A 68,299-nucleotide genomic window follows, 5' to 3' on the forward strand; every position below is an offset into this window, starting at 1 on the left:
AGGCGTCTCCAATCTCCATCTTCTCTTTCTCTCTCTCGCTATTTGTTTTTTGCCTTCTGTTCTGCTATTTGCTCCGTCCCGACGTCCCCTGCTCTAAGCTAGAGCCTCCCTTCGTCTCCACCAAAGTAAACTTTCTTTTTTTTGTTGGTTTTTGTTTTCCGGCGTCTTGGTGCAACAGCCGATGGAGAACCTAACAAAGGAATCAGGTCTTGGTTAGACTTATCACATATCAATTGTTAGATCCGTTGGCATTATTCTAATATTTTGGGTTTCCAGTTTTGATAATGGTAGTGTCAAGTCTCCTATAAATTCTGCAGAAGAACTGCTTGATGAAATGGTTCTTTTAATATGGCTAAACACGTTTTTAGTTTCTATTAACTTTGGATGTAAGGATTGCTTTAAATACTATCATGTATTTGCACCGAGAACTGTTGCATACTTAGATATAGGGGTGGCTTCGCCAGCTTGGATTGGAAGGAGGGGCTTCGCTTTCTAATCATTTTTTGAGAGGTGTATCACTGGCTTGGTGGGGGAACTCGTAAGAAGGGGGGACGACCGGCCAAATTTACATGTTCCAACATGATACTTGGAACCTATGGGCTTGTGGTAAAATACAAGTTCCGGTTATAGGATTCAACATGATAGAGTCCAATTTCAAAATTTTGGAACATGTTCCTTATTGAGTAGAATCCTGGTATCGTAAAAAAAAAAGAGTACCCGAAACTGATCACCCCTAGTTATACCACGTGGCAATGTCACAAGCCAATCAAGATTCACCATATTTGGTTAGTATTATCATAACAAAAAAAAATCCATTTTTGACAAAAATGTAAATTTTTTATGTACCCATTACATAGAAGACATTCTCCTACATTGTGGGGCTCGGCCCGTCACATGGCGGTATCTTCTTAACCGTAAATAGAATGGGATCGATCTGCACAGGTCCCATTTTATTTTTCCTCTCCATGGAGAGGAACAAACAGGGACATCCCGAAAATGCGATCGGGCCCCTCTCATTAAAGATGCTCTAATGCTCAAGAATGTTCATTCTTTAGACAAGAGGTTCAAGGATAAAGATGTGATTAAACAAGTGATAGTCCAATTTGAAACTCGACCTCGAAGAAACAACATGTAGAGACACAAGGCAAGAACAAAAGTGGCGCTCAACATGATAGATCTCTAAAAGTAACAATTTCAACCCGTTATTTAACACTAGAGTAGCTTGGTTTTTTAGTCGTAATAACTAGAGTTAAAGTGACCTTAACGTGTTATCCATTAGTCGAGCATTTTGATCATTTTGGAAGCCAAGTTGCGTATGTCCTAGATTCTTCCCTAACATCATTCTTAATTGATATTAGGGCGCACTCTTTATGTGATTAGTTTGATCCTTAACGAAGTATAAGTGTGGGCTTTAATAAAGATTGTTTGTCCTTGGGATGACCCGACTTGAACTGGACTAATCGAAACTCTTTGAGATTTCGAATACCAGAAGGCACACAAAAAAAGCCCACTCGTGCTTGGTCCATTCTTTCTATATACAGGTGGTGAGATGATTTTAGGGTTGAAGTAAGCTGATCAAGACACACATATTAGCCAACTAAAAACTTTGAGAGAGCAAGGCAAAAATAAAGAAAAAGATTGGTATAGAGATGAAGATCGCTAAGATGATGATCGAAACCTGTGTATGCTACAGATAAAATTGCCAAGCAACAAGTAAGTAGCCCAACGATCAACCATCTTCCTATACTCCTTTAAAGACTCAGAGCAACCCTGAATAGCCTGTGCCACTAGTGGTGATACCCACGCACTCGTGGGGATCAGAAACCATGAAGAAGGGTAAAATTGAGGTAAATTGTACTGGTGGTACAAAACTGTTTACCGATGTAACTGTTTGGTACAAAATACTTTTTTCGTAACAATTTGGTACAAAACATTCTAAAATGTTGCAATCAACTATATTCCGTCAATTGGATGTTGACACTGTTAGCATTTGCTGACGTGGCAGATGATGTGTTATAAGGACATCAGACGTGGCAAAAATAATACAATAAAAAATTCATTTTTACAATTTTAATAAAAATAAAATAAAATAATTAAAAAAAATCTCTCTACTCTTTCTCACTTCTCTTTTGTCCAGATCCGACCTTCTCTCTATCTATGGTCGAACTGTGGAGTGTATGCCGATCTTCGAAAGCTTGTGGTCGATGGAAGCTCATTGGAGCCCTTTTTCGTCCCAAAAACTTCTTCTTGGTCCATACCTTCTCGCAATCATCTTTCTCCGCACCTAAAGTCGAAAAACTTCCCATATCAATTCAAACATTATAGCCTAAATGGCTAAATCATTTCCAACCAAACAAAATCACGAATAAGGTCAAAACCCATTCACACCATTTGGAAGACTTTTCAGTTTTCTATTTCCGTCAAGATAAGATGTTTCCCATACCACATAGTAGAGAACTCAAGCTATTTTCCATGACCAAATGGGCAACAACAATGTCTTCCATTGGACATCATCTGAACATGTATAGAAAGCTTATATTTTCCATTGGAACTAAACACTTTCTAGATAAGTTTCAACTTTTCAATCAAAAGAGGGTGTAGCATAGTGGTATACGCCATCACCTAGCAACTTAGAGGTTGCAGGTTCGATACTTAATGTAACTAACTGTACCTTTTTTAGAAAAAATAAAAAATAATGATTATATTGATGAATTGAGGGAAGAATGGAGTAGATGAGAGAATTTATTATTAATTTAATAATGGTTGAAAAAAATATGAGTGAGAATTTATTATTAAATGTGAGAAAAAGATAAAAAAAAGTAATGATTATGTTGTTGAATTAAGGGAATACTGCCTTGTTTGGCAGACAACTTTAACTCAACTTATTTTCAATTCAACAATACAATTATTATTTTTCCCCTTTTTCTTCATTTTTTTTATCTTAACTACCATTTAATTCAATTTTTAATACTAAATTATCTCAACTATTCATTACTTTTTTCACAATTCAACAACATAATCATTACTTTATCTCAATTATTCATTTTTTTTTCACTTTTTTCCATAATTCAACAACACAATCATTACAATATCAAATAAATATAATTATTTGGAGTTGAACCGAGTGGAGTTAAAACATTCCCAAACAAAGGTTTAGGTGGAGTGGAGTATAGTAGAATTATATTTCGAAAACAAACGGCATTGTCCTCCACCTCATATTCTTTTTCGTTTTTAGCTGAATTACTTGTTATTTTTCCTCTTTACTTCTTTTCTAACTTTAATTTTTCTTTTTTAGTGGCTTTTCTAGTCAATTTTACTCTCATTCATTCGATTGACAGAAGCAACAAAAGAAGTAAAAAAAATGATTTTTCTTCAAAATAATTGAATTATTAAAATTAGATTGAAAATTTGTATAAGAAACTAGTTATAAACATTTAATTTTAAATTTTGCATCTCAAAATATGAAAAATAAATTTTAAAACAAAATTGTATATTAATTTGATACTCTCTTGAGCCGCCACTTCTCGACAAGATCGAATCGAATTTGAATTTTCACCAAGTAGATCTTGAGTAAATCACGAGCAGCCTAGTCTCTACACCCCCAGATCAACTACCGATATAAATCAACAAGGATTGGTTTAAACGGTTCGGAACTTATTCTTCTTAAGAAATGTTTTCGGGTTCAAATCTTATGAATAGAGAAAATACTTTGATTAAGAGAGTTTTACCTTAGTGGGCCGACTCGAATTGAATTAGATTAGTCATGACCCATTAGACTTCTGGATATCATATGGTAAACACAGAAGAAAACCACCGATGGAGGGCTAGATTTGTTGTAAATCGAAAAGTACGTTCACTATTTGTAAAAACATAAAATTTAGGGGCAGATTCACAGAAAAGATAAAGACAGGAATTTCTTGCCATTGACCCAAAAGCCAGAGAGTTGCGGGAGAAGAAGATGAGTAAGCGCGACCCTCCCTCTTCTTCTTCTTCTTCTCTCTCGCCCCTCTGAAAACTCCGACCTTCGTCTCTGCCCCAAGTAAGCTTTACTGCTACTCTGAATTCCTTCAATGTCAGCTTTCGATATCGTGGTCTTCATAACAAAGGACCCATTTACCCTGAGCATCACCGCGTTGCTCATTTCCATGGTTTCAGTTTCGCAGGGATGAATTTCATGCCTTTTTGTTTGACGCAAGCAGAATTAGGGAATACTAGCTGGGGAAGAATTCTCGTAGTAGCAGTTTTAGCTTCTAATCGATGTGTTTGACTCTCAATGTCGCAATTGTGCGGGTGTTGGATGCACGACGTTAGCACGTTAGGGTTTTATTTCCGTGTCCTGTGGGAAAATTCCGGTCTTTTTATGTTTCAAAAATTTCTGTTAGTTGTTCTGCTTTCATTGGGGTTGCCATTTGTAGCTGTTGTCATGGGTAGTTAGCCGTAGAGTGCGTGCCAAGGCTGCATCTCCACGCGTCTGATTTTGAATATTTCAGTTTCAGCCATATGTATCTATAAGTTTTGTTTTTTACTAATTGGGGTTTATCTGATATCCGTTTTGCTGTATTGTTGCCCCTCAGCCGCTATCGTATTGGTTACGCTCTGGTGCGGAAGTGGGAGTGGGAGATAAGTTGACCGGCTAAAGAAGAGTAAGTGGTTTATAGTTCTTAAGTTGATGTAAACTGCGCTGGTTCTTGTAGATTGATTGTTTGTGTTCCCACTGTTTGGTTGGGGTTGGTGAAGGAGAATAGGAAGATATTGAAAGGTTTCCCCTTCTCAGTTCTTTTAAGTAGAGATTACTTTCGGCCATATCGTGCATATAATTTAGTTACCTTAATTTAGTTTAGAGTCTTGCTTGCCTTTTTGTGTATGTATATTGGCGGCTGGATTTGTTAAAACCAATTTTGATACGAATCAAAATGAAATAAATGTGTAGCTATTTTGATTTTCTGAATAGTATTCTTATAGTTGCTCTGCTCATATAAATTGTATTTTCTGAATAGTATCCTTATAGGTGCTCTGTTTTGAGGACTATTTGATGCATAGAATTGTCCAATCCTGGTGGACTATATTGTTACTTAGTATTTACTCTTTTTCCTTTTTGTCTATTTCTTTTTCCTTTTGGAATAACACTTGATCTTACTTTTTTCATTTAGTTAATTAATTCTTGGGTATTAATTAGCTGCACATCATGTAGGGCCTGTTAGTTTCTGGAGTTGTTAACCCGATCCGGTGATGGCTGTTCACAAGCTTGGGGTATTGGTTGATGTGCAAATTTGTTGAAGCGCAGTATCATTAATTGAAGAACAGCTGGGTAACTGACAATAACTGGTTGCTGTATCTGTGATGGAATGCAACAAAGAAGAGGCCTTAAGGGCCAAGGCTCTAGCTGAGAAAAAGCTGCAGAGCAAGGATTTTCAAGGGGCTCGTAAAATTGCTCTCAGGGCTCAGCAACTGTATTCTGATCTTGAGAATATCTCCCAAATGCTTATGGTATGTGATATACACTGTTCTGCTGAGAAGAAGTTGGGTGCTGAGATGGACTGGTACAGTATCCTCCAACTTGAACGGACAGCTGATGATGCTGCTATCAAGAAGCAGTACAGGAAGTTTGCTCTCCAACTTCATCCTGATAAGAACAAATTTCCTGGTGCTGAAGCTGCCTTTAAGCTAATTGGAGAAGCTCAAAGGGTTCTCTTGGACCGTGAGAAACGAAAGATGCATGACACTAAACGCGCTGCCAATGTGAGTACAGCAAGAGCACGAGCTGCGTCCTTTAGCAGAGCGTCAGCACCATATCAGTCCCAGCCGAAGGCGAATTGGAGTGCGAGTAATGGTGTTGAGATCAACTTTAGGGGCAATTTTGCTGGTTTCAGCTCCCAACATCCAAAACCACCACCACCCCAGTCTGGGCCCAATTGCCGCCCTACATTTTGGACAGTCTGCCCCTTTTGTTCAGTGAAATATCAGTATTACAGAGATATTATCAATAGGTCACTTACCTGCCAAAATTGCCAGAAGACCTTCGTTGCATATGACCTGAATTTTCCAAATCCAGGTGTGTCACCCAGCATTAATGTGCAGAAGCCGAGATTTCCCGAACAGGAACCCTTCCCAAAACACGGGTATTCCAAAGTGGAATTGGGGCCAAAGGGAGCTTCCACAGCTGAGATTAGAAGGCCCAAGGTTCCCCAAAAGACAGGTTTCCAGAACACAGCTGCTTCAGCTTGTAAGGTGAACAATAGAAAGAGAGCAAGGAGCCAAGAAGAGGAATCTAGTGAGAGTGTTGACAGCGAAAGCAGCAGCGAGTCTGATGATGTAGAAGAGATCATGGCTGAGGATGGCCATTTACCGGCCAATCGAAGGAGTGAGCGGCCTGTTCGCAGGTCTGCTCGCCAGAGGCAAAAGGTGTCTTACAAGGACAGCTTCAGTGACGATGATGACGGTGGAGGAGTGGACCTTTCAGAGAGGGCTAAAGGGAATGGACAGCCCTCTAAAGAAGAAAACAAGAACTCGGGCCGGGAAGAGGCTTCTAAACCAACTAGACAAGATGGTGATGATGAGGACCACAAAGAGAAACAAAGTGAAGGTTTTGAGGAGAGCTTACTCAGTGATGATGAGTCTGAACGAGATGTTGGCATGAAGACAGAAGAAATGCCAGAATCTTTTGAATATCCTGAACCAGACTTCTACGACTTTGACAAGGATCGGGAAGAAGGATGTTTTTCAGTAGGGCAGACCTGGGCTGCTTATGATACAGTGGAGGGCATGCCCAGATTCTATGCTCGAATCAAGAAGGTTCTCTCTCCTGGCTTCAAGTTGAGAATAACGTGGTTAGAGCCCAATCCTGAGACACAGGATGGGAGCATCTGGGTAGAAGCGAATTTGCCAGTTTCTTGTGGTAAATTTGTTGTTGGTCAAACAGAAGACATTGAAAATCGACTTATGTTCTCTCACAGGATGAATTGTGAGAAAGGCAGTAGCAACACGCACATAATATATCCCAATGTAGGAGAAACCTGGGCCATCTTCAAGAACTGGGACATAAAATGGCATTGTGATCCTACCAATCATAAGAAATATGAATACGATTTTGTTGAGATCTTATCTGAGTATATCGACAATGTTGGTATACATGCTGCTTACCTGCAGAAGGTGAAAGGTTTCACCAGTCTATTTGTGCAAACATCTAGAGAGGGAAGCACTTCCTTTCAGATTTACCCAGAGGAACTCTACAGGTTCTCTCACAGAGTTCCGTCCTTCAGATTGACTGGCAAGGAGAGGGAAGGAGTTCCCGAAGGGTGTCTTGAACTTGACCCTGCTTCTATTCCTCTGAACATTGAAGAGATTGATCTTTCGAGCAATCCTGATGTTGTGACGCATGAGGTGGCAGTCGAGGGAAAATCCTCTCGGGCTGATGAAAAGGGGACGAGTATCTCCGAGCTCGACCACCCTCCTGGTTTCTCTCCTGTTGAATCAATTGATATCCCTGACTCGGAGTTCCACAACTTTGATGACAGTAACTCCCCAGAGAACTTCCAAATGGGTCATGTCTGGGCCTTGTATGCTGACGAGGATAGTTTGCCGAAGTACTACTGTCAGATCGTGAAAGTAACTCCTCCTCCCCAATTTGAGCTGCATGTTCGGTGGCTCACTCTCTGCATGCTTCCAAATAATGCTATTTGTTGGGAAAACAAACAAATGCCCTTCTGCTGTGGAAAATTCAAGGTCAGGAAGGGTAGTCCCACCATCTACACAAATACGGCCTCTTTCTCTCATCGGATGAAGGCAGAACGTGGGAAGTCCGGCTTTTTCGAGATATTGCCTGAGAAGGGCGAGCTCTGGGCACTCTACAGGCACTGGAATCCTCAGATGATGTGCTCTGATCTGGAGAGCTGTGAGTATGATTTAGTTGAGGTGATCGAGAGGAATGAGATAGTGGTGAAAGTCTTAGTTTTGGAACGTGTGGACGGCTTCAATTCAGTGTTTAAATCCCAGATGAGAGGAAGTTCGAAGGTCACCCGAGAGATCCCTGTGGCTGAGATCCTGAGGTTTTCCCACCAGGTGCCCGCCTTTCAGTTGGCTGAAGAAAGAAATGGCAGCCTCCGAGGTTGTTGGGAGCTCGACACTGCAGCCTTGCCTGTTCATTTTTTCAGGTCCAAATGAAGTGGGCCTCTGCGCGACATAGCTCCAGTCCAAAGCATGTCCAGTCGGGTGGTAGGGAGTTGGAATGCACAGTAAGACAAGCGTATAGCTGCAAAATTTTCTCGACTATCTTTTGGTATTCTGTTCGAAAGGTCACCCGAGAGATCCCTGTGGCTGAGATCCTGAGGTTTTCCCACCAGGTGCCCGCCTTTCAGTTGGCTGAAGAAAGAAATGGCAGCCTCCGAGGTTGTTGGGAGCTCGACACTGCAGCCTTGCCTGTTCATTTTTTCAGGTCCAAATGAAGTGGGCCTCTGCGCGAACATAGATTCTTCCAGTCCAAAGCAGTCTCTTGTGCTTTTGTCCAGTCGGGAAATGGTAGGGAGTTGGAATTCTTTTTGTCCTGGGTTGTCTGCACAGTAAGACAAGCGTATAGCTGCAAAATTTTCTCGACTATCTTTTGGTATTCTGTTCGAACTTAGATCCTAATGTTATTAGACGCTAGTTGCTAGATGCTTTGCTTTTGTAGATAAGTTAAATAGCTTTTCCTCCGGATTCGGAATTCTGGAAGTTTGTGGTAGGCTTTTTTTCACCCAGAAGAAGGTGAGAAAGACAGGATGGTAACCTTTCCTCTTCTATATTTATTGAAGTCCTTGGAAATGGATTCTTATGGAATGGTTCTGCATCCATTTCGATCAACCTTCAATTACCAGTGTTTATAGAGTCTGAATTGGGAACCTCGTCGCATTTTGAAATGGCTTCTGGTTATTGCTGCTTATTGAACCTCGTGTACCTATATCATCTTCTTCATCATCAATCCCAGAATTTCCTTTTTCTACCCTTCCCACTGAATCTTTGTTCCCAACTTTGGGCACAAGGAAAATTGCGAGGACCATTATGATGATATCAGAGCCTTGGGAAGTTACTAAATTCAGATGGGGAAAAATACCATCTGCTTTCTTTTTCGCTCTCGAATTTCTCATATGATACGAGTATTCATGGTCGCATTGGATGAAAATGGATTCTCTCAAACTCGGTATTGGCAACAAAACAAGGCTTATTTTCATAAGACCTTCCACGATCCTTATGGTTTACAGGTTCTGACCTGAAGAAATGGTACTCAAAAAGGAAGAATAGGACTTCTGTTTCATATAAGATCACAAGATCATCGAAGAGATGTAACTTCAAGAGGAGAAACAGAGGTGTAATTCGTGACAGCCGAATTTGTCATTTTCCCCGAAAGACAGCACATATATATACACGTTTACTGATTGAGCCATTACAAACCATTCGCAAAAGACTAATATTGTAACTCACACTGGGCTAGTTGTGCTTTGGGAAACTTGAACTCGCCATGAATATACTTGAAGGTACAGTGCGTTGAGGCTCATTGCCATACCAAAACCCAATACTGATGCAAGTAATAGGGCGTAAACTGCCTTCAGATGAAGCTGCAACGGTAAAACACAATATTATTGTCAAAAGCAGAAATGTGGAGATGATCCCAAGTAAGTTGAAAATACACCAAAGCCGTCCATATATAAACAAGCATGTCGAAAAGTTCGTCAGATCCAAGGCCCAAAAGAGCCAATATTTTGCCTGAGATGTGCAGGAAATGAGAGGGAGTGGTGTGGTCCGGGGGTGCGCTGTCGGTTCAGTTACAGAAAAAGAGGAAACAGTGAAGAACAAAAGCTCGAAGCAAGAGATTATAAAACTTTCTGTTAAAAGCTCATGTAAGAAGGGATGCTTTCCATTACTAGTACTACTACATGAGGGCTCGGTACTCACGAAAGAATATAACAGGTGTACGATGAGGGCCACCAATGCAAACTCCAGAGCCGCATAGGTCCATATGTACTCCTTAATTGCTGCAAAAGTCAAAGAAAGTAACATTCAATTCCCAAAGTCCATAATATTGGACAGAGTTCGATGTAGTTCATAGAGAAGAGACCATACCTTGAACAACAGCAAAAACTGATGCCAAGACACCCAGTGTAATAGAAAATGGGGCTGCTAACATAATTGCTTGAGCTCTCATATCACGAAGCTACAGAAATGGAAAAAGTAGATAAATTAGCATGTCATAATAACAATTTGGAGAGGGTATCAAGGGTGCTAAAATCATTTTTGGTTTTATTTGCTTCACTCTTTCTAGATAATCGTATTTAATATTTTATATCTCGCCTCGTAGGTTAGGTATTGAGAAACAAGAGAGTGAAGGGAGCAGAAATTTCTGCAGTGGATGCCGTAAACCAAGGTCATAAAAGACATACCAAGAGCTGCTCAAGGAAGAAGAAATAGCATATCGTGCTGATAAGGACAAGCACCACAAAATCCTGCCACGCACTGCAAAATATCACGAACGAATTACCCCTTGATGAAAATTCTTGTTTCGCAACTAAAGTAATGCTAAATTTTCTTTTACTGGATAAATGATTTTGGAAACAAAGCGCTGCCAATTTAACAACCTTATCGATTGCGAAGTCGCACTCTGTTGACTCTGGTTCTGTCTGGTGTCTCTTTGAGCAGCGCTCACAATCCGAAGCAAGGTCACAGGCAAGTTCGAAACCTCTTGCCCACAAACATCACAGATCTTGTTTCCTTTTGTGCTGAACCATTTGATTGCACATTCTTCATGGAGAAGTCGGAGAGCTCCTTTACAACTGCACTCCATCTTCAAAGTGTTCCCTTCCTGACATACATCTAGGCAAATCCTGCATACTGCCTCCTCTTCAGGGATCTCCTCATCCTCGTCTTCTGATGGAATGGTAATGATTTGATCTGATCCTCCAAAGAGTGAAGTCCAGATTTTATGTGATTAAATTGTCCCAATCAATACTGACACAAACTTATAAAGAAATCCTTTAAACTCAGGTATGATGTTACTCTGAGATGAAATGACGAGACTGCGGGTGGTTGTTGGGGCAATGACACCCCATAGTTTCTCCAATTCCTAACAAAGTCTCATACAAACCTCAACTTTTCCTCATAATTTGCTTAATTTCCACATATAAAAAATTCTGAATACCTTTCAAAGACGCGTAAAGTTTTCTTTTTTGGATAAGAGGTGTAAAGTTTTCGAGAGCACAACTCGTGGAATTTTGGTATAAGTAAATTGTTTTCACCCAAAATTTAAGAAAAACAAACAAACATTGTAAGGTGTATTTGAGAAACCAATGCAGTGAAACTGAACAGATGCTGACAGCAGATAAAGTACACCAGTTCGCATACCATCAGCAGAATTGGCCGTGGAATTTTCTTTGTGCACAGCAAAGGAGACTGACCGAACAATAACCATATTTCTCCCTGGTACAGAAAGGGACCTCGAGACTGGACCATTAACAGAACCTTTCTGCAAAGAATTCACCCAATCATGTTAAGCCCGATAAAAAATACCTGCTAATGGAGAAGGCTCCAACCTGGAAAGGAGGAAAAAGAATTAAAGTGGGCAAGAAAAGAAAAACCCCGTTCTGCAGACTGCAACTCAGATCCTAAAACAGTCGGTTTCAGTCCATATTAATGGAGTTTCACTCTTCTATCTTTGTGATCCCACACAGGAATTGACCACTAGATTCCAGAATTCTATATTAGTTTAAAAGAGGCCAGAAATTGATTAAGCTCTTAATCCAGCTCTTTATTGGAAACAAGATCCAATCATTATCCAAATTCTACTAATATTAAAAAATATAATGTATTTCAAGATTGATTCCGTTAAGACTCGTTTACATTCCAAACCAGTCTAATTCATTTACAATTGAGTTCATCACTCCATCTGAAATTTCCAGACAATTTTTTTTATTTCAAGGACTCATTCCAGGTAGCCAGGTCATGAATGATATGAAATGTTAAAAAAGAGAAAAAGATGGAACAGAACTCACAGAAGGCTTATGCCTTTCACCGGGCATTCTTGCTGAAATAGGCGTAGAAACTGAAGGAGACAAGTTCGATGCAGGTGTAACTGGGAGGGAGGCACATCTCTTCCAAGAAAGTGCGGACATGATATTAGCCACAGATGGGCTTCCAGGTGCCGTCTTCGGATCTGAACCGAGTAGGCAGCTTTGTTCGCCCTCAGGGGTTGCGTTGGTTTTCCTCTTGAAACTCAAGCCTCTCAAGAATCCACCTGGCGATAAGTTACTTTTAGCGGAACCTTGCAATGCCTTGCTGTTACGAGCGCTAGAAAAATGGTGTCGAGGGGGGATCTGAAGCGAGAGATTGGCACGCCTTCCACTGGGTCCAGGGCCCGAAATGTCAGATATTGAGGGCTCCATAGGTTGAGGATCCGACTGCATGATAGAAACATTCAAGTTCTGAGTGGTCTACTAGCTTCAGTCACGAGCTTTATAATAGGTTTAAGAGTGTAACATATATCGATGATGAAGAATTACAAGGGATTAACAGAAGTTGGATAGATGGACTCTCTCAAACCCATAACCGTTTTCTCAGCCTCCTCTCTTCTTCCCCATTTCCTCTTCTTCTGCTTTTTCTCTTTCCTCTGCTTCACATCTCTACTTCTCCAATTCAATCCTACTCCAATCTCTTCTAATCCCTTCATACATCCTCCGTAATATCCACAAAGATATAACGCTCATGCTTCCAAACTCGAACACCACGAAATAACAGGAAGGAAATAATTGCCTCATTTAGAAGTAATACCCATGTTTTGCGAGCATCATATATTACAAAAACACACTCATCACATAATCTCTGACGTTCAAAACAAGAAATCCAATGGATCACCGAACCAAGTGGTGGACGCAAATACACCCAGGAAGATTCTTTCACATACCATCATCTATTAAGAACTCTACTACCCCATTTTGAAACATAAAAACACCAGCTTTTCGAATGCTGCAGTTATTTATTAGCTAGCTAGCAAGTACAAGGAACAGACCCAAGAATTGTATCCAACAGCCCAACTGAAACTCTCTTATGAGCAAGACCCATCAAAACCCAAGCAATTAATCGCTGGAAACTGGGAAGCCTAACATGAACAGCCAAGAAGAACCAACAGAGACCCACCAAGACAGACAGACAGACAGACAGACACTGCAGGAATTCATTGAGCTGAGGAAGGGGGGGGGGGGGGAGGTAAGAAATTGGGAATCAAGAAACCCAGACAAAATGGACTGCGGGAACCGAATTAGAGAACCTGAGGAGAAGCATCTGCGGCAGCTCCACCTGAGGAAGCCTGACTCCCCTGATGCATATCAGAGATTCAGGTCCCAAAAGAACGGATTTTCCCAGAAGAGATGAATCAATGATTCAATCAAGAACAGGAAATTAAAGCTGAGCTAGTCCAATTCGTTCACTTTCAGTGGGTGTAGTGTTTTTTTCCTTGTGATAACAATTATATAGTGTGTGTGTGTGTGTATATATAGATATATATTATATATATATCTGCTTATGGAGGGGAGGCATGGGTCATGGAAGAAAAAGACCAGGGGTCGCTCGGAAGGTGAGGGGGGCTTTCTCCATCTCTGGGTGGTGGCCCCCGCATTTCCTTCTCTCGTCGGCTATCCCTGTTCCTTCTTCCCAATCCCATCCAGGCATCCACATTTCCTTGCTCTCCCTCTAATGGCGACGCGCCAACGCCTCTCGTTTCACTTTCTTTCGCTTGAGACGGACCGGGTCAAATGCAAAGAAATGTCATGTGTAGTATTGCTGGTTGAACGCTGTCGCAGATGTTTTTCGAAGTTGTTGCCCCGAATGCGAATCCCGGTCTGGAAAAGCATCACGGACCGAGCGAGTGTTACTTCGTTAGCTCCGGTCAATACATTCTTAAACATCCAATAATTTCTCTGTTTATTAATGCAGTTAATAATATCAAGAGAAAAGATCGATGGGTGTAGGAGGAAGAGAGTACGTGAATTATTGTTTTCTAGACCATTAGTATCGCCATGAAGTATTTTCAGTGAATTTCAAATCCGTGAATTGCATGTAAAGTCGAACCATTTAGAACCTAATCTATTAACTATGCCACACCTTGTAGCAGGGATGGGAAGGTGAAAGACATTTTCAAGGTCCTCTTTTCTAAGAAGGTGAGGATGGCATAGTTGGAAGGTGCAAGTCAATTGAATGGGAAAGTCCTTCCTTTGCATTTGCCCCCCAATCATTTTTCCGATTTGAGAAAGGCGTGTAATGAAGTGGCGATGATCATTGAGTAGGAATCAAGAGATTTTAAGCGTAATCGTCGATATTATCAGTATTATTTTATTGTAACAGAAAGAAAAAAAAAATTCATTAATTAAATTTGGCCGGTAAAAGAAAACGAGAAAATTGTGTGAAAATTGTAAAAGGAACCGATGATTAAACGATCTAATTTAGTTTAATATTACCTTTTCTTTTTTTTTGGGTGACTGTGAATAAACAGTTTAGTTTAATTTAGTTTAGTACCTGAGAAACCAACGAGATTGCTTCTTTTCATACAAGATTGCTTCTTAACTAATCCAATAAAACTCACTTCACCCTGGACATCAGTTAATTGACCTACCCCAAGACACCATCAATTGGACACTGACTGACACATTTAATTTGCGCGGAGAGCTTGAAATTTTGGGGAGTTCCCATCATATTAGTCGGGCCAAGCTGAAAATTTCCGCCAAAAAACAGATCACTCGACACCGATGTCACGGTTTTTTTTGTCTCTTCCAAGTAGTTTGAAAAGGTTAAAGAAATCAATGCCGTCTAAAGGGATCGAGAGTTTAAAACTATCATCATCCACGGTTTCTCATTTGAGTCTCTGAAATGAGCCCATTACTGTCACACAATCACCACACACTCAATAAAAAGAAAAACTTACCAGTCCAGTCATAATCTCTATTTATTATTTTTAGAGTGGATCCCACAATTTTAATTAAAAAATAAAAGTAAAGACAACTGCTGTGTGAGATTCATGACTGCCACGCGGTAATCGCTTATTAATCTCTCATTGAGAGACTTGTCTCACCGCGAGGGACGAGCTCCAGTGGGGGCATCTCTACTGCTCGTCTCTCTCTCATGCCGCATGTGCAAGAGAGACGCGGCAGAGATGGCCGCTGGACATAGTCTTCTTAAGCACAAATTTATAATTGCAGTTCCGCTCCCATATGTTACTATATATACTCAACCAAAAAAAACAAAACTTAGAGTCATTGTACATTTTATACTAATACTAGTGTAAATTCACCGTTTGTAAGTACGTGAGAGCTTATTTTCAGTTGAAAATAGAATATTTTAAAATAATATAAAATATCAAGAGTTCACTGAATAAGGATATGAATATTAAAGTATATAATAACAATCTAATTATATATTTTTAATAACTTTCTAAAATTTATATAATATACAATTCTAAAATTTATATAATATTTAAAATGATCTAATATATAATTTTAATATTTTTATAAAATTTTGAAATAAGAAATTATATTTATAAAATAAATTGTAAAGCACTACATGTCTTCTTTTCAAATCATTTATATATTCTTAACAGAATAAAGGCAGAACAAGTTTATACAAGTGGATGTTTATTATAATTTCAGATCCGCTTTTAATTTACTTAATGCTGTCTTTCGAACTCAATTAAAATAAAAGGCGATAATATTAGTTATAACTAGCCTACTACCCGAGCGATGCATGAATTTTTAAATATTATTTTATTTAAATTTATACTAAAATATTTTTAAAAAATGATTATTATATAACTGAAGTGTTTATTTTTGATGAATTCGTGTTAAAGTAATTTTAGTAAAAAGCAAGAATTATATACATAATTTAAGTTCATAAAATTAACATATGAAAATTATGATAAAATTACTTTTAGTTTTTTATCAAGTATTTTATCTAGTGGATACATAATATTTTTAATTGAAAATCAAATATGTTTGTTCTGCATAAATAAACCAATTATATTTAAGTTACTATAATTTAATATTTTAAGATTATCGTGATAAATTAATAAGTATGTAAAATAGTTTTTTGTAAAATGAAACTCTTTTAATTGATGTTAGAATACAATAATATTTATAAATATGTAATTTTATAAATGTTTTAAATATCTATCGGATATAACAGTCAATATTCAAATAACATCTTATATGTAAATTTTTCTATTGGAAAATTATTAATGTTTTGAATTTTTTATATTGAATAAAATAAATAATAATACATACAAATTTCTTCATTATTATATGATAGATGGAAAAATTGAATGTACACTTAAAGTGTTATAATATTAGTGATAGTAGATGGAAAAGTTGTATGTACACTTAAAGTGCTATAATAGTAATTATAGTAGAATACCTACATGCAATATATTTCAAGTATAAACTTCTATTACAAAATCTTATGTCTATTCGGTACAGAACGACTTCCTAGATTTTTATTTGAATCATTTTCTAGATGATGAAATGAGAATCGGTTAACTTATTTATATGATTTATTTAATAACTTATTTGCAGAAAATGAATTATTATTTTGAAATTGATTCATATATAAATTGAAATATTTTACAAAATATAAAATAACTCATTTATATTGACGCATTTTATGCACAATTAATGTATCAATTCTCCTTTCCATTACGTATTATAGATTAGGATGATTTTTGTAATTGAATATAGAATTGTTATTACAAGTATAATTAATCACTAATTTACTAGAAAAAGAAAGAAACACGAGCAATTTTGTGTGGCTGAACCGACCTGATGACTAATCCGGTCTACTATCCGGTCTGTCTTCCAAACCGGTCCAAAGATCAGTCCGGCTCGTCTACGGTCCGCACTCGGCAATTCTCGAAACCTAAGGTCCGCTGAAAATCTCCATAGCCGAGAAGCTCTGTCAAGCTCGTCAGACTGGTTGTCGCTCCGAGCTCGATTTCACCATTGCCGATTGCTCAAGCTCTGCCCAATCGAGTAACGGTTCGAGTTTAGGGATGAAGTTTCTGGATTGGTATGTGAAGATTGCCGTCGTTTCAGCTCTCATCGGAGGTTCCATGGAGCTGTTCATGATCAAGACCGGCTTCTGTGTGAGGATTCTCCTTTTCTCTCCCATTGCCAATTCCTTCACTTAGTCGATTCTCAGCATCACAGAATTTTCATGTCATCTCGTGTTTCGATTGCATCGCGAACGATTCCAGCTTGGTTGAGGCTGTCTACTTGCACAGTGTAGATCTTGTACTGTGAAAGAATGCTCTTTGCGTTTGATACTATGGCTTCGAGATTAGGATTGTGCTTATAAATGTTAAATGTGTACCTTGTAGACGATAAGGTGACGGTGCTGGAGTCGGAGAAGCGGGCGTGGGAGAATGCTCCAGAAGCTCAGGCTGTTAGAGAAGCCCTGAATCCTTGGAGAAATCACGGCTCGGAAGCGAAGAAAAGTTCATGATGCTACCTGAGGTAATGCATCACGTGGCATTCTGTATTTGAGTCTTATGAAGTACAAAATAGTTCGGTCGAAAACTATAACAAAAGTGGAATTTACTTTTAGTTTTAAGGCGCGTGCAATGTAAAGTAGCCAGGCTTTGTTAGTGGAAGGTTAAGAGGAGCTTGAGGGCTGTTGAGAATACCTAATCAGAGGACTCTATCCTTCTGGATAATTGGCATCGTCATCTTTGTTTCTGGCAGACCGCATCTAATATTGAAAATGACAATAGTAGCTGTTAACTGATATGCTTTGCTTGTAATGTCCGAGAATATTTTGGATTAGCTCGTCGTATGTATTCCACAATCTAGGTGCACAGACAGTTTTAAAGATATCGAGCAGGCAGAGAAACCAAAATGCTATTAAAATCTGATAGCAACTTATAGTCTTTTACACCATTACCAAGCAAGGTTCTCTCGTACGGAAGATTCTGTCTGCTCTTGTTTTTAGGGGTGGTCTGCTGGGGTAATTGCACGTTTCTGTCCTTTAAGTGGTTGTGACTGAGTAATGAGAATGTTGCTTGATAAACTATTTTCCTGATTCTCCTAAAAATGGCACGAGTGATTTTTTTGGGGATCCGAAAATGATGATTCCTTGTGGTAGGATGGCACATATGAGGTTAGTTACTTCTCAATACTCACAAGTTGTGGCCTATGGTTGTCATAGGACAGTTCTCCTTTTCTCCTAGGACAGTTCTATATACCAGCAAACCAAGATAGAAAGATAATTAGATGTAATTATCAAATGAGAGTCTGAAGCTGGGATAGGATATATAGCTTTTGTTTTCTCTTTCTGTTGTAAGTAGCATGGTGAGTTCCGTGTATGGAGGTTGGGAACTCTGTACATGTGCCGCTCTTATAAATTGGGTTACACTGCTTACACTGCTTATAATGCGGAGATTTTGATTTGCTGTATGTTTGTTTTCTGCTCTTCTATGTGGGATAAACTTTGTGCGTGGAAGTTCTGTGGTTGTTGAATCGAGTTTCGAATATGGCATGGAAACTGGAAATTAAGAATCAATCTGTAGATCAGCTGAAAGTCCCTCCAAGTTGTGGGTCAAGATATCATTTCCGTATTTATTCTTGGACAATAGCTTCAAGCAATGTTTTGATGCTTTGACCTGATCACTATTGTGCTTGTCTTCTGCAGGATGAAACAACACTGCCTGTAAAAATAAATTAAGGCACTTATTGTTTACGAGGATGCGCTTTGGGATCATGAAGGATGCTCGAAAGAATAATTATTTGAACATTGAAGAAAGTGCACGGGCTTTCTGAAGCAATTATGGGGCTGAATATGGCAGATTCTACCGTGAGCATTCTACGTTTGAAAAGTTTTGACAGCTGACATATGCCATATTTTGAGTTGTATCATTGAATATGGTATTTCTTTACTTTTAACAAGGCCTTCTTGATCTGATAAATAAAATTCAGATACTTATGTGATGGAAGAAATAAGTCGTTTCTAGATAAGACTCACATGTAGACCATAGTGGTGCCCCCACTATATATACCATCTAGAAATCTGTAAGACACCCACTTGAGATCTTTTTATCTTCCATTTCTCGTATCTTTGATTATATTTTGTACGATGAGATTGACGGGATGATAGGATATTTTGTTTCTATGCTGCATTTGGCTGTGGCCTGGGATGCAGGATTATGTCGGGTAAAAAGGGTTGAGTATCCTGCTAGAGGGGTTTGTAAGGCTGACTCGGGTTCTTCTTCGGTGCTTCACCGGAATTTGTTTAGTTACTGATCAAATCCAAACTCCATAATTCAGTTTGCTGCTGGTGGCTCTATCTGACAAATGGCTTACCTTCCGTATAGGAAAGGCTTGTAGAGGGGAGGGTTGATCTGGTTCCCCAAGGCTCTATGCGCCTCTTGTAATTCATATCAATCGATCGGTGTCCTCACGCAATTGTCACATCCGCATCCATATAGGTGGAATGAGTCTTTGGCTGAGATTTCCAGTCTACGGTTGGCATTCACTGAGCACTTTCAGCATAGATCAGCATCCAACCAATATTCTGAACATCGTGAAGCTCAGCCTTCTTTCGACTTAATCGTCTTTCGGTTCCGTCCATGTCGCTAGTTCTGAAGTACCAGTATTCCAGCCCAAGAAAATGATGGCATGTTCTTCTGTATGATTCAACCAGGGCATATGATCAATAATATCTTCCAAAAATAGTGTCATTAGTTTGGTAACCTTTTCTCCACACGATAGACTACGTTCCGGGTCGGTCTCCACCGACCAGAACCCCAGCCCCAAAGTTCTCCCCCTTCGCATCCTCTGCAGCAATGATCCGTTGGATTCATTGCCAAAATCGAAAAATCGTCAAACATGTGAGTCTTAAAAGGTACATGGATACCGAGTATACCTGGAACCGGTTAGAATCTATCCGTTAGAGTAGAGTTCGGGTAACTCCTATTAAAAATAGGATAGGCTCCGGATAGTAATTTAAGGAATCGGTAAAAATAGATTTCGGTTCTGGTTTCACTATACATGGTACCCACGAAACAGGCATTTGGAACCTATATTTTTTCTGAAAAAATTATTTTATATTTACATAATTCTCTATGTGCGATGTAGTAACTACAAAATTCTAAGGAGAGTTTATTTACTTTGTCTACAGCTACATCATCCTTTTTTGGCTAAATAGTTACATAATTTTTTAGTTGCGTATTTGTTTTATTTATTATATAATCTTAATGAGAGTTACATAATCCTTTAGTTCTGTGGATAGATGTGATTCGACTAATTTATGTCAACATTTATTTATTTTGCCTGATTGTGAATGTGATTTTTTTTTAATTTTAGTAATTTATTTCGTTTATTGTGCTTGAAGAGAAATTTTTTTTTTTACAGATTCCAACAAAATAATCAGAATTGTAGTATAATTTAGGTTCCGGTAGATTCCGATTCTAGGTTTCAACATGATAGGGTCCGGTTCTAAAATCTTATAACCTATCTCCTACAGGATATGATCCATGTATCGTAAAGAAAAAGAGTATTCGGACTCACACACCTCTATGAAAATTATAGTTATAATGGTAGGAGACGTCAATTCTTTTCTTCGTTTCTCTCAATGAGCGTGACGTTGTAGCGGGCGTCGGTAAACACTGTATGTTAAGTTTGCAAGTGGGAATCAACAACAGTACGTAGACAGAGGAAGGAAAGGCTTCCGAATTACTCCTTCTCGTTGTTCATACATGACGAGAGTGTGCTGTTGCAGAAATATTGTCCACTTTGAGATTGATTTTACGATTTTATATTCTTAAAAGGTACCTCTTTGAAAGAAAGGGATCACTCGTATTGCTTTGCCAAGATCTTCGTCGCTCTCCGTTGTGGGATTTTGATACTTCATCAATATATTCTATCCATCCGTATTCTACTGGTATATTTAATGCATTTGACAGCCACAGCCTTCGGTTGCAGCTGTGATTTTAATCGAACCGTGACCAATGAATCTTTCCCTGAAAGCATCTAAAGATTAGTTGCTACCTATGCATGTGCCCTTTCGTTGAGAGGTTGTTCTGTTCAGATGATGTTTGCAGATTATTATAGTAAATTGATCATTATTCACCGGCATTCTGCGCTAATGGAGGAGTTTAATTAGTTTGGTGGGCTTAATATTACATGATCTTGTTCCTTCTAAGACACTGATTAATCACCGATTCAACATGTATTATTGAAGTTAAGCTAATGACTAATGATGCTTTCCTCCTCGTTGAAGCTACTTAAACAAGTTACTGATGTTGATGTCTAAAGACAAAACATTGAATCATCCCAACATCATTAATGACTCATGAAATCAATTAATAGACGAATTATTATTGATGATCTGACCCCAATTTTTCAAGTGGTAAATTTTGGTTTGGCTTGCTGTACAAATGACACGAAACCTATGTGGATCTCTGTGGCTTTCCAAAACAATTAATGAATTGATTGATTGAGTGGACCTCGGTGAATCTACTGTTGTCTTCTTTTTAATTAATGCCTTAATTAACTGTTAATTACCAACTAGATAGCTGGGGGAGGAATTGATCAGTATATACATGGGAAATTGACTCTACTACCTCTTTAATGGCCGGTTCCTGGTCTACTGTAACCATTTCTATACTGCGAGTTCTGTTCCGCCATAAAAAGTTAATCCTATGGTTATAATGTAATTAACACAACTATAAACTTCACTCGAATCCTCTGATCCTGAATTACACAGAGCTCTAGCATGACAATGGTACTAAATTTGCCATTTTAATTGCACTCGTATCTGTTCTAACCACTGATCAAGACTCAAGTGCGCGATGTCCCTCATTTCTTCCTATAGCTCCCTTGTTTTCGCCTATTGGCGCCTTTTCGAAGATGGGACAGCCAACCTAGAGTATGCATGACTTATTGGCTCAAGTCGCGTTCTAGAGTGATGATGACCTATCGCACGAACGAGAGCATTTTTTCCTTCTGGTACAAAAACCTTTCTAGAGTAACTCACACAATTATATAAATAAGCCCCTAAACCTATCGCTAGTTGTACTGTTTCTATTGAGAAAGGCAAAGAATGGATGATTAGGTGAAGTTGGGATGGCAGCAGAGGAGAGTTTAACGTACTTAGTAAAATCGGTTTGGAGATCTAGATCGTTGACTGATAACACTGAGAAAGTTAGCTGGTCTTTGAGTTATTCATGCGCCATAGGATCGAGCAAGGTCAGTATACGTCCCGATCGATATGCAGGTTGCCCCGGGTCAAGAAAGGTGGAAAATGGTGTAAAGGATGGACAGATTGACATGAAATCACCAATTAATAAGTTGGAGTCCCAAACCAAAGAAACTGACCTACCTCTTATTAAAGATATGAATCCTTCTTCTACTAAATTCCATATAAATGGGTGAAGTCATTATTAGGAAGAACACATCAGCATCACTCAACTTCCCATGTAAATTATTATTATAAATGAACACCAACCCCTATAGGTAGTGTGAGCAACAATTCACCATCCAATAAAACAGTAAAACCCTCTTGTATTTTGTTCCCTGATAGAGAGTATATATCAAGCCATGGAGTTGGAACGAAACGGGGTCGATCTGTCTGAATTCTTTCACATGGAGTACAGTGCAGACTCGGAGACGGACTCCGCCACCGACGACCTCTCCAAGTTACCGGAGCCCTACTATGGGCTTGGCGATGATGATGCTGAGTCTTGCATCTGCAGTCCGCCGAGCGATCACTGCCTAGATTGGGAAGGTGAGGAACAAGAGGGACCCGGTGATTGCACGGGAGATGATGCTTGTAGCATGATATCAAATGGGATCGGGTGCAAGGGCTGCCGACCAGAAGTGGCGATTCTAGGGTTTATGTCTGAGGATGAAGATGGTGGGACAGATGGGGAGGAGGGAATGATGTGGGACTTGAGAAGAGAGGAGGTGGATGCTATGGAGGATAGGCTCTTCTGGGAGACTTGCATGGCTGTTGGTTACCCCATGAATTAGATTAATTGATCAATTAGAACACCATCTTCATCTTCTTCTTCTATTCTTATGTTTTCATAGTTTTGATTTATTATCCATAGTCCTAAATGTATGTGTATCTACATGGTAGGAGATCGATCAATAGATAATTGAAGGGTCGAATGATGACTTGGTATATTTTGTATGGTAAGAATCTCCTTCAAAGTACAGATGTTAGAGGTATGTTATGCTATATACGTTACAAGTTTCTTTCAGTAATACGAATAGATTATTGGTTGTACAGATCTTTGATTTTCGTTAGTTTAATGTCGTTGTTTCGTTATCATGGTGTCACATGTCTCGACTGTAACTTAATGTTTCGGCATTAAGTTTAACTGTTCATGTAATATGACTGAACATAGTCGACAGTGAGCAATATAAGAGAAGGCCCATAATTAATTTTCCTTTGATCTGATCGTGTGGAGCCTACTTGGGCAGGACCTTACCATCCTGCCCGAGCTTGGCCCATCTTATGATTTATCCATACTTTATATAAGAGCATAGAGATTGCCCGACTATACGCGAGATGACATATCCCGACTCGCCCGAAGAGTTGGAAAGAAGTTGGGATTGACTTGCATGACTCGAGCATGATATATGCATCGGTGCCAGCGCATGAATCGGCCCAAAATGGACTGAACTACATACTATTCTATAAGTAAGATTTAGTAATAGCAGGGAAATACTGATTTATACAGAATTCGGGGAGGAGTACATGAACTGCCATACCCGTCGAGTACCCGAATGGCCATATCAGCACGAGTAATTAATTAAGTCCATAATAGCAAGTTCGTGATCAGAAACAAACTGTTCAGTTCTTTTCTTTCACTCCAAATTAATTAGAACTCTCTCCGAGTTACGCATCTTGGAACATTCACCATTAATCAATGTGGGAGTTCTTTGTTGTTTCCAGGCAATCGGGGAGCTGCTTGGAGCCGGAGAAGTCACCAGAGATACATGCTTAGATCTTACATGATATTATTACAAGATCGCATGTGTCCAACGGATGGGCTACTGCAGAGGTGAATTATATTGCCGATCAATATGCTAAAAGATCGATCATATGTATTGCTGATCAATTCGGCTCGTCTTCACCTCTCCATGAGAGTGTGGCGGTCACTATGATTATCGAGATTCTATGTGCATTTTGATCTCGTTCAGGAAACTGGCACCGCGCTAATGAAGATTGAATTGTAAATTGACATATTTCCTCTACTTCAAGTAAACACTTAAGGAAATAAGTAAAACAATTCACCCCAAAAAAATAAGTAAATACGGGAAAGTGGGCTTAGAGTAGTGACACAAATTACGATTGCTAACGCATAACAAAGAGGTCATAGCTAGATTCTGGTGCCCATTTATCTCTCTTTTCTCATTCTTGTGCTATATTTATGGACCACTTTTATAAATTAAAACGGAAAAAGAAAACATCAGACAACCCTGCTGAATTGAAGAATTGGTCGGGATCCGTTAGGTTTCCGGATACCATGGCACACGCAAAAAAAAAAAAAACATATATGTCTATAGGGGGATGCCACTTTTAGTCCCTATATTTTGGCACGTGTTCGAATACTATCCCTCCACAGATTTTCATTTTATTTTTGACCTTATACTCTATATTTAAGTCTCCGATTGATCTCTAATTTTTTTGGATAAGTAATTTATTGCTAATTAGTTCAAATATTATTTTTCTAATTACCATGATTCACCAACTCAAATAGCTAGAAATCTCATAAACTAAATCCGCCCAAATCAAGTCGAACCTGTTAGATTTAAAACTAGAGAAACGATCAAATAATTTCTGATCTCTATCTCCCTCAATTTCATTTCTAGATTTTTTCCCCATTTGTTTTAAGGAAAATCCAAGCATTTCCCCAGTAAAATTAATAAATAAAATCTCAGGAAAAAAAAAAGAATTTCTATTATGATGTGTAAGTTTGAAGATATGGTGCACGGTTACGACCAGCGCATTCCTCCTACTTCAAAGCAATAATGTAATTGAAAAAATGCTATCTTCACAATTACTAAAAATATGAAAATCCAGCAGAGTGCGCAGTTCATGCATCCACACTAGCTAACTTTTATTAGCACATGTGGCCAAGATCATGGACATACATATATAGCTGATTTGGGAATTATGAGGGAGAAGCCTTTCATGATCTTACGCTCGCATTTATTTTTAAATAATTAAGGCTATATTTGGCAATGCAATCCAGTTTGTGATAAATTAGGATCCAGAGATTCTTTTTTTGCGTTTGATGGTAGTAGAATAAGAATAAGGTTAGATACGATAATATAGCAACTAATCCCGAATTAGCTAGGAGATAGATTTAAGATGGATTACGATAATATTTTTTCATGTAATAATAAAAATTGCTCACTACAAACAAAGCTGTCTCATGTTGAGACGGAAACTTGAGACCGGAAAACTTCCATCATCAACTTGGGACGGAATTTTCTTGGGAACGGACGGAATTTTCATCTCATCCACCTCTAAAATATAATAAAAGAAATATAGGTGGAAGGAAATGAGAAGGAATTTTCCCTCTCTCCAAACAAGAGATGGAAAATTCCACCCCCAAATTCCTTCTCTTACATTTAGATGGAATTCGGGATGGAAAGTTCCGTTCCTCACTGCTCAAGAGATGGAATTTTCCCCCCCAATTTCCGAGTCTTTTTCTGAGATGGAAAATGAGGTCGAATAAGAAAGGGGGAATTAAAAATTTAATAATTTGTATATCTGAAGACGTGCTTATTAATGCTATTAAATATTTCAAGGAAAATCGTGTAATTATTCTTAATAAAATATATTTAAGAATGAGTTTTGGGTAATAATACTTTGTCGGTGGCTGTCTGTAAGGTTTTCGACAAAACCCAATTTCTAGGAGAGGCATACATCTTAAGCTTGGAATTAAAAGGAAACATTAATAAAAAATGATGTAACGTACTGAATCAAGCTTTTGTCTGAAAAATAGCTCCTAAGTTTGATACTCATTGGACACTATCATGCCTCTTTATTTTTTATTTTTCAGTTACAATAGAGACTCATAGGTCTAATGCAAAGAAACTATGCCCCTTATTAGTTATTATTACTTCTATTTCATTGTACTAAACCCATAGTCTCCCCTATAAAAGAAACATTAATTAGTTTTAAATTTCTTATATTAACATCCAGATTCTGAAATTTTTTAATAACCTTTCGCAGTTCTATTTGTACGCAGACAGCAAATTAACATAGTCATAACATGGAATAAGAAATCAATAATATGGATCTATGATTTGGGTGCAAACCAGTAAAAGCTCATGTTTCTAAATGCGTGCATGCATGAAACCCTAGTTTAAAAAATTCTCCCTTATAAAATAATTAAGGTCAAATGAAGATTGGAGAATCACCAGTTCAATAATTTCAAATGATTAGAATAATTAATACAACAGCTAAGTTCCATGATGCTAGTTGATTTTGCCGGGTCAACCCTCACATAAAAAGGCCCTTCAGGGGCTCGTGCCCTATATAACCGCAAATCCATCTTTTCTAAAAATGGTATCATGTTGTCATATATAATATCATTTTTCATTTTATTTCATGGAATATGTTTTGAGTATATTAAATGGGTTGATTCTTGAATGTAAAGTTTATAGTTTTGCTCTTAAAAAGATAGGTACAAGTAAGGTTTGAAAATAATATCAAGTAAGGGAAGGCATGATAGACTTTAAGAAAATGAAAATGTTTGCATTTTATAAATTTATGAAAATAAATTAAAATGTTGGATCTTCCCATATGGATAAAGAGAGGAAAAAATATTACATGTAATTCAAAAAATACGAAACATTACTCTTCTTGGACGAAACGTTATTTTTCAAGTATGAAAATATTTCGTATGGGGGCAACGACTGAGTATTCAGTCTCTTGACCCAAGAATTTGACGGATATATATATAACTCTTCATAAAAAGGTAAAATAGATAGAGAGAATATAGCAAAATGTATGGTGTCAAATCTTATAATGATCGAAAAAAATGAGAAAAACTCGTACACCATATGACATAAAACATGACATTAAATTTTCTAAGGAATAACTTATCAATCATAATGATGGGTCATTTGACCCGGTGAACCAATTAGGTTATATCACTACCTTATCGGGCCGTGATTAATAATATTGATCAACAAAGGAAAATAAAAAGAAAAAAGAGAGAGGGAAATGGTTTCACACTCGCAAAATAAAATTTGAAAAAGAATATTACATATATTACAATTTGTATATCTAGTACATCTAGTACGGAATTTTTTCTAATTTTTTTTAAATAAAAGTTGCGGTAAAAGTATTTTTTGGAAATAGTCCCAATTATAAGGATCGAATCATTTGACATAACACGTTGATCGCATTATGCAGTATCTTATTCGGGTCATATTTAAAAACAGTTAAAATGCGTAACTTTTTGATCTAATGATCGGATCATTTGGTGTAATGCGTTGACCGAATTGAATGGAACCTTATTGTGGTCAAATCTAAAATGCTAAAAGGGAATAACGCGTCGACTTTACGATCGGATCTTTTGGTTAACACGCCATCGTATTAAGTGTTACCTTATTGGATCGGATTTGAAAATACTAAAAAAAGGGGAGGAAATTTTACAAAATGAAAAATAAAAAAAATAAAAAGGTTTATGATTGGATCATTTGGCATAATATGTTGACGGGATTACGTAGTATCTTATTCGGTTTAGATTTGAAAACACTAAAAAGACGTAACATTTCGATCTGATCATGCCATTTGGTGTAACCCATCGATCAAATTACGCGAAACTTTATTGGTGTCAAATATGAAATCAATAAAAAGGCTCAATGCGTTGACCTTATGATAGGATCTTTTGGCATAACGTATCGATCAAATTACTTGATGTATTTTTTGGATGGAATTTGAAAATGCAAAAAAATGCAGCAAAATGTTAAAAAATAAAAAATATGATAAAAAGAAGGGAATGGTAGGGGCGCGAGTGGAAAAAACTGTTGGATAAATTTTTAAATAAAATGGGCCTAATTCGGACTTAAGCCTATATGCAATCCAAAAGTTTAAGCTAATGGGGTACTGAGCCTTTTCAACCGGTGTGGGACATTTTTGTCCTCTCACACTCCCCAATTTTTTCCAACATCCCGCCCTCACGTGGTATCTTGTCGTCTTACACATTCCACATGACCTTAATCAATCGACGGGATCACACGACTTAATCACACCTGCCCTCACTTCGATGTCTCGACATCGGACACAACAGGTGCCTACTCGAGGCGCACGTTACGCTTACACTCGAGCCTACGGGTCACACGGACTTGCGCATACATGCGCGTTATGCACACCTCAGGGCACGAAACCGCCCTACACACCCAAGATTATAACCATGGGCTCTGATACCAATTGGATAAATTTTTTAATAAAATGGGCCTAATTCGAACTTCAGTCCATATGCAATTCAAAAACTTAAGTTAATGAGTTACTGGATTTTTGTCTTTTTATAAACTTTTTCTCATATTTTCCTTTCAACCGGTATGGGACATTAAAACCCACCCAATTCCCCATAGACAGGCGGACCTGCTTTCATTGTTTGTATAATAATTTCTCAAAAGTTTAATTCAAACAACTCACGGTAGAATTCCGACAAAATAAAGCCACCCAAAGCAAATTGAACCTTATCAAATATAAGACTAGAGAAACGATTAATGCCATCTTTCTCTCTATCGATTTCTTGGGCAATTCCAATCATTTTTTTTTGGGTGAATAAATCCAAGCATTTTCCCAGGAAAAATTATAAATAAAATCTTCCTGAAGATTTTAATGCATTAAAAGATAAAATTTCTTATGATGTGTAATTAAGTTTAAAGTTATGGCGCACCCAAGTTAATTATCGGATTACGACCAGCATGTTCCTTCTACTTCACAGCAATAATATAATTGAAAGATAGTAATCTTCTCAATTATTTGATATAGAAAAAAACCAACTCTCTGCGCAGTCTATGCAACAACTAGCTTTTATCATAGCACATGTTTCCAAGATCACGGACATGTATAGCTGACATGGGAGTACGGGGGACCCTTTTATGATCTTACGCTTGAAGTGATATTTAAATAATTAAAGTTGTGTTTGGTAGTCTGATTGTGGATTAAGATAAAGATTTATATATTCTGAAATTCTTATTCTGCATCTGGTGATGGTAGGATTGGGATAAGGGGAGAGATAAGTTTGGATATGATCATCAAGCAACTAATTCAATCAAGCGATGGGGCCAGTATGGATTACGAAAATATTTTTCACATGAACCAACACACCAACAAGTGTTGGTTTAAGAGTTCAACATTTATTTTTCTTAAACAAAGTATCGGATTCGAATATTGTGAATGAAAAAATTTCTTAATGGGAGAGTTTTACTGTCAAACGGGTTGACCTGACTCAAATTGAATTATTTGAGACTTATTGGATTTCAGAAATAAGGATACACCTCCAATTTTTTTTATGTAATGACAGAAATGCCCCTACTATCATCTTCATTTACAAACACAACCGTGGTGAGAGGTAAAGAAGGAATGCTGCAAGAATTGTCATTATATCCAAATAGGGATTCCATCGGAAGTCAACTTCCGAAGGAAAAAATCCGTTGAGAAACCTTTATTGGAGTGTGACGAAACAAGGCTCAACACCGGCCATCACCACCTCGAATTTCTCCCCTTTCCTTTCGGGGAATGTAAAATTTTCACTAGGCCTCATTAGGCCTATCAGCGATGACTCGTTAAATCTTAAATTGATAGGTTGTAAAAATCAATTTCTTATAAATTTGTGATTTATAATTAACTTAATCTTTATTAAAAAAAATATAGCGTAATGGTGCACGATCTCGCCTAACAATTAAGAGGTTAGTGGAATTACCCCAGCCGCTTTCTTAACATTTATGACTTGTTTGGTTTGCAAATGTAATTTTAAAATCATAACTTTAACTTAATTCTACCTACAACAAAACAAAATAACTCATACAAAATCAAAGAGTGGGCCCCATTTATATAACTTTTTTTTTTCACAACAAAACAAAATAACTCATACAAAGTCAAAGGGTGAGCCTCATTTATACCACTTTTTTTAAAATCAAAATTTGATTTTAAAATCATATTTTAAAACCAAACGCAACATTAGTATTTCTCTTTCATTATATAAGACTTATTGGCCTTGTTACTGAAAAAATTAATCTTTCTCTGTGAATATTTTTTTACTCTTAACACCCACCTTCACGTGATAATATGTGGACCATTACGTGCTATGTGCCACAAAAAATCCATCCTAAACAACCGACACGAGCCAAATATCCTTTTTTGTTCTCAGGTGATGTGGGACAAACTAAACACGAGGTGAGCAAACTCTTTAACTCTCGAGTTTTTCTCCACGAGTTCCGTACTCCGACATGGACTAATATGATATGTACTTTTGGTTGCCTTGATACTAAACTTGGTGTGGAGCTGACAGAAGCACATGAAAACATAATCCGTTCTGATACCGTATAAAATTTTTAATGGGCCTATAAGCGATAGGCCCATATCTAATCCAAAAGCTCAAGGTAATAGGTTGCAAAATCTAATCTCTTGTATAAACTCATGGTTTACAACATAATTTTTTCATGTAGATTTTTCTTTACTCTCACGATAAAATATTAAATAAAACAACATGAATTTTGTATATGCAAATTTCACATCAATTGTTAAAGAAATTTTAAACGAACAACGTGTTCTACATTCCAATTAAAAAGTTGCATATCACAGTGTAAATATTGATTCATCAAATATTTTCTTCCCTTTTGTTTACCCTTTTTTTCCAATTAAATTTTAGTTTTTAAATTTAATTTTAACCGTTTCCCTTGAGAATTATTATAATATATAAAAACTAAGGCGTAATATCGTGGATGCCCCATGTATTAAAAAATAAGAGCCCTTTACTCCTCATTCATATGACTTTTTCACTTCTTAGCTCCTCAAATGGCCTTTTCACTTCTATTAAATAAATTTCACCTAATTTTTATTTATAATCGGTTCGATGTGTAGTCATTCAAGTGTCTAAATTATTTGTATAATACCAAGAAATCAAGAATTTTCTTGAAAAATGAGAAGTTTTTTTATATACGCATATTTTAAAAAAAAAATACTAATACATGCTACAAAATCCTTTTAAATAGGTTATTTCATATACATATTAGCTATCTCTTTCGAATCACTCACATTCAATCATCAACATTTCCATCCTTCCATGTGCACTCATATTGGCAACTCTTTCTCACTAGTGTGCACATGCATCACTATTAAGCATGATCAAATTTATCTTATTCATCCTTCACAGTTTAATTTTCTTTTTTTAATTTTTTTTTGATAATGCATACCCCGCACAATGCGTGGGCACGCACCTATTATATAAAGTTGTAGATCTTTACATGTATCAGCCACCTACATGAATAGTGAACTTTGAGATTCCATCCTAACGGGACAACGTCCAAATACAATCTTAAATCTTAACAGTCTAGATGCACATGTATTTGTCAATGTCCCTGGACAAATCGAGCCACTAGCTTTGTATAATTTGTAGACGTGCGTCATAGTGCCATTAATATATTTTTTTTCCGGTTAGAATAGGAGGCTCATGTCCTAATACAAGGAAATTGAAAGGAAATCTAAATAAATGGGAACAAGTAGTCTCAGTGATGATAATCGAACCTGAAACTTCTAGGTTACGAAGTGAGAGTGTTAGCCACTGCACTATACCCCTTTCTCTAGTGCCATTAATATTTGAAGGAATATATATATATATATATATACTTGTATATATTTGATGGAATTTTTTATATTGTCATTAGAGTATATATGAGAATAAGTTACTGGGGAATAATGCATTGTCGGTGATTGTCTAAGGTTTTGCGATAATTCTATGAGATAAGAGGCTTTACATCTGATATTCATGGAATTAAAAGAAAATAATTCTTAAGTTCTAATTATTATCCAAATTCTTCTCTATAGCTTTGAATAATCCTGCCTGCTTATGTGTGTACTTGAATATAGATAGCAAAACCATGGCTACAGACAGCCAACGTGGGATTAGTGTAGGCAGTTTGATGCATTTTCCCATTAAGCAAGCTTTCAGATTCAAGTCTTGATGATAGAGAAAATCTACAGCTAAAAGAGTTTTATCGCTTAGGAAATTGACTCAATTTAAACTTGAATTAGTTGCGGGATACATTAGACTATGGGACACCGGGTGGTACACATGCTGAAAAGAAAAACATGGTTACAACATGGAACTAAAAAAGGAAATTATATATGGTGTGAAAGCAAACCAATAATAGCCCATGTATCCAAAATTACGTGCATGCATGAAACACTAATTAGAGAAATTTTCCCTTTTAAAATAATTAAAGGTCAAATCAAGATTCGAAAATCATTAATTCAATAAATTTCCTTGGATTAAAAAGTTAATATAAGCTAATATTCCATGATTTCAATTGATTTTGCCGGTCAGTACTCGCATATAAAAGGCCCTTCAGGGGCTTGTGCAATATAACTGCAAATCCATCTTTTCTCTCTATTACACAAATATTTCTTCATTTTGAAGAAATTCTTTGAATATTTTCGAGAATAACACTAACGACAGTAATAACAATAATGAATCGGAGCAGCTTCCTTGTTGTCTTTATTACTGTTCTTTTGCTTCCGATCTCAACAGTCCCAGCGAGAACCCGGCAGGGCAAGCACGTACATCATGTCAACAAAAACAATGGAGCTGGCAAACTGAAACTGAAGTTCTACCAGAAGAGCTGCCCACTCGCAGATGCCATAGTGAGGAACATTACATGGAGCAGAGTTAAAGCCGACCGTACCTTGGCTGCTAAGATCCTGAGGCTCCAGTTCCACGACTGTTTTGTCAGGGTACGTTACAGAGGCATTCGGTCCTCAACTCCTATTACAACATGATTCATGTGCACCTGTTTTGCTATAATAGTGCTCCCATACTTATATAATGTTGTAACAGGGTTGTGATGCATCCATCTTATTGGATTCTGTTAATGGCGAGGCTGTGGAGAAAAATGCCATCCCAAACCACTCTCTCTCGGGATATAATGTCATTGATGAGATAAAGTCGGAGCTCGAGGAGAAATGTCCCGAGACAGTCTCATGCGCCGATAATTTAGCGCTTGCAGCTCGGGATGCGGTGTCTTACCAGGTAATCAATCGATCCAAATCAAGTGTTCAAGCTATATTTCCTTGTTTAAGGATCAGTTTAATAATCAATTGAGAGGTATGTGTATAGTAATCGGAAAATTTTAGGGTGCAATGCAATCATTGTACAGTTCAATCACTTTTATTCAGTCTTTGAAAAATACGTGATCGATTGATGAGCAGTTTGGAAAGACCCTATGGAAAGTGTTCACTGGGAGGAGAGATGGGAGAGTGTCATCTGCTTCTGAAGTTTTGAGCAAAATTCCAGGGGGAGCATCAAACTTCACCACACTCCAAAAACAGTTCTCTGACAACGGCCTCGATGTCCCGGACCTTGTCGCTTTATCTGGTAAGTAACTCCGGTATTTTGTTTCATTAACGATGATAAAATATCGTACGCGATTAACACGTGAGTGAGGTGGAATTGGTAATCAGGTGCCCATACCATTGGGGTGGCACGCTGCGTTGTGATCTCCAGAAGGCTCTTCAATTTCACTGGGAAGGGCGACACCGACCCTTCGCTCGACCCAGGATACGTGAAAGAACTGAAGGAGAAATGTGCCAACCCTCCCCACAATCCGACAACCACGGTAGTCGAGTTTGATCCGAAGAGCTCTCTCTCTTTTGACAGTCACTATTTCGTCGCCCTAAGCAAGCATCAGGGCCTTCTTCAATCGGATGCGACCTTGCTCACCAACCCGACATCGGCTTCTTACGTGAAAGCTTTTCAGAATTTCGAAGATTTTATGGCTCAGTTCGGGGAGTCTATGAAGAAGATGGGAAACATAGGAGTTTTGACCCAAAACCAGGGAGAGATCAGGAAGAATTGCCGAGTTGTCAACTAATATGGTTTTATAACCCACATGCTGATATGTCTCTTCTTGTTTTGGCTAATTTGGTTTCTTTCTTTGTGTTCAGTAAAATCATGGGTGTGAGACTAATCTCACTGGGGCATCGATTTGACCCTGACTAAGAGATTAATTTTCTCTCTTATTTTGATTGTAATTGTGTATTGAAATAATTAATTAATAACACAATTGTATAATAAGGCGAATGCATATAATAAAAATGTCACTCTCTTATAAATTGTAATATGTGTAGTGTCGGCATTTCGGGAAGATGAAAGTGAAACTAAATGAGGCTTATGCCTTTAAATAGTATGGATATAGATACATATGAAAAAAAGAAAAAAGAAAAACTGTGCAGCGCACGTGTGTCAAACTAGTATGCCGCAAAATTCGATTATAAATGCCGCAGTCCATGTGTGGGGCAACATCACCAAACCCGCCCAAATGGAATCTAATCATCTCAACATTTAAGGGAAAAGACCAATCGTATTGTATCGTACTCCTATTATATATCTCAATATAATTTTCACTTCTAGATTTTGCTTTTGTTCATGTTTTTAGGCAAACCGAAGCATTTTTCCCTGTGAAAACAGAACTGAAACGCGATAAATCCTTCGTACATGATCGAGTGTCTTATATGTTGTGTAATTGTGAAATGTGGTGCAAAAAATTATAAGGTTAGAACCAGTAACTCTTTTGTTGCAAGCAGGGACGGACCTACGATTTAAGCGCGGGGTGGGGGGTGGGGGCCGAGTCCTTAGCGGGGCAAAAGAACAAGTACCTTTGCCGAATTGGGAGACGAATATAAGTAACATCACTAAAAATGAAAGAAAAATTTATGATTTTTCATATAATGTTAAAATTTTTTTGGGGAGGCGATTGCCACCCCAACCCCACTCGGTCTCCCTGTGGTTGCAAGCAATAATATATAATTGAAAAACATTATATTCATGCGAATTACAAAAAATAAAAATGAAAATCCAGCACCGCTCAATCTATGGACTAGCTTTTAGCACGTTTCTAAGATCAGGGACATGATCGTTATTGATTTGCACAAATATTCCATTAATATTCTGTTTTTTCTCCAGATGGGATTTTATGTTTTCTGTTCCAAAATTCTGTGGAGTTCTGTTTGCACAAAGACAGCGAAACATGGCCAACCCAAAAAATATAAAAGACAGGAAGTCACGGTTAAATCTTGAAAAAGATGTTAAACAGTTAATTAGTTCCATTGCTTGTCGAATTTGCTGGGTCAGTTTTCCCATATCAAAGGCCTTCTCTGGGCGTTGTGCCCTATATAAAACCACAGACCAATCTTTTCTCTATCACCCAATTCTTAGGATTGTACTCGAGAACAATAATACATAATAACAATATAATGACTCAGAGCAACTTTCTTGCTGTCTTGTTCACCGTTCTTTTTCTTCCGATCGCAGCGGTCCCAGCAAGAACCCTAGACAATGGCAAGGAATATGACAACGGCAACAAAGGCGACAAGCTGCATGAGCACTTCTACAGCGAGAGCTGCCCGCTTGTAGAGGCAATCGTGAGACACATGATATGGATCAGAGTTGCAGCCGACCCAACCTTAGCAGCTAAGCTCCTGAGGCTTCAATACCACGACTGTTTCGTCAGGGTATGTTACAAACTCATCATCGGGGTCCCTCAATTTCTCACTGCAATATGATACATGTCCACGTACTTCCCGATACATTGTCAGGTTATTTTTGAAAGATCACCGATTATGCAATTTGGTATAGATGCCTATAGTTTTGGATTTGTTACGGTGCTCGTGCTTATAATGTTGGGTGACAGGGTTGTGACGCATCGGTCCTGTTGGATTCTATTGGTGGCGAGACTGTGGAGAAAGATGAACTCCAGAACCTTTCTCTTGGGGGATATGATGTCATTGATGAGGTAAAGTTGGTGCTCGAATTGTTATGTCCCGGGACGGTCTCGTGCGCCGATATCTTAGCTCTGGCAGCTCGAGATGCAGTTTCTTATCAGGTAACCTGTCCAAATCCGGCTACCATATTTACGTGCTTATTTCTTAAGGATCATTTTAATCGAAAAGTATGTAAAGCAATCAATTCTCTGTTTCTTAATGATCCATCGAGCAGTTTGGAAAGCCGATGTGGGATGTATTTACTGGAAGGAGAGATGGGAGAGTGTCATTGGCTTCTGAAGCTTCGAGCAAAATTCCATCAGGATATTCGAACTTCACCACGCTCCAGAAACAGTTCTCGGACAATGGACTCGATGTGTTGGACCTTGTTGCATTATCAGGTAACTCAAGCATTTCTTTTTCGGTCACAACTAACTCGACTACTTGATCATGCCGTTATCGATCAATGAGGCATCACATCTTTTCAAAGCTCATTCATATTTACATACATATATTCAGGTGCACACACCATCGGAATGGCACACTGCGTGGTGGCCAAGAAAAGGTTCTTCAACTTCACCGGGATTGGCGACACGGACCCTTCGTTGGACCCAGCTTATGCAAGACAAGTATTGGATAAATGCACCCACTCTCCCAACGATCAGGAAACAACAGTCGAGATGGACCCTGGTAGCTCTCTCTCTTTCGACAGCCACTACTATGTCACTCTAGGCCAAAACCGAGGCCTTTTCCAGTCGGATGCAGTGTTGCTCACCGACTCCACGTCGGCTTCTTACGTGAAGGCTTTTGAGGACTTCGACAAATTCATGGATCAATTTGGTGTCTCTATGAAGAAGATGGGGAATATAGGAGTTCTTACCCAAAATGAGGGAGAAGTCAGGAAGAATTGCCGAGTGGTCAATACGGATGGCAGGGGATCTGTAAACGAGCATTTCATCGTTCCCACTCTGATAGGTGATTAACTAATTTTACCCATTGAGTCATGGGAAGGGTTTGCCAATTTGAGTTCAAACCTGTAGGGTTTGGAAAGAACTTAGAATTTCACTTCAAAACTCATCCCAAAAACTCGTTAAGGTGAATTTTTTTTTTTGGGGGGCCAGTTCACTATAGTGCAGAAATGCCCAATGCTCTTAAGATTTCCCACGTCTAACGAACCAAATTCATTCAAATCCTACCCAAATACTATGAGTTAAATTGTATATCATTCATTATACTAGGCCATGTGCCTTCCTTAAAACCGAAAAAACAAATTGTATGCCCTTTGCTAGCATATATAGTGGAAATTTATAGCTGCGTATAAATTTAGAGCTCTGTTCTTATTTTCTGGTTTGAAATTTGTGTAGTTTCCATATGCCAACGAATGTACAGCTGGAACAGTTGAATAAAAGAACTGATCACCCGATAAATTGTCTCATTAAAAAGACAAAAAAAAAAGACATGGATTGGTTCAAGCGGTTTGATTCTTATCCCTCTTAAGCAAAATCTCAGGTTCGAATCCTTGTGAATACAGAAAATTCATACTGTGAGAGTTTTACCCTTTAATGGATCGACCCAGTTCAACTGGATTAGTCATGACTCAATTGAGTTTCCAAATACCACAGTTCACACCGAAAAAAAAGACCAAAAAAAAAAAGCTATCATAAGCTAAATTAAGAGCTAGAATACATGATTATATATAGTTGCTATACTGCGTAGATTAATCAAACATATGCCATCCTCTTAGTACTTCTTATATATGTTATTCTCAATTGTTATACGATCACGATAGCCCTAGCTTCCTCCTGTTGTGTGAATTATTTCCGGGACGATCGCTTCTAATTAGTAGGGTAGGGTTTCCTCTAGAATTGATTTCATGATCAATAATTATATAAATTCCAATAATTTTGATGAAATTCCCTATTAATTTCGACTTCTTTCTAGATCTGAGCCCTCTTCTTAGTCGATATCTGAAATCTCCACCGTTGTCCTAATTGTCCTGATTCAGATGTGAAGCATGGCCTCGTATATGTTTACTCCAATCAACATGCATGAGCGACTGCTCGTTACATAGGTGCATGCTTATCTTGTAGCAAATCAGTATTCAATGATATCTTTATTGAGGTTGACCAGAAACCGTTGACCAGTGCATGGTGCAAGTAAAACCTAGAGAGAGTCGATATATAGGTGATGTATACGCGTATACAGCTAGCTACCATGCAGAAAGAGCCCATATGTATACATATTATATATATATATTCTCCTCTGGTCTTCCGCACAGTACCAAAAATATCCTTCTATCTAATATTTTAATTTAGTTTTCTTTTAAAATATATATATATATATATATATATATTTAAATCAACTCAATACTTCGGTGACTTTTTTTTTTTGCCTTGATAAAAGTGATCTGAAGCAACCAACATAGCAAGCTCCGTAAGACGTAATCATACGGGTCCGCTATAAAATGTCCGATTTAAACCATAATTACACCAGGACCGAGGGTTGATTCTCGTCAAAAGCGATGACTTTTTAATTACTTCCAACAACACAATGTCAATGTGATTAAGAATGCTATCGCGAAAAGAAAGTGGATGTGGTCCAATGAATTGGGCTCAGCCTGATACTCTCAGTGGTCTAATATATTCGTTTCACTTCTGATTTCATTTTAGGTTTAGAGATCACTTTTCTAACTAGAAAAAGAAAACAACAAAGATTTCATCGAGAACAGAAATGTGGATTATATACCTTCGAAGGATTAAGCTCGGAGATCACAATTAGAATTAACAAGTTCACTTTCTTTCATTCTTTTTTTTTTCCCCCCTTTGCCCAGAAAAGTTCACTGTGGACGTCACAAAAAATTAAGGTTGAAAGTCAACGATAAATTGAGGGAGGGTAATGTTGACTTTCAAACTAAGAAAGCCGGGAATCATGTTTCTTGCCGGGTTTCAATCCCCGATGCCTTGTTTCACAGTTGAATTTACGCGTGCATTGTTTTTGAAGAAATTACACAACCTCTTAGAAATTAAAAGAACATAATATCATAATCATCATTATTATTAGCATTATTATTATCGTCGTCATCATCATCATTTTATTATTATTTATTATTATTATTATTATCATCATCATTATTGTTATTATTATTATAAATGAATTATTATGAAAAACTCTTTCTCCTAAAAATGACAAAAAAAATCTTTAGTAATCATTACTTAACATAATTAAATTATCACTCATTAATACAACAACTGTACCTTCAATGGCTAATATAACCATAATTTCTCTTACCAAGTTAATTCCCAATCTCTTCTTACCATATAAATCCATAATATTAAATTCACATAATTCTTTCTCATCAGAAGATCTTGAATTTTTTTTGAGATTTTGCGGAATATTCAAATGACAAATTCCCCTTTTTTTAAGCAAAAAAAGTTCTTTATGACATTTTGGTATGAGCTTTTGGATCCACCTTTTTCAATTTTCCTACTTTCCACATGACAATAAATTTATATGCAACAGAAAAGAGAATAGGGAGATATTAACTACAAGTATTTATTAAATGTACTAGAATTTAAAACATCAAGCTGAAAGGATAACTACTTCCATTGAGTATGTTTATTTTTTGTCTTCTACTAATCTCTAGTAAAATATATTTATAATTTCAATCAATGGTATCCTTAGTCTTCTTCATGCCCTACTATAAGCTTATATTCTGTTGTTTACCTAATCGGATTTGAATTCAATAGTTGAGCCAACTTAACGGTTCATCTCAATATAATTCCAGCCAAAATCAGGTACCTCATGCCTCTTCACTCTTTCTCGTGGCTAGTATCATGAGTTTCTCTAATTTATATCATGCACAAGTATTACACATAACACCATAGTAAATATAAAAATTATCAATGAAAAATTTCTTACGAAGTATCCACAGTCATTTATTGGTAATTTATTTAGAAAATATTGACAAAATTTTCAAGAAAATTCCACTAGTATTGAGTCCGTATTAAGAAAAATATCAGTGGATTTTCTAAATTTATATTAAAATTTTAGAATTAATTGATCTATGAAATTTTTTGATGAGTTACTACTGGATGTTTCATGAGTATTTCCTTTCAAAAATACCAATGGAGTTCAAACAAATTTTCAGCAAATTTTTTCAAAATTTATATTGATTTATTTATATAAATCATTCTACGGACCAAAAACTTTCCATGAATACTTGACAAACATTCTACCATCAATGATTTTTTGAAAGTACGGATAAAATTTTTTACGAGTTCCTTGAATACAAAAGTATGCATTACAAAAAATACTAAAAAAAAGAGATGCATAGTTTTAAAGAAGAGGGAAATACACCTTATTAATTACTAAGTTCTTTTTTCTTATTTTCTTTACTCTTCTCTCAGAGTTTTTTTTCTCTACGGGCAACGATATCATTATATGCACTGTCATTGTAGTGCCTGCTACCACCTCCTACTTTGCACAGGCCGAGAGTCCTCGCGCTCTCAATATGCAACCTTCATAAGCTCCTGTCATTTTTATTCTCCATCCTCAGGTGTGAAACAAGAGGGATAAGTTGTCTCCAATTCAATTATCAACAAAATTTATCCCAAGCTTCCAACGAAAACAAATGAATTAAGTAAATTGAAATTATACTTGCTCTTATGCCTTATGTAGAGTCGAAACTAAGTGTATCGTTTGTTTCTTTAGTTTTATCTATGAAAGGTAAGTTCTAATACTATATACGAATGTAAGTCACTGAAAAATTTATATATATATATATATATATATAAAGTCGGGTCTATCAAACTTCCTTTAAATTTTCTTTTGCCAAAAACCACAATTGACCCAAGTCCTGAATTTGAAGGAGAAACACAAATAAATTTCCTAATGTTTTTTATTTTCGGTATTCTTGATCCATCTGAGTTGGGTTTTTCCGGATTGTCGGCTTATGGGTGCTATTGCTAGACTATTCGTGGAAATAATATTTCTATTAATTACTTTTTAACCTTGTGTTGAAAATCTGAATTCATTTTTTTGACTTTCCTTTAAGATATTTTATTTATATGAAAGATTAATTCAAATAAATATATCAAATGGAAATTATTTCTGTTTTTTTGGGTTAGCCCCTATAACTATTGTAAATTATTCCTGACTTTTTTATTTTATTTTTAAGTTAAAGTGATGACGAATTTCTGATTAAACGCAGTTAAAAATCCATCCAAAAAGAGTTAATATTGATTTATTTGTGATTATTTATATATTTCATTTGTAAAACAAAGAATGTCATTGATTTTGAGTTCCTAAATATTTGGTAAGTCCATTAATTCTCGTATTCTTGTACAAGTATATATTATAATATTTTAGTATTATGTAATTTAATTTAATCAAGTTTCACGTGCAATGAATAAGTGATTTCACCAGTATATACATATGTATCCACGCACATATAACGCTCTTGTTCTAGATGATTACTTATCTCTTATTGAGGGGAAAAAAGATAATTGTTAGCTCATCATCATAGTGAAAATGTCTATTTCCCCCCAAAAAAAGATCCTCTATACAAGAGAGTTGAGCAATTATCGTCCCTCATTTTTGTTCTGATCAATACGTATGTACACCGTTCTTTAACTTTTATAGAACTGTCGGGCCGTGACACTCGGACATACGTATACGATATACTCATATCATTCTGTCATATTATTATTAGTATAATAGCTCGCCAATTATAATTTGAATTCCTACATCTTACCAATCCAATGGCTACAAACAAGCTAGTGGGCAATAAAATACTGAGGTCTTTTTTTCGGCGAAAATATAAATCAAGCTTAAGAAGCCGAACTGTATTAAACTAATGGGAAGAGATTTGGTGGCATTTGGAGGAGAGATTTGACCCTGCCAAAAGCCTAATTAAGGTCACGGGGCAACTTAATAAATCGATCGAGAGATGATCACTGCTTTTCCTTCTTTCTTTTTTTCTAATTAAAAGAAAGGCCAATGGATCTAATATTATGAAATATGAATTGCAGTAGTTAATAAAGATATATGTTTTTGTCCCGTCATGGATATCAATCTGAACCTCTTTATTATCAAAGTGTGCAACTGTGCTACACCCCTTGATGAGAGATCATCGCTAATTAAATAATGTTTTTTTATCAGCGTGTGTTGATTTAAGTGGTTCGGCGCTTGTTCCGCTTAAGCAATGTCTCGAGTTCGAGTCCTTGTGAGTGCGAAAAATTCACGTTGGAAGAGCTTTACCCCTTAGTGGACTGAATCTGCTCAATTGGTTTAGTAGGGATTTAATTAAGATTTCGGATACCATGCCTCACATAAAAAAAAAAATGCTTTTTTTAAAGAAATTGGGCCAAAGACCAACTTAATATTTTTAATGTTGCTTGAACCAAAAAATATTGCTTGAACGGATTGCCAAGATCTGTCCAAGGTTTGACATTTCAAGGATGGAGGTATATAAAATATACAAACATATCGATGTATGAATATATCTATATACATCCATACTGTCTATAAAAGGAAACCTATCCCGAGTTTCATATTGTTCAAGCATCAATATCCGATATACCATCTTCCTCTTTTCTTCTTCTTCTCGTGTCTCATCTTCTACAGCTTATTGTAGGATTACATTCCATTCAGTTTCCGCTGTTTGATCGAAAATGACCCGCAAACAAAGTCACCTCTCGATGTTCTTACTATATGCTCTGGTGCTTGGAGTTGCTTTACGGACTAGCAATGCTGGTGATCTTAGGAAGAACTTCTACAAGAAAAGTTGCCCTCAAGCTGAGCAACTTGTGAGGGACATCACATGGAGCAAGGCCCGAACAAACCCTGCTCTCGGTGCAAAGCTACTCAGGATGCACTTCCACGACTGTTTTGTTAAGGTAAAAAAGAATAGGGAAAAGTACAAAAATCTCTCTTTAATTTGAGCTTGAGACAAATTGAATCCTGTGATTTTTCGAGGGACAAATAACACTATATGATTCACTTCATGAGACATAATGGATCTCACTGTTAATAATAATTAATTGCACGAAAGAATTTCTTAAATTGTAGAGACACATAACAAACTTGACATATGATAGTCAATAATTTACTTAGCTTTTTTGGATTTTCACGTCCCAAAACACAAAGAAACAAATGAACTAGCATCCCATCGTCGTCGTTGTTGTCGTGTCTACTTATAAAAAAAAATACTTATTAATTATCTACGTGTATCCACTCATACACTTATGTTTTCTTGTTTGATTTCGAAGAAGGTTTATGGGCCCGAAAAGCAAATGAGGTAATACAGAAATTCTAATAATCAAACTCGACACCTCTTGATTATGTGTCACGCCTTATGCTACTACACTAATTAATCCCTTCCTCATTTGCATGCGTTTTACTTTAGAAATTTTTTTTTTACCAACGTGGATTGGTTCAAGTAACTCGGCACTCATTCCGCTTAAGTAAATTCTTTGGTTCAAGTCCTTGTGAATGTAAAAAATTCATGTTGAGAGAGTTTTATCCTTTAATGGACCGACCTAGCTTTGCTGGATTAGTCAGGCCCAATTAGACTTCCGGATACCATGATTCACACTGAAAATGAAGTTCTATTTTTTTGGTGAAAAATAAAAGGTTGTTTCTTGGACTGTACATAAACAAAGACACAACTCTTCTACTCACATAAATGGTTATTACAGGGCTGCGATGCATCAATACTGCTAGATCCGGTCGGAACGAACCAATCCGAGAAAAATGCTGTCCCAAACCTTACACTCGATGGCTATGATGTGATAGATGAAATCAAGACCCAAATCGAGCAAAAATGCGCCGGAGTTGTATCCTGTGCAGACATCCTTTCTCTGGCTGCTCGTGATGCCGTGTCATTCCCGGTATTTGTGTAATTTAGCTCGGACAATAGTAATGCAGAGAGTAGTCCAGTTATATATATATATATATATTTTCAGAGCAGCATTGATCTCATATACGATGATGTTCAACTGTTAATTTATGCAGTTTAAGAAGGCAATGTGGGATGTGCTAACGGGCAGAAGGGACGGGAATGTGTCGCTTGCGTCCAACGTGAACGGGAACATCCCTTCTCCTTTTTCCAATTTCGGCACACTCGCGCAGATATTCTCCAAGAAAGGCCTTAACGTTAATGATCTCATCGTTCTTTCAGGTACCATTAATTGAACTCTTGCACGAAAAATCAAATGACGTGTAGACATATTTTAGGGTATCAAATGTTATAATTGATAACATCATAGCCTTTTCAATTTCCAGATCATGACGATGAAAACGGTTGCTCTATCATTACTCGCGTTGATGGAATAGAGTGATTGTGTCAGACATATTATTATGATTAGTTAAGAAATAGAATATCTTGGAATAAGATCATATCGATCTTTAGGTTAGTTGATATCTCTCGAATTTTTCAAATTTTCAATATCCGATTTGAAGTGTAATAGATTGGACATACTTATATATATATATATATATATATATATATATCTTAATTAAAGATTAATGCACGACGACAACGACACTCGTTTCTTGTTTCTCAAAAAAGAAAAAAGAAAAAAAAGAAGCTGGTCAAAAATCAAGTTTTGATTTGTTTGACGATTTTCAAAGTCAAAATTCACAATAGACATACAATACAACCTTTGCAAGTCAACCTTGCCTTGTGTATATATAATAGAGATCACGTGCTACCAAAAACATTGTTTGAATTAAATTACATACTATTGTATGATCTGAGACTCTCTAAATTTCTACTGTATAGGTGCACACACACTTGGAGTAGCCCGTTGTGGCACATTCTCTAGGCGGTTGTACAACTTCACCGGGAAAGGCGACTCCGACCCCTCCCTGAACGCTACGTATGCGGCTTCCCTGAGAACTCAGTGCCCTAACCCTGCGAACCTGAGCACCACCGTGGAGTTGGATCCTCAGAGCTCAACCTCGTTTGACAGCCACTACTATGACATCCTCGTGCAGAATCAGGGTCTGCTCCAGTCTGATGCAGTGCTTCTCGCAAACAAGGCTGCAGTGAAGATCGTGCAGGGACTGCGGTCAGCAAATGCATTCTTCTCCGAGTTCGGGAAGTCGATGAAGAAGATGGGGAACATCGAAGTCCTCACCGGAACTGCCGGGATGATTAGGAAGCAATGTAGGGTTGTAAACTCTTGAAATAAGGATTAACTGGTTTCCTAATCAACTATAAGACCTTATTCCTAAATCCCAAGCCAATAAGTTTTTAACCTATGCTTTCTCCTTTACGTGTCTTATGTAATGTTTTAGTTAACCGCTAATAATTGTCTAGTTGGCAAAAATTATAATTGTTTTATGTAAAGTGTATACCTTTTCTTTTTCCAGTAAGACTATTAAATCCTCAGCAAATGGATCAAAATTAATCTTATTCAGCGTCGGCTTAGTCCTCCCGTGTTTTTTACTCTTTCTCCCGGGTCCTGCTCTCTTGAAGTTAGTTAATCGAATACCAAACAACCAAAATAAAATTTTGAATTGGGGGTCGTGGATCACTGAGAGATAATATATAATTAGAATGGTTGATTTTCAAATTAAGAAATGGTTAACATATCAAAAATTTATGAAGGATTGAAGAACATCCTAAAAAAACAACAAGTTCGAGCCCACTCCTGTAAGGAAGAGAACATAAATTCGAACCTCAGGAAGCGCATTTGTTGGGAGGAGGAGTAATTTTTAATGCTCGATTCTCTGGAATTGTCAGATTAATGTCTCCCACAATTTTCTCCACCAAAAAGGGAAAAAAAAAAAGAAAAAAAAAAGAACATTCTATCCAATTTCCCCACAAATTTCGTTTCTTAATGGAATTCACTTGGGTTATCAAAAAAAAATAATAATACAAATATCCTTATGAAATCAAAATTCTCGGATTGAATGGTTATCGAGGTATATCAGTATTTTTAAACCCAGCTTGGCCTTGTCAATTGGTTCGCCTGCGACCCGTTACCTTGGTCTGGTCAGTTTTGCAATGGACTCATATTGCTTAAAGATCCTGCGAGAACCAGCAACCTAGTCAACCCATCGGCCCAGTAGATTCGGCCTCTGGCGGTCGAACCGGTTTATCAGAAGAATCCTTTCCTTTTCAAATTTTTTTCTAAGAAGGTTCAAATAAAAGGGATATAGGAAAGGCTATTAGATTTATGGATCAGGATATGAGTTGTTCAATTTGATGCTTATTCATAAAATATACTAGGAAGGGGCCTCGCTATGCTGTAGATCTCCAAAAACTTATTTTGTTAACGATTAATATTTTTATACGACCAAAGTATTATAACATATGTTAGTAATATTGAAAAGTATATTGACAACTTAACATAGATTGATTTATTTTAAAACTGATGAACACTCCAATTTCGAAATTATTCTAATTTTGTAAACATACATGAACGTGAAGGAAAAATAAATGAGAAGCACAATTAAATTATATTATAAGATAACTATGAAAATGTAAAAAAATTATCATTAAATAGTTTTTACATGAAAGAGAGAGAAAAGTGAGGAATGGGTTTGAATAAAAAGTGCAAAATTACAGGAAAAAAAGCAACAAATTAAAAATTGTAGTAAGTTATTGAAATTTAAAGAAAATTGTAATAAAGTAGACATTTGAGGGGAAGATCCACGAAGTCACATGGCTCTCTGATGTTAAGATAGACCGATATTAATGTATACTAAGAAACATAAAATGTATATTACAATTATTAAGTGGTTAAAATCTATCGAAATAGTTTTTATTTATTAATTATGCTTTATATTATGTAACATCTTTAAAAGAGTAAGACAGAGAGCTAGAAGAAAAAAAAATACAGAACTCAAGTTCAAAAGGGGGGAAAGAAGATTATAAAAGAAAATATGTATCTATATATTTTTTTAACATTGTCAAGTAGTAATGCTATTACAATCTTACAATTCTTCTAACCCCAAATATACTTGTTTATATTAACTATAATATTTGATTATATTAAGTATAATATTTATATATCTTTGCCGTTACTTCTTCAATTACAATACTATACTATAATATTCTTGCTAAACACCTATATTGTCATAAAAATTACCAAATGTAATCTATGAAGAAAATTTAGTTCATCGCTATTTTTTTATGATTTTGTTCAACACTATTAGTTAAAATATATATGGATACATGAGTTTATAATAAATTGAATGGAACAAACTCATTTTATTATATCTTGTATACTAATGTTCTAAAATTGATTAGTTGAGATTTTATAAATTTATTAGCTACGAGTTTTGATGTTTAAATATAAATATAGAAATTAATAATAATAATAATAATAATAATAATAATAATTTTTCCTTAAGTAAAAAAGAAAAGATAGATGAAAGAATTGAGGGAACGGATAGAACCAGAAATATCATAATGGAGAAATCTAACACTCCAATAGTACCTATTTTATTGCTATTCCTTCAAAAATTTATAGAGACTAAAGTTGCATGTGGTATCATTCTGGGAAAAAAAAGAGGGTGAGAGTATTAATATGATACTCTACTCCACTTTTGTAACATGTGATATGTTTTACTTAATCAATATATAGTTAAGACATGTTAATTTTTAATTTTTTTGAGGACGTATAATGAAATAAAAACAATTAAAATATGTGGATAATTTTTTAAAAAAGAACAAAAGTAAAGTTAAAATGAAAAAGAAATGAAGGACACGTGTCCATGTCATATGCATTATGAAAACCAACCGTTTTAGTTTATTTACTAGAAAGGAGCCACGCGCGATACTACGGGTTCCCAACATAATTTTCAGTTAATAATATTTTCATAAGATCGAATGAGGATTTAGTAAAATTGAAAATTAAAATAGTAACGAATTAATATAGTGTGTCTTATTTCAAAATAGATAAAACATAAGTCCATTAACACTTTGGTCGTCAAATTTGAAGCGAGTCAACATATAAGTTCCTAAAGAAATTTTGCCACTAATTTAGTTCTTCAATTTTCAAAAATCCTAACAAAAAGGCCCCTTTTATGGCAACATTTTGGTCCTGAAAATGACGTTTTTATTATGATTTTTGAAAATCCAATGACTAAATTGGTGGCACAATTTCTTCTTGGACCTATGCGTTGGCTTGCTACTAATTTAAGTGTTAGTGCATTCGATAAAACACTCGTATTTCAAAATTGTCTTAATTTGGTAAATATAGAAACTTGGAGAAAAAAGAAATTTATATAAGTATAAGAAATTTTAAAATAGTGACTAAACAGTTTCTACATGAGCAGAAGAGAATTGTATATATATATATATATATATATATATTTATTATATAAGCTAGAGGTGTAACTAAGTTTATAAGATTGAGAAAATTAGTTTCTTTTCTACGGATATATAGCATATAATATACTAAATCTATTTATAATACATATAAAATTTCCACTATATTTTTATATATAACATAATAAAATTCTAGATAATTCTTTTGCATTAACTACTCATTTTTAATATTTTGCTATTGTGAATTGTACTTACTATTGTCTCAAATAATTTGTTAGATATATGTAATATCAATAAATTATAATTCTTATACCCACTTATTTATTAAGGTAATATGTTTGGAGTTTTTATATAAGTCCCTGATGAATAAATTCCAAGAGTGAGAGAAGGTTTCCCGTTAGTAACCTAATTTTTTTCCCTTAAATTTGCATATATCCTAATATATATATATATATATATATATAGTATTTATGATACTAAATTTTTATAATTTTATAACAAATGTGGAGAAAAAGTTCTATAAATAATTGATTTCACCATAATAACCATATCATTTATCTCAACAGCTAACCGCATTACCTACTATTTTTTTGGTCAAACTTAGAATATAACAAATGGGTTGAAAATGTGAAAATTAATAAAAATGAATTTAAAAAAAAAGAGAGAAGGAGTCACAAGAACACTGATCAAACAATAACGAATGGATAGTTTGTCTCGACAGTCGACCAGATTACCTGCTACTTTTTTTTTAAATTCAAAAGTGCCCAAAAAAATGGAAAATTGTTTTAGAAAAAGGTGAAAATTTAATAAATTGAAATTAGATAATTTAATTGAACTTGAATAAAAAAATTTAAAAGAGAAATTTTCTTATGATGACATGTGGCAACCCAAACAAGAGTTTTACTTGTATTAGAAGATGGATTCTTGGATACTTATTTGTATTTTTTATTTAATTTTCACCATTTTTATACCATCTTGGAAAATCATAATATGAGTAAAAATTCAGAAATTGATGAAAACATACTCAGGATTATTATTTTGTGAATATTTATTTAAACAGTTCTAATTTTTTAAATTTCTTCAAAAAATTAAAAAAAATTGTCAAACCAATGGTTAAACCGGTTGAACTAGTTCCCCTATGGCCCGCCGTGGCTTCCGGTTCATCATCCGGGTTGGTTTTAAAAACATTAATGGTCGTGATTTGCAGTGGAAAATTGCATTCAAACCCAAAAAATAAAAATGTTTCGGTATATGCAAAGGGGAGAAAAGGAAAAAGAGAGAAAATTTCTGTCATTGGCTGGTTCCGTCCTCATTTCTAGTTAGTTCCCGTTTTCCCCTCGTTTATTTATAACTTCTCCATCCGAAGAAGAAGATACACTATTTTACATAAATACCCTTCTACCTCTTCCCCTTCGTCTTCCCATTTCTTCCATTCCCATGCAGTTGTCAACGCCAACTTCCTTTCCCATGCCGTCTCAATGGCCAACGACGAAGACAAAGACGACCATCCCAACGTAAGGTGTTTTTCTTTTTTAACACCAAAAAGAAAAACCTTAAATTACGTATAATTACTTTTTCTCTTCTGTCAATTAATATCAAAAACCAATGTCTTACTTTTATTTTATGTTTATTTATAGGTAGTGGTCGAGGAATTCAAAGTCTCCATGCATTGCAATGCATGCGAGAGATCCGTCGCAAAGATCATTGCTAAAATCGAAGGTTCCCTCCCCCTCTCTCTCTCTCTCTCTCTGATCTCATCACGAATTACGGATGACGTGATGATACGAGAAATTCATAAGTTGTCGATGATTCACGTTGTTGTTCCATTGTTGCATAACTGGTTTTTGAAAAGTTATCTCTTTTTGTTGTGTGACGTTCCTTTTCCGGAAGGGGTGGAAACATTCAAGACAGACATGAACAGACACATCGTAGAAGTCACCGGGACGATGGACCCTCAAAAGGTGTTGAAGAAACTGAAGAAGAGGACGGGGAAGAGGGTGGAGATGCTCGGAAAGAAGGACGACAGTGATACCTCGAAGGATGAGCACGATAAGAGCGGTGGGAATTTAGAACAAATTTTCATGATCGCCCATCAAGAGGATGCCAATTCGAAGTCGAAGTTCGACTATTGTTGCGTCGAGAATGAGACACTGATGATGTTCAGTGATGAGAACCCTAATGCCTGTTGTCTGACGTAAATGCAGGTCTTGTGGTTCTCAATTGAACTTCTAGGGCCTTTTTTTCCCCCTGTTAACAAAATTAGGATCGACGTAATTTATCAATAAATCATGAATCATTGAATTTTGGTTAGTTTTTATAGAGTGCTATATCTGCTAGCCTTTATTATTACATTTTTCATATTACAGATATTCGGAACTTATCAACACACATTTTTCTTAACGATATCTAATTCTAGTAAAAACGAAGTTATTTATTATACTATATTCTGATGATCATATTTCCATTTTATAAATCCCAGTTGTTTTTCCATGGTTATTCTCGTAACATTCCCGCATATCTATTTTGATCATGAGTTCAACCACGTTTGAATTTAACGAACCATTAGGGTTAGTTCGTGCCCTACTAAATTGATAAGTAAAATAGTGGAAAGCAGTGACAGCAACATTGCCGCCCCCCGCTACGCAATGTTTGGGCTTTGGTATTCAATTGTGAACATAAGCACTGGCTTTGTCAGTATAGCACCACCAGGGGTCTAGTTTAGTTCGTAGAAACCGAAGATGACCCCACCCCGGTGCCCTACTAGATTGAAATACCGGTACATATGTACGGGACAGTGATTAAGTTTGCATGCTCCAGGAATGAGTAATATCTAAGTTTCCTTTCCGTATTAATCCGAGTCTGATCCACCCACTAAAACTAAAACCTCCATACTGTGAATTTTTTTCATTTGTAAGACTTTAACACGAGACTTTACTTAAAGAGAAAGAGATGCTCTACCTGAACCAACCCATATTTTGGTTATGAATCTATTTCTCGTTAATTATTGCATGTCTCTAGTAGTATATATTTTCAGGATCCAAATTTTGCTATCAACAATCGTTGATTTCGGGCTACATAGGGGGGACTATTGTGGGGATTTTGGGCTGTTGATTTTTGGGCCACATAACAGAACTACTATGGGGAGTTTGGGCCAGTCAATCTGGGCCTGCTCACTCTCCCTCGAGGCCATTCCGGAGCAAGAAACATTATGAAAATGGTACAATTCCTACTTACTTCGATGTGTTAGACTTCATTGTTTTCCCCCTTTGAAGCATGAGGTGCCTTAGTCTATTTATTAAAATTATTTTCGTTCGGGCATCAGTTTAATTCCGAAAAAGAGAGTGAGATGCTTTTTGATAAGTTTTGATTCTTACTTTGTAAGTAAAATTTATTTACTGATAGCACAGTTTGTCAACTGCATCACATCTCTCGTGATTACACTTCTCTTTATTAAACTTTATTCTCTTTATTTCATACATCTATTGTCTATTGATATTATGCTCCTGGTGAATCAAAGTTTGGCCTTAGAACTTTCTCAAAATTTGTGAAAATAACTTAAGTTAAGGAAATAATATAATCAGATAATTTGACGAAATAAATCACCCCGAGTTGTCTAATACTTCACATAAAGCAACCTCACAAATTACTTGTAACCCCAAATGTAAACAGCTCACCAAAAAAGTACAATTAATGCATATCACCATAGTATCAGTTTGTCATGGACCATTATTTAAAGCCATTTGTACCCTATACAAAAACCAAGTTCCAAACATGAATCAAGAATCTCTTACATTGCATTTGGTATGCATGAATGTAATGGAATGGAATAGAATGAACCTTTTATCTTTCCTTTCCATCTCCGTATTTAGTGTCACTTTAATATGTTGAGAAGAGCATTCCACTTTCATAACATTCTTTCACCAAATTGATGGAATGATGATTCCTTCACAAATAGTTATAGGGAATGGCCATTCCGCCATTCAACTAGTCTTTATATATGTAACATATACATTTTTATGTTTTATTTCTCATAACTAACAATATATACAGAATAACATATTGGTGAAAGTTTTAAATTATACTCAATCATATTATCAAGTTCAATAAATAAAACGAAAAAAAAATCTTTATTTTGCTTCCAATCTCATTATTTTCATTCTATACAATTCATTTTTTTTCAATTTCATTCCGACGTACCAAACATGATATAACTTCATGCACATTGCCTAGAACCTCGAGATTCTTCTCATAATTCAAGAGACTGATTTGGATTATATTTCAGGATCACCCTTGGGCCTTCTCTTCGTGGTTTCAAGGCAACAAAATTCAGAGATTTAATCGAAATTCATTTGTCTATCTAGTGGAGCTTCCATTACTGGTCATACGTAATCTTCTCAATCATGGTGTTTCCATTGTCAAAGCTGTGTCAACACGCCAATTGCAAACCGAATTTCCTATCCTTTATTTTACATTTTCCATTTCTTTTGCTCCAAGCCTCCTATTATTTTCAAACTCATTCTTCCACAATTGACACAGTCTAATTGGCAAAACCAAAAGGTGTAACACTTGCACATGTACCCGCTAGATAATCAGAGGTTTTAGATGCAATTGTCGTGGTGGGACTATCCGTACTCCTTTATTAGTTATTAGAATTTTTATTTAATTGTACTAATTTCATAAACCTTCCCATAATAAAATTAAAAAAATATTGTAAAACCTTGCACAATATATAGGAGGACCCAATCAAAATGTCGCACTGAGATTGTCCAATTTGATTGGACCTTGAAGTGCACATCCTTTTCCAATGTTGGAATAATTTTTAGTAATGCAACGTATCTCTCCCTTATATATCACGGCATTTCTTATTTTCAGGGTCAATGCCTCACTAATAATAACAATAATTGACTAAAAAATACATATGAATAAATGGGGGAAAAAAAAAGGGTCAAAAGCTTCTTTCACCGCCCCACCATTCTCTAATTTGCACCAATCCAAAGACTTTCTCGTTCCACCAAAAAATGAAAAAATAAAAAGACGTGGTCTCGCCACATTCATGTTTCCGTATGGTGTCAGATCAAGACCGAACCAATTAAATTCCCTGTGTTAGCCACTAATTACCCATAAACGATGGCAATAATCTTGGCGGAAAGAAGAAATTGCCAATAACGTCACTGGCTTTTTCGGGTCGATGTCGAAGATATTGTGGAAAACACGGAGTACCTCCTGAGTTTTACGCAACAGACGTGATCATTTCCTTGATGGATGAGAGATATAGGGCTAACTGCGTCAGTTTGCTTACCGGCCGAAATTGTTAATGATATCACTCGCTTTCCGGGTCAATATTGATGTTGTGCAAACACGAATACCTTCTACGATTCACGTAATTCAAGGGATTTTGAGGATAGGTATATAGTAAGACTGCTGTCTGAGCTGATTGCTAACTTCGTAAGTTGGTGCGGGGCCTCGAAGACCCCAACAATGAACTCATAAAATTTGGTGCATCCTCACTTATTTGAATTATAATGCTTCCTTCCAGAACTCGTCACACTTTTCATTGATTTCATGGGCTTGTGTTCTAAGTCTTGAGAATCGATATATTGCTGCTTTCATCCGATGGGGATGTTGCTTGTTAAAGTGGGCAGCCAAGATCAAAAGAAGATGTAGCGCAGTGACGCAAGCCTTCGCATGTTGACCTAGAGGTCACATGTTCGATATTAATGGAACTACCTGTGTCCCTTTATTAATTATTTATAATTTATCTTTCATTGTATTGGACTTTGGAAAAGTGGACAGCCAAGTTGATGATTTCCAACACGAATGAAGACAGTTATTAAACCGAACAATGCTAACTGAAGCTACTTCTCTGTATATTGGCCACACTTTTGAAGCACATCGCTAGTTTACACCGTTGTATTTGTACAAGAGGACTGAGGATAAGGATGGAGAAAGTGAAGCAAACAGGCTGGATGAACATTTGGAACCGTCTCTCTATGACATGATTGCGAGGGCCTCTCTCACTTTTCCTAGTATGTTGAATACTGTTGCTGCAATGTGAGCCGGAGTTAGGCCGGCTTCGGCCAACTGGTCTGCCGGTGAGCCGTGGTCTATGTACCGGTCGGGAAGAACAAGTGGCCTCCACTGCAAAAACATGAAGGAAGCTTAAGCAAGTCTTAAGACGAAACAAATTGCAGAGGGAAGCTCAAAATCATAGAGAATATTGATACCTTGACTTGGCCATCGAGAAGACCATTGAGTGCCATGAACTGGGCGACATGCGACCCAAACCCTCCTATCGAACCTTCTTCGACCGTGATTAACACTTCGTGAGATTTAACAAGGCTCCTTATGAGGGCATGGTCCAAAGGTTTGCAGAAGCGAGCATCTGCGACCGTGATCTTCAAACCATGCGGCTCTAACAATGAGGCTGCGGCCAAACAGCTCTGAACCGCACTTCCATAGCCAAGAAGAGCCACTCTTTCCCCTTCCATCAGTATTCTTCCCTTCCCGATCTGCTCGAGGAAAATTCTATTTTAAGCATCAGCTGCTCAAGATGCCCAAAAGAAGAAAAGAAATTGCTGATGCAGGTTGTCAATTTTACCTCAAGGGGAGTGCCTTTGTTTCCCGGTGGCAGTTCAACGCCTACTCCATTTCCTCTTGGGTACCGGAAACAGCTTGGGCGATCATCAATGGCAGCAGCTGTGGCCACCATGTGGAAGAGCTCTGCCTCATCTGAAGGAGCCATCACCACCATATTCGGAAGGCACGCCATGAAAGTGACGTCAAAGGCTCCACAGTGTGTTGGCCCATCTGCCCCCACCAGTCCTGCTCGGTCCATTGCAAATCTCACCGGCAACTTTTGCAAGTCCACATCGTGAACTACCTGGAAATGATGAAAGCAAAATATCTAATAAAACCCGAAGATTTCAAAAATTTGATCGACCTTGAAGTTAGAAGAATTTCCAGGCTTGCCTGATCATAGGCTCTCTGCATGAAGGACGAGTAGATAGCGCAAAAGGGCCTAAGGCCCTCACAGGCAAGACCAGCAGCGAAAGTCACAGCATGCTGTTCCGCGATCCCAACGTCAAAGCATCTTTCAGGGAACCGCCGGAGGAAGAGATTCATTCCAGTTCCGCCTCCCATTGCGGCATGTATTCCGACGATATCTTTGTCTGCCTCTGCCTCGGCAATCAGAGCCTCAGCAAAGTACGTCGTGTAGGATTGGGTGGTCACACTGGACTTGAATTGCTTTCCCGTTGCAGGATCAAATTTTGCTACACCTGCGAAAACAACGCCGAGAATTTTTGAGTTGGAAGTACCATTGAGTAGACGTATACTTCAATTTCCAGGTTCTACTCTAAGTACTCTTTTAACACTGCAGGACCATCTTAATTGGTCTCGTCAAGATACAGCTTTCTCACAATTCATGAATTAGCGAGGTGTTCCCGTGCCTGAAAATAGTGCTTCATGAGGAACCTCTCATGTTTGCAAACAATTACTATAAAAACATAATACAAAGAGGACTGCACTTGTCTATTACCATGGTACTTATCAGCAGCCTTCTCGGCATAAGGGTAGCCCCGACCTTTCTCAGTGACAACATGGATGAGAACGGGACCTGTTGTTTTGGTGCTCTTGACCTCTTTCAGGATTGCCACTAGGTCATCTATGTTGTGGCCATCAACAGGACCGATATAATATAGTCCAAGCTCTTCAAAGAGGGTCGACCCAGAGCCACTGATCATGCCACGAGCGTATTCATCAACTTTAGCAGCCAACTTGTGCATTGATCCACCAATTTGTTTGGTAACTCCCTGAAACATCCCATTCCCAATAAAGTGAGTAACTGTTTCCACCCTTCAGTGAAATTTCTTTCAAGCTGAAAACAAGTTCTTGGGATGGGTGGATCCTGAACTTTAGAATTATGCCCGGTTAAATCTGGAAAAGCCTTCTGGTTTTTCAATCTTCTCCTAAAAAGGCAAAGAGAAAAGGGACAAAGGAAACTACATTGGACAGCACTTTGAAAGATGTTCTGGATCATAATTTTTCTTGCAAACTGCAACCCAAAGATGTTTTCCTTAATAGCAAATGGACAACTTTTCCTAATTCTCCAAAAGCAAACAGGGCCGTGTTCCATAAATCTTTTCTTACCTTGGCAACTTCTCTGAGTTCCCTGAGAGGCCGGTTTGACTGTAATCTACTAAGAGCGCTGCTTAGGGCTCCAACAGGAGGAATTGGCCCATCGAGAGTGGCGGTGGGAAGAGAAACCTGTTTGTTGTCGTTGAGAATCACAATCATGTCAGAGTCCAAGTAACCTGCATTGTTCATCGCCTCGTAAGCTTGCCCTGCAGTCATGGCACCATCACCTATGACTGCAATCACATTGTTATTCTTTCCCTTTAGGTCCCTTCCCACTGCCATTCCTGCTCAACACAATAATATTCACGATCATGGGGATGGTAGAAAACCGCACGCTCAACAAAATAACTTTCTTTGCACTTCAGGGAGAAGAGAAACCAATGTTTGTGTTATTGGCTCATTTAAAAAAATACAATCTTTTACCATTTTGTAGCAGTCAAGTAGAGCGAAACCAGGAAATTATTACTAACCCAAACCAGCTGATATGGTCGTAGAACTATGACCAGTCCCAAAGCAGTCATACTCGCTCTCAGACCGCTTTGTGAACCCTGCCAGCCCGTTTGTCTGCCTCATGGTATGCATCTTCTCTCTTCTGCCAGTGAGGATTTTATGGGGATAAGACTGATAAAACGAACAGAGGAAGAGAGAGAGGAAATCAGGAACGGTTAAAAAGTCGCATTCCTAAGAACATGATAAAGAATTTCTGATATCCAAATACATGAAACCCAATTATACTAAAACATACCAAAGGGATTATAATCATTAAAAGCCCTCATGTTTCTATTTTAGATTTATATAGCATAAAGTTCACATAAAAGAAATTATATGCATTCAAAGAGAGAGAATGAACATGGTACCTGATGACCAACATCCCAGAGAATTCGGTCCTGAGGAGCATTGAAGACATAGTGAAGAGCCACAGTCAGCTCGACCACGCCGAGGCTCGAGCCCAAGTGGCCGCCCGTCTTTGAGACATTAAAGATAACATCTGAGCGAACCTCGTCGGCAAGTTGTTTCAGTTCCTGTAGAGACAGAGACGGAGAGTTGATCAATACTGGGGGGGCCAAATCGCCGGCCTTGTTGGGTCCAGACATTGAACCATTTTGGGTATGAATCATTATAGAAAGCTGGTTCATGACGGACCATATCCCATTTCTTCCATACCGAACAAGGTTTTCCCGTTTAGTGACGAACATCATAGAGCAAATAAGTGGGTTCACTTTGCACCTTTATGGAGAGGTTCTTCATGTGGATTGGGTAGTTAATGGTGTCCAAGAGAGGAGTTGGAGGTCTCTTAGCATAGTATTCTCCCCTCTCCGAGAGCGAGGCATAAACCCCACACGGCCTTTTCCTCATCTGCAGTTCCACCCAAAGAACACAACAACAACAGCATCAAAATCCCAATTTGACCCACCAAACCGAGTCAAAACCAAACTCTGAGATCCAACAACAACATCGCTCAATCTCAGTGAAAACGAGAGATTCGAGCAGCGATTCATTGCAAAGGCGGGAACTTTGATGTCACCTGACTGAGCTTCTGCTGGGTCTGGCCCATCACATCTGTACCCCACAGAAAGACCGAAGAAATGGAGCCACTGCCCCTTTGGCACTCTGCAGCAGTCGAACGGTTCAGCTGACCCGGGAACGAGAATGCACAGAGAGCCATAATTACCAAGAACCCCCGTCACTCCAAGAAACAGAGGAGACCCAGAAGCTGCTTATAGCTACAGAAGCTTCCTCCTTCCTCCACAGATTAAATGGATTAATGACAGTGATCACCACCAAGAAATGGGAACCCAACAATGGAAGATCCTAATAATGATAAATCAATTAATAAATACTGTCAGAGGAGTGCGAGAGAGAGGGAAGTGCGAGTGGGGCTGCTTTATGGGCAAAAATGGTGTGGCTGAAAGTGAGTGCGAGGACTTTAAGAGGAGAGAAGGTTTTTGAGGAGACAAACGTTGGCGCTTTAAGGCAATGCGTCCGTATTTATAGTCTTCATTAAGTAGATACAGTGTCTGAGGATTTTGGAACGAGGCTCCTTTTTTTCCCCATTGGGCCACGCTGGCGGAAATCGGTAACGGATAGATGGATGGATAGATATTGTTTTGATGTATACGTATGGATCGAAATAAAAACATGGGATATATACATTCGACGTATTTTTCAAGAATTAAGCAGGAAAGTGATAATCTAATCACTTTTCAACATAAATTTAGAAACAAATATATCATTTAATATTCAATTTTCTAAAATTATAAGAATAATACCTTCCACGACAATAAGAAGAAAAAGTGATGAGTCAACTGTCATGTATGGAAAAACAATCCCTTGTGGATACAGTTAGGGTGTGCACGGGTACCGAGTATACTCGGAACTGGTTGGAATCTACCCTAACGGGTAGGGTCTGGATAGCTCGTATTGAAAATAGAGTATGTTTCGGGTATTAAAATTAGGAACCTGTGAAAATCGATTTCGGTTCCGATTCCTGCCTACAGGGTATCCGGAACCGGTTATTTATTAAAAAAAAGAGAGGAAAGAGTAAAGTTACGATCTCCTCTAATGAATCAGAATATAGGCACTTTGTTGTGTGAGATCGTATTATAGATGTTTAATTTTGTCAATGGATTGATGAGACATATTATTATTTCATTGTTGTGGATTAATCTAAATTTTGTTGATAATCTATTTGGCATGATTACTGATTATGTATGTGATATTTTCGATTTTATTTAGCAAGAGGAAAAAATTTACAGGTTCCAACAGGGTATCCGAAACCTGTGGTATAATACAGGTTCCGGGTAGATTCTGGTTCCATGATTCAACAGGGTAGGGTCCGGTTTCAAAATCTTGGAACCTGTCCCTTACAGGGTAGGATCCGGGTATTATGAAAAATACAAAGTATTCGGAACCGATCACCCCTAGATACACTTACCATCCACGATCGCACCATATCCTTCGAATCGATACGTGCCGAAAGTAAGGAGGAGTGGTAGATGCATAATTTTCGACAAAATTGGGGACATTTATCGTAGCACAGACATTCACGGTTTCGGAGTTTTGAGAAATTTCGAAGGAAAATTCTTTTCCACTCGCAGTTTGATGCGATAAATAGCACTTCTTTGCCAGTAAGGAGAGGCGAAACGGCTTCTCGTTCGAGGAAACTTACCGCACATTTAAACCAAAATTGTTTGTCGCGTATGAAGAGTGAGGGCAGCCTGGACGGATGCCATCGCCATCCAAATGTTTAATACAAGCCCCGTTGTCATTATCTGTTGATATCATATGAATTTGATAGCATGACTAGTTAATGATTCCATTTGCAATATAATAAATCTGTTATTCCCCTTCAGGCGGGCAAAGCGTGTGCATAACGTTTTGGTCGATGGGCAAAGAACCTTCAAACCAAACATTATGGTCCGTTTATTTTCAGGATTAAAATCACAAAAATTTTAATTTTCACTTTAACTCAACCCATTACACAATAAAAATATACATTTCCCAAGTCAAAAATTTTACACAACATTTGTCATTTTTCACAATCAAAATCGAATTTACTTAAACTCTGAAACCAAACGCACCGTAAAGGGTGCACTGCAAATCAAGAAATAGAACAGGAAAGCTATGATGTCGAAACAAAACCGCCTAACGTTTACCCGATGCTTCGGAGATGCCCTTAACGGAAATAGGAACATTTAAACAGCATCGAATTTTTCATGGAGCATGGTATCTTATAAATGGGAAAAGAATCAATGGACTGAAGGGCTGATGTGAACATGGAAGGATTGAGTCCACAGCTCATTGACTTAAATGGTACTCATAGTAGACGAAGCACAGGGTGTCGTATGGTATCTGTTTATTTCCGATTCCGCTACAAGCAATCTCGATCGTCTAGCGAAAACTAGCTACATGTGGATCCAGAAGAGTTTACTCGCACTCACTTCATCTTTGCTTCGGTGAAGAGAACATGGCGATTGACGCGGGGATCGAACTTCCGGAACTCAAGCTTCTCTTGAATCTTGCGGGGATTCTTCTTCTTGGCGTAGAAGAAACCGGTCCCGGCAGCTGAGACGAGCCTAATGAACACCGACGCAGCTTTCTTCTTCTTGCTGCCCATTTTCAAATCTGCAGCTTCGTAAAAGGAGAGCCACATCAGCCGGGCGCCGAAGCAGATGAACAGAAAAACCGGAAAGAAAGAGATTGTGAATCGGCAACACGAGCGAGATCTTATTCCAGTTAGTTCCAGCAATGGACTAACTGATGCGAGCAATGGAATACAAACTACAAAAGTTCACCCGCTGCCACGACATCTCACAGAAATCCTACTAAAGCACGTAAAAGCTGAAGCTATCTCCATCACATTCAACTATCTAACATAAAACACTCGATCTTCGGTCACGGTTTTGTTCGGCGATAGGTTTCATATCTGGGGCAGACGTTATTAGTGGTGCCCAATGAGGATTATCCAATTGCTTGCAAGAAATCAGACTACAGCTTCCCTATTAAACTACGCAGAATTCGCTAATCACAGATTAGAGTTCATGTGACCAGCGAAACGAATGTCAGAATCGGAAAAGCCGAAATCTTTCACTATCCCCAAATGCTCATTCAGCCCAGAGATGAATTAGCTCGAAGAAGCCAAGACAAAGCAACGCCACGGTTCCGAGGTTTGAGGCGAACAATCAACATCAGAGGAGCAGCAGATTGGGAATCAATCGATTCACTGGCTAATTAGGGGCCCAAAAAAGATGGATACAATTTACGGAACCCTAAGATGATAAGCCGTCACCTGTATCACTTCAGCTGGGAAATGACGAAAGAGCAGGTGTAGAAGAACCGGGAAGAAGTGGCAGCTGCAGATCTAGAAGGGGTAACCGGAGCAGCGACCAGCTTCACGCACGCCAGCCGAGCAGCAACAGTACCAGAGACGAGAAGGTTTGGTCGAGGGTTTTGGGAAGACGATAATGGGGCTTAGGGGCGTTGGGAAGAGCTGAGGCAGGCCCAGGAAATGATATAAACATGGGCTTTTTTTAAATTCGGTCTGATTTGATTTTGGCTTAAAAAAAACAGATACTGTTTTTTTTCGAATGGAAAAAAAAACCCATCTAAAATACGAAAATGGTTCAAAACTAATAATGTACTTTAAAAGTTATTTTATTTATAGTTAATGGTGTATTTTTTGTTAAATGTATCATCATCTAAAATACGAAAATGGTGTATTTTTTGTTAAATGTATCATCGTCATATTTTCCGTTGAATTTTCTGTTTATATTAATTTTTTAAAAAGCAAAAATATATAAAGTTTTAGAAAAAAAAATAAGATAATAAAAGTTAAGTATGCAAAATATCAAAGTGAGAGAAGAGGGGTTCAACTAGGGCACGGTGGGCACGATGCTAAGGGCAATATGGACTTCTTTCGGGTGGTAGCGATCGGCTTCGATTTTGTCCGGTGTTTTTGGTATGTGGGAATCTATTCGCGTTTCTAAGAATGTAAATTTATTTTCTCAAGACTCACTGAATTCCCACATTTGATTAGACCACTTTGTTTCGACAATGACAATCTACATTCCTGTCAAGAGATGGAAAAGTAGATTCCCACTCAAGTGGTAATTTTAAATTTTTTGAATTTAATATTGTCATTTGACTTTCACATCTACTCAATCACTGCCATCCATAGTTACCATTCAACCGCCACCATCTCAACCACAACCATGTCATCTCAAACACCATCGCTACTCTCTCATCTTCTTCTTTTTTCTTCTTTCTCACATCCACAAAAAAAACCCAACCTCATTCGGGGCTTCGAAATCGAAGCTCTATCCTTCGATTTCGAGGAACAAAGGCATTAGGTCGAAGATCTCTTGCTTCGATTGAAAGCCCAGAAGTTGAAACTTGCAAGACCTAGCCACCACCACGCTGCCACCACTCCATTCATCTCAACCCCTAGAAAATTTGATTAATTTGGGAGAAAACACTATCTTTTGTGCTACAAGTTCCAATCGATCAGGGCTTTTTGCTATGACGACAAGCTGTTCCGGCGGAAGAGAAAAAGACGGCAGGTTTAGTGGAGGGAAATTTTAGAAATTTCATGTGATTTTTTATTATTCATTGTCAAGTAAAAAAATAATAATAATATTACCAATTTATCTAATAGCACACACCAAATATGATAATACGATAATGTAAATTATTAGTAATTTAAAAGGTGAGAATTTATCTACTACTAACGTGAATTATCAGTGATAAGATTCCTAGCAATCTACCAAAAGCCACCTTAGCTACGTTACAAGAAATGCAAAAGACATATATCATATATATTCATGTTCTTCTGATTCCGCGGAGCGAGCAGAGAAGCAGACAGAGAACTAGGACGAAATTGAAAAAATACATAAAATATTGAGGATAAAAATAGAGACAGCTTTAATTAGGCTTACTGACTGACATATATGCCCTTGTCAATAGTCGTTATTACGATGTAGTATTCTGCTTCGTCTTCTCTGGTTTCAACATTACAGTGCCCTAACAAAGCACTCATCTCCTTCAGCTGCCTCTTTCTTGAGCAAATTCAACCGTCACTTGAAGGTAAGCGTTCTTCAATTCGTTCGGTTTGATCTCAAGAATGGCGATTTTCTGTCTATCTCCTGAGCAATTGTTGGCCTCAGTCATTGTCACTTGCAATTCGCTGAGCAGCACTTGCATTTCTGTTCATTTCCCGAATCAATTCTTGGCTTTTTCGTCAAAGACCGAATTTTGAGCAAAGCCGTCGTCTTGTATATTTTGCATTGATGATCGATTTCTCCGATTTGGGATGCATCCGCAGATATGGCGAGTCCCGTGGACTCTGGGGGACAGCCCATCCCGACTTCGTCTGTGCTGATGGCCTCGTCGAAGCACATCGGGATGAGATGCCATTCGGAGAATGTGGACTTCCTCAAGTGCAAGAAGAAAGACCCCAATCCCGAGAAGTGTCTCGACAAAGGTCGGGAAGTCACCCGCTGTGTGCTTGGCCTGTAAGCAATTTCTGTTAATTTTCTCTTTTTTTCCTTCTGAATTGCGTCTGCTGTGCATTCCTTCACTGTTTGTTTCGTGCCAAATGCTGGGAGAAATGAGAAATTTATCATTGATCGTTCCGTGCTGTTTGGCAAAGTAATGCTTGCGTGTTTGTTTGTAAAGAGTAAATTTTCTGTCTTATTACTATACAAAATATTTTTGGGAGATGAAAACACGACCAAGAACTGGATAAAAGAATGCATCCATGGGCGTGGTTTCTCATAGACAAATCGAACTGCTGAAAACATTATCCCATTAGCTGGACAGCACTTAGATGACATTGTGAAAACAGGTTTTTGTCCATTTGGACACTGAAGGCGAGGCATCTGTTAGCAGAAGTGGTAATGGGTCAGCTGATAGGAACATCTTAGGGATGGAAATTGGAATGTCAGGGGAGTTAAGCAATTCCAACTCCATTCATTAGTTTGGATAATGATAGAGTACTTTAATTTTAAAGTCTAAAAGGATGCCCCAGCTTCTTCTATTTTTCGTTGGTTGAGTGGTATTAATTTTTCAAGTGCACATCGGTTGATTGTAGGAAGTGATTTCGATTTGTCTTTTTGGGGTAGAAATAAGAAATTTGCTAGAAGTAGAAATGAGCCGTGCAGAGGAATCTTCATTTTGGCCTTGGTTAACTCATATATTCCAGTTTCATTCTTTCCCATTGTTCAAGAACATATTCTTTTTCCCCTCTTCAAATTCGAAATCAGAAATAAATTTCCAAATAGTTATAATTTAGAAATTGAAGTCACAATTGGAACCAGCACCCCTAAGAACCGGAGGCTGTTAAAGTTATATGCTTTTAATACTTATTATGTCTTATTATGGGACATCTAGTGACCTTAAGAAGAAGGACACAAAGGTACCATCTTTAGTATGGTCATTTTAATTAACCCGCCAAACCAACATAGGGAGCTTTCTATGTAATTCTGTAACTTGTTAATCACACAATTAAACTTCTTCGCCATTCAAAATTTCTGTCATATGCAGAATTGTCGAAATTTGTATAGCTCATCACTTTGTGGGAATAGTATACCTGCTGGTAATAAACAATGTTTTGCACAATATTTTGATGATCACTATGCTTTTCTCAGCAAAAATTTTAAAATATAGGATATTGTTGAACTCTTCTTTTGACTGTTACGATTCTGTTGAGAAACGGTCTTTTGATACATCAACTTCGTTTGGTATAGTCTTCACTGATTGATGCGCTTTCTGTCACAGAAAGCTTAAGAGAATGGCTCCTATCTTTGTTGCTAAGCAAATGATGGATTGATTTGTGGTGTTAAAATTAGAGATTGCCCTTGGAAATTCCAGCCTATTGAGCTTGCCAGAGTAATTGAGTAAATTGCTGACTGATTTTCCCATAAGATACAGCTGTATTTGTAATCTGTAATCATGACTTGAATTTTGGCTCTGGTGGGATTTTGATCAATGCAATTTCTAATGGCCATAGTGCTCTGCGCAGTATCCAGCAAAAAATTCATAAAAGTGGAGCTCTTATATGAATCAATTACCTCCTAAAAATCTTCTATCCTATTTCCCCATCATAAATCATGTATCATCATTTCCACTAAAGTCACATTTTGATATTTCTGCAAGTAGTATCAGTCAGTGTTGGACTTCCCATTTTCACCGCTGCTTCAATGCTTACTTAGTCGATTAATGGGTATTTTGAAGACGGCAGTAACTTTCATGAACCCATGTGCCTGGAGCCAACTGCTTAATGATTTCTTCCCCAAAACAGATTTTTGCTTAATCTTGTAGTTATATATAAGCATATGTATATAATATGGTTCAAAGAAAACTCTCTAAATTTGCTGTTATGATGGGAGAGTTACTTTGCAGCAAACAATTGCATGTTTGCATTTAATGAGGCTGTGCATCACTGAGATACCCCATTTTCCTTTTTTTGTGGCTGCTCAGGCTGAAAGATCTTCACCAGAGATGCACCAAGGAAATGGATGATTATGTAGGTTGCATGTACTACTACACAAATGAGTTCGATTTGTGCCGCAAAGAGCAGGCAGCATTCGAGAAAGCCTGCCCATTGGAATGATTTTTCGGTAGGTTACTGTACCTGGCAATCACTTAATAATTTTGGGCAAATTCCAATGAGCACATGCCCCAAAATCTCGGAGAAGTAGTAATTTTTATTCCTGAGTTTGTTGCCCTCTTGTGTTGTTCGAATTCAGACTCAGATTGCCCTGGTGAAATGCTTTGAGGCATAAGGGCATGGCCCCTCTTGGTGGAAGGGTTTCAATTTCCTTTGGATAGTGGCTGCTCAACAATCCTTGTCTGTATACGACTCAATTCACTTTGCCTTTTCGAGTTCAATCTTATCCCGTGATATGATTAACGTTATACTATGCCTATTCGAGTTTTTGGAAAATTCTCGGGGTTGAGCCATAGAAAGACATGGATAGAATGGCGGTAGGAAATTGCAACTTTTGAGTTTTCTCTTTCTGCAAAATAAGAAATAACGTCCTTGAACCCTAGTAATTGTTTGCCCCAATTCTTTGAGGAGAAAGAAGGATTTTGGTGGTCTTGAAAACTCGAGGTCCTAACTTACTACCTCGTCACGACATTAGTCATTATGTCGTTTTCGGGGAAGTTATATCCTGGTCCTTGATTACATATAATTTCGTTTGTAGTTACACAGAAAGTTAATGTAACTTTGGTTCTAAAACTATATCCTTCTTGAAAATTACTCACTCGAAGTGATTACGGCACTTGTGGGGGATCGGCTTCTTGTTCGGACATCCTCCAATATACTTGGGTACATGGAGAACTCATGCATTTCTACGTGTATCTGTTAAATGTCTGCCGACTACGGCCGACAACCATTGTTGCCCATTCATGAGTAATATAGGAACCACATGAGATGAGATTTTCGGAAAATGATGGCTCTGCGACATTGGCTAGCTTCGTATTTCTTGACTGAGAATTCACATGCTGAGTTTGGATAATACGAGAGATCCATCTACTTTCACTTTATGAATTCAGTGCAGTGCATCTCGTTCTTAACTTCGACGACATGTACTCTAAAACAGTTAAGCCTAAAAATTGTGGCATGTGAGCAAAGTGCAGAGAATCAAAGCTAAAAAACTGAAACCAAAACAAGTTGCGATTACTTAAGACTGCTAATTCTTGAAATGGGATAAGCTAGGGGCCGTTTGGATTCAGAGTTAAGTCACTTCCAGCTCAAAATAACATTCAAATATTCATTCCTCATACATACACGAACCAATTCTCTTTGTCTGCATATTCACTAGATCTTCCTTACCAACCCATACTTTTGGCATTTGGCGACAGGACCAATAACCAAAATGTGATTATAGTTTTCTGTCACAACAGAACCAAACGTGGCCAAATTGAGTCTTTTGTCATTGACTTCCCAAACACTTCATTGTACTAATCTTCCAGTGTTCAAAGATTAGGCAACGGCTCAAATTGGATTAATCATGACTCTGTTGATGGAGCAGGTTTATGTATAAGTGACCCCACTCATTTTCAAAATTAGCAAAAGATTTCCTAGTATTTGAGCAGTTTTCCTTCTTAATCCCATTATTCTTGAAAAATTAGAAAGAAAGTGTGGCATAAAATGCAATTAAAACCCTCTCTTTTCCTTTTATTCACGACCACAAATGAAAATAAGGAAAAAGATCATGCAAATTTTGGTCAAAATACAAAAGATACTCCTAAATTCTTTCTCAATTAACGTAAAAGATAAAAGTTATCTTTTAATTTCCTAGGGATGTAATGTTTTAATATATTAAGATATTTTCAGATATCATGTCTCTGGTCAAGTTTCTTATTCATGTTATTGTGGTATATAATGCTATACGAAAATAAAAGTTTATTTTTAGAATATGATTCCGTAAATAAAAAAGTGCGTAAGAAAGGGAACTTAATGCAGTGATACTCACTTCAACTCTGAACCAGAAGGTTTCTAGTTAACTAGTCTTTTAATTAGCTCGTTGCGCTGGTCACGTTTCAGTTAATATTTTATAAACAATTGATAAGACAAATTGGCAGAGCTAAGCTCGACAACAATTAGTAAGGCAACTATTGAAGAAATAACTCAAGGCAAATTTAGAATCAATTCTATCTGGTTTTTCAGCATTTTATCACCTTTTGTTCTATGAAAATAACATTTTATTATTTGCACAGTTTATGTTCCTAATAATTCAAGTATACCATATATAACAGTCTCATATTTCAACTCTTTTGATTTATTAACTAACCAACATTTTTATATCATTGTAAAGTGAAAATTTTATAGTTTAATGGCTCGATAGCAATTTTGAGTCCACATGATTAACTCAACCCACCAATATTAGACAAAGTTTGTTGTCCTGTCAAAACAAAAAAAGAAAAGTGAGTAAATTCACGCAATTAGTCCATGGCGAAAAACAATCTCTTAATTGTAGTGTTAATTCAAACTACATTGCCATAATATCAAACATGAAAGCTAAAAGAACCAAAGAATGAGAACAACAGCGATCCAAAAAGGGCTCAATCAACATTGCCGGCGTGGTCGCACTTCGACCCGAGGGAGGCCTTCTTTCGAAGGAGCATGTTATGGATGTTTGGCAGAACGCCATCTTTCGCAATCGCTAACTCGTCGTTCCTCACGACCAACCAAATGTGCCTCAACATGATCCGAGTCTTCATGTTACCCTCACCAACTTCGGAACCTTGGGGCTATTGCTGCCACCTCCCCTTATCGTATTTCTATTGGGCTTATACGGGCTTAGGCCTATTTTCACATAAAAACTTAAGCTGATAAGTGGTGTACCCGAGTCTCATATAAACTGA

The 68,299-nt window shown here is 37.3% G+C and overlaps 10 protein-coding genes across 13 annotated transcripts; 7 read left to right on the top strand and 3 right to left on the bottom strand.

Moving 5' to 3' along the window:
- The first annotated feature begins 3,913 nt into the window (after positions 1-3,913).
- Positions 3,914-8,842, top strand: LOC116209545. Of its 2 annotated transcripts, none has more exons than XM_031543205.1 (4): positions 3,914-4,039; positions 4,575-4,643; positions 5,192-8,150; positions 8,432-8,842. In XM_031543205.1, exons 3-4 carry the CDS (start codon positions 5,341-5,343, stop codon positions 8,439-8,441), a joined length of 2,820 nt encoding a protein of 939 aa, XP_031399065.1. In that variant the 5' UTR covers positions 3,914-4,039; positions 4,575-4,643; positions 5,192-5,340; the 3' UTR covers positions 8,442-8,842. The 2 variants fall into 2 exon arrangements, with proteins under 2 accessions (XP_031399065.1, XP_031399064.1); XM_031543204.1 differs by having other exon boundaries at positions 5,192-8,010; positions 8,292-8,842.
- Positions 8,843-9,196: 354 nt separating this feature from the next.
- Positions 9,197-13,676, bottom strand: LOC116209546. 2 transcript variants are annotated; one of them, XM_031543206.1, is made up of 8 exons: positions 13,286-13,676; positions 12,015-12,419; positions 11,368-11,488; positions 10,605-10,917; positions 10,410-10,482; positions 10,093-10,183; positions 9,925-10,004; positions 9,197-9,587 (listed from the first exon to the last, which is right to left on the bottom strand). In XM_031543206.1, the coding sequence occupies exons 1-8, from the start codon at positions 13,340-13,342 to the stop codon at positions 9,450-9,452; spliced, it is 1,278 nt and encodes a 425-aa protein (XP_031399066.1). In that variant the 5' UTR covers positions 13,343-13,676; the 3' UTR covers positions 9,197-9,449. The 2 variants fall into 2 exon arrangements, with proteins under 2 accessions (XP_031399066.1, XP_031399068.1); XM_031543208.1 differs by lacking the exon at positions 13,286-13,676 and adding an exon at positions 12,522-13,228.
- Positions 13,677-16,917: 3,241 nt separating this feature from the next.
- On the top strand, positions 16,918-19,140 carry LOC116206882. Its single transcript, XM_031539710.1, has 3 exons — positions 16,918-17,138; positions 17,375-17,510; positions 18,685-19,140. Exons 1-2 carry the CDS (start codon positions 17,048-17,050, stop codon positions 17,497-17,499), a joined length of 216 nt encoding a protein of 71 aa, XP_031395570.1. The 5' UTR covers positions 16,918-17,047; the 3' UTR covers positions 17,500-17,510; positions 18,685-19,140.
- A 13,581-nt stretch (positions 19,141-32,721) lies between these two features.
- LOC116208979 (peroxidase 24-like) lies at positions 32,722-34,121 on the top strand. The gene is made up of 4 exons (XM_031542555.1): positions 32,722-32,985; positions 33,089-33,280; positions 33,460-33,625; positions 33,712-34,121. The coding sequence occupies exons 1-4, from the start codon at positions 32,722-32,724 to the stop codon at positions 34,119-34,121; spliced, it is 1,032 nt and encodes a 343-aa protein (XP_031398415.1).
- A 1,381-nt stretch (positions 34,122-35,502) lies between these two features.
- LOC116208980 (peroxidase 24-like) lies at positions 35,503-37,411 on the top strand. The gene is made up of 4 exons (XM_031542556.1): positions 35,503-35,760; positions 35,940-36,131; positions 36,245-36,410; positions 36,529-37,411. The coding sequence occupies exons 1-4, from the start codon at positions 35,503-35,505 to the stop codon at positions 36,990-36,992; spliced, it is 1,080 nt and encodes a 359-aa protein (XP_031398416.1). The 3' UTR covers positions 36,993-37,411.
- A 5,160-nt stretch (positions 37,412-42,571) lies between these two features.
- On the top strand, positions 42,572-45,431 carry LOC116208707 (peroxidase 24-like). The gene is made up of 4 exons (XM_031542254.1): positions 42,572-42,905; positions 43,707-43,898; positions 44,023-44,188; positions 44,792-45,431. The coding sequence occupies exons 1-4, from the start codon at positions 42,681-42,683 to the stop codon at positions 45,196-45,198; spliced, it is 990 nt and encodes a 329-aa protein (XP_031398114.1). The 5' UTR covers positions 42,572-42,680; the 3' UTR covers positions 45,199-45,431.
- A 4,512-nt stretch (positions 45,432-49,943) lies between these two features.
- LOC116209603 (heavy metal-associated isoprenylated plant protein 19-like) lies at positions 49,944-50,556 on the top strand. The gene is made up of 2 exons (XM_031543293.1): positions 49,944-50,011; positions 50,183-50,556. Exons 1-2 carry the CDS (start codon positions 49,957-49,959, stop codon positions 50,488-50,490), a joined length of 363 nt encoding a protein of 120 aa, XP_031399153.1. The 5' UTR covers positions 49,944-49,956; the 3' UTR covers positions 50,491-50,556.
- Positions 50,557-54,068: 3,512 nt separating this feature from the next.
- Positions 54,069-58,094, bottom strand: LOC116209064 (probable 1-deoxy-D-xylulose-5-phosphate synthase, chloroplastic). Its single transcript, XM_031542627.1, has 10 exons — positions 57,954-58,094; positions 57,656-57,784; positions 57,286-57,450; positions 56,899-57,049; positions 56,441-56,712; positions 55,830-56,103; positions 55,262-55,569; positions 54,891-55,172; positions 54,517-54,801; positions 54,069-54,430 (listed from the first exon to the last, which is right to left on the bottom strand). The coding sequence occupies exons 1-10, from the start codon at positions 58,092-58,094 to the stop codon at positions 54,281-54,283; spliced, it is 2,157 nt and encodes a 718-aa protein (XP_031398487.1). The 3' UTR covers positions 54,069-54,280.
- Positions 58,095-60,058: 1,964 nt separating this feature from the next.
- On the bottom strand, positions 60,059-60,553 carry LOC116206634 (50S ribosomal protein L33). The gene has a single exon (XM_031539422.1). It carries the CDS (start codon positions 60,543-60,545, stop codon positions 60,366-60,368), a length of 180 nt encoding a protein of 59 aa, XP_031395282.1. The 5' UTR covers positions 60,546-60,553; the 3' UTR covers positions 60,059-60,365.
- A 2,301-nt stretch (positions 60,554-62,854) lies between these two features.
- LOC116209683 (NADH dehydrogenase [ubiquinone] 1 alpha subcomplex subunit 8-B-like) lies at positions 62,855-65,842 on the top strand. 2 transcript variants are annotated; one of them, XM_031543413.1, is made up of 4 exons: positions 62,855-63,010; positions 63,249-63,438; positions 65,405-65,544; positions 65,674-65,842. In XM_031543413.1, the coding sequence occupies exons 2-3, from the start codon at positions 63,251-63,253 to the stop codon at positions 65,535-65,537; spliced, it is 321 nt and encodes a 106-aa protein (XP_031399273.1). In that variant the 5' UTR covers positions 62,855-63,010; positions 63,249-63,250; the 3' UTR covers positions 65,538-65,544; positions 65,674-65,842. The 2 variants fall into 2 exon arrangements, with proteins under 2 accessions (XP_031399273.1, XP_031399272.1); XM_031543412.1 differs by having other exon boundaries at positions 65,405-65,842.
- Positions 65,843-68,299: the final 2,457 nt, after the last annotated feature.

This window comes from Punica granatum, chromosome 5 (genome assembly GCF_007655135.1).
Source record: "Punica granatum isolate Tunisia-2019 chromosome 5, ASM765513v2, whole genome shotgun sequence".
In the NCBI taxonomy this organism is placed as follows: Eukaryota; Viridiplantae; Streptophyta; class Magnoliopsida; order Myrtales; family Lythraceae; genus Punica; species Punica granatum.

Bases quoted from the DNA above. Each gene is read 5' to 3' on its own strand.
- LOC116209064 (XM_031542627.1), bottom strand. From the start codon at position 58,094: ATGGCTCTCTGTGCATTCTCGTTCCCGGGTCAGCTGAACCGTTCGACT. The intron at 55,173-55,261 runs GCAAGCCTGGAA...CATCATTTCCAG, and splicing joins TGCAGAGAGCCTATGATCAG to GTAGTTCACGATGTGGACTT. The intron at 54,802-54,890 runs GTAAAATTGACA...TTCCTCGAGCAG, and splicing joins ACAAAGGCACTCCCCTTGAG to ATCGGGAAGGGAAGAATACT.
- LOC116209683 (XM_031543412.1), top strand. From the start codon at position 63,251: ATGGCGAGTCCCGTGGACTCTGGGGGACAGCCCATCCCGACTTCGTCT. The intron at 63,439-65,404 runs GTAAGCAATTTC...GTGGCTGCTCAG, and splicing joins ACCCGCTGTGTGCTTGGCCT to GCTGAAAGATCTTCACCAGA.
- LOC116209545 (XM_031543205.1), top strand. From the start codon at position 5,341: ATGGAATGCAACAAAGAAGAGGCCTTAAGGGCCAAGGCTCTAGCTGAG.
- LOC116208979 (XM_031542555.1), top strand. From the start codon at position 32,722: ATGAATCGGAGCAGCTTCCTTGTTGTCTTTATTACTGTTCTTTTGCTT. The intron at 32,986-33,088 runs GTACGTTACAGA...ATGTTGTAACAG, and splicing joins TCCACGACTGTTTTGTCAGG to GGTTGTGATGCATCCATCTT. The intron at 33,626-33,711 runs GTAAGTAACTCC...ATTGGTAATCAG, and splicing joins GGACCTTGTCGCTTTATCTG to GTGCCCATACCATTGGGGTG.
- LOC116206882 (XM_031539710.1), top strand. From the start codon at position 17,048: ATGAAGTTTCTGGATTGGTATGTGAAGATTGCCGTCGTTTCAGCTCTC. The intron at 17,139-17,374 runs GTGTGAGGATTC...TGTACCTTGTAG, and splicing joins CATGATCAAGACCGGCTTCT to ACGATAAGGTGACGGTGCTG.
- LOC116208980 (XM_031542556.1), top strand. From the start codon at position 35,503: ATGACTCAGAGCAACTTTCTTGCTGTCTTGTTCACCGTTCTTTTTCTT. The intron at 35,761-35,939 runs GTATGTTACAAA...GTTGGGTGACAG, and splicing joins ACCACGACTGTTTCGTCAGG to GGTTGTGACGCATCGGTCCT. The intron at 36,411-36,528 runs GTAACTCAAGCA...ACATATATTCAG, and splicing joins GGACCTTGTTGCATTATCAG to GTGCACACACCATCGGAATG.
- LOC116206634 (XM_031539422.1), bottom strand. From the start codon at position 60,545: ATGGGCAGCAAGAAGAAGAAAGCTGCGTCGGTGTTCATTAGGCTCGTC.
- LOC116208707 (XM_031542254.1), top strand. From the start codon at position 42,681: ATGACCCGCAAACAAAGTCACCTCTCGATGTTCTTACTATATGCTCTG. The intron at 43,899-44,022 runs GTATTTGTGTAA...TAATTTATGCAG, and splicing joins GTGATGCCGTGTCATTCCCG to TTTAAGAAGGCAATGTGGGA. The intron at 44,189-44,791 runs GTACCATTAATT...TCTACTGTATAG, and splicing joins TGATCTCATCGTTCTTTCAG to GTGCACACACACTTGGAGTA.
- LOC116209603 (XM_031543293.1), top strand. From the start codon at position 49,957: ATGCATTGCAATGCATGCGAGAGATCCGTCGCAAAGATCATTGCTAAA. The intron at 50,012-50,182 runs GTTCCCTCCCCC...CTTTTCCGGAAG, and splicing joins GATCATTGCTAAAATCGAAG to GGGTGGAAACATTCAAGACA.
- LOC116209546 (XM_031543206.1), bottom strand. From the start codon at position 13,342: ATGCATCAGGGGAGTCAGGCTTCCTCAGGTGGAGCTGCCGCAGATGCT. The intron at 10,483-10,604 runs GTTGTTAAATTG...GATATTTTGCAG, and splicing joins GCGACTTCGCAATCGATAAG to TGCGTGGCAGGATTTTGTGG. The intron at 9,588-9,924 runs GTGAGTACCGAG...TTACCGTTGCAG, and splicing joins TACACCTGTTATATTCTTTC to CTTCATCTGAAGGCAGTTTA.